Source organism: Eulemur rufifrons, chromosome 9 (genome assembly GCF_041146395.1).
Source record: "Eulemur rufifrons isolate Redbay chromosome 9, OSU_ERuf_1, whole genome shotgun sequence".
NCBI lineage: Eukaryota > Metazoa > Chordata > Mammalia > Primates > Lemuridae > Eulemur > Eulemur rufifrons.
The window spans coordinates 22,919,537-22,991,625 of NC_090991.1; the positions used below are offsets into that span (position 1 = coordinate 22,919,537).

At 41.9% G+C, this 72,089-nt stretch overlaps 1 protein-coding gene across 1 annotated transcript; it reads left to right on the forward strand.

Moving 5' to 3' along the window:
* The first annotated feature begins 10,802 nt into the window (after positions 1-10,802).
* On the forward strand, positions 10,803-42,191 carry HEATR6 (HEAT repeat containing 6). The gene is made up of 20 exons (XM_069481046.1): positions 10,803-11,033; positions 13,263-13,370; positions 15,429-15,569; positions 16,045-16,160; positions 16,979-17,093; positions 18,506-18,607; positions 19,256-19,393; positions 21,336-21,631; positions 22,377-22,554; positions 28,308-28,514; positions 28,925-29,024; positions 31,050-31,405; positions 32,235-32,357; positions 32,671-32,757; positions 35,182-35,316; positions 36,427-36,549; positions 37,017-37,141; positions 37,942-38,038; positions 39,113-39,317; positions 40,789-42,191. The coding sequence occupies exons 1-20, from the start codon at positions 10,803-10,805 to the stop codon at positions 41,358-41,360; spliced, it is 3,555 nt and encodes a 1,184-aa protein (XP_069337147.1). The 3' UTR covers positions 41,361-42,191.
* The last annotated feature ends 29,898 nt before the right edge of the window (positions 42,192-72,089 follow it).

Below are 72,089 nucleotides of genomic sequence, written 5' to 3' on the forward strand. Positions count from 1 at the left end.
AGCCTCCCAGAGTGCTAGGATTATAGGCATGAGTCACCGCGACCGGCCAGGTTTTAGCATTTTTAAAATTTGGGATTCCATACGTGAACTGTCACTGTAACCTTTTCAGTGTTTGGGGTCTCTAAAGGTTTCTATCAATCGGGCTCTGGCCCTATTACATAAATCAGACATCTACCAGTCTCAGCTTTGGGTCAGGTAGAACTGAGTTAAGGCAGTTTGCAAATTGCCTTATGAATGGCCTATAACTGTACCCTTAACCCACTCAGGAGTACTAGTGATCTATGGGGTCGCTTGTTTGCCCAGTGGACCACTAACTGGAAGCACCTCAGGAACAGTGACAAATGAAGCACAACAGGAAGCGTGTCTTCCTATAGCCCCGGAATGAGGAACCAGGACCCCTAGTGAAACATCAAGTGCTCCACTTTTTAAAGGGAAGTCAACTCTATAAAGTGGCTTATGGGCCTTTATAGGGCCGGGGGCCTATAAAAAGGTTGCAAACTGGTCCTGCTACCCCCAACCAGCCCAGGCATCCCCCTTACCTCACCTTAGTAAGATACCTTGTGGGACAGTGTTCATGGCCCAAAGTTATACATGTCCCCCACCCCGCCAACTTCCTGCCACCATTGGGGAGGGAAGAGAGCATATCCTCCCCACCTTTCCCCCTACCAATAAACAAAAGGAGTGTGCATTTCAGAAAATCACCCATCTAGATTAGGAGTGTCTACAAGAAGTGAGAAATGACTACAGCCCCAACCCCACTCCCATCCCAGAGCTACAGGATGAGAGACATCCTTAGAGAAGTTTAACATATATAGTGGGAATCTGGGTTCTCAGAAATGAAGTTGGATGAGGTGAAGTGGGACTCTATCCCAAGAAAATTATATATATCATAGAGGCAAAGACCACTGTACCTGTAGGTGCCCAGCAGCAGAGAGAATCAGAGCAAGGCAGAGGGAGGCTGAGGTCACCTCTCTACTGCCACCAGGCCACAGGGGAGCACCCCTGCCAGTTCTCCTACTACCTCTCCCTGCCCTCAATTCCAGAAGTGCTAGGCCTGGAGGCAGGGAGGGGAGAAGTGAAAGAGCAGACTGTACCGTTGCTGCCTAGCATCTAGTGCCTAGATTGCCGTTCTCTAAGGACATATTCCTCATGGCCCAGAGCAGACATTTAATACTTACACTGAAAATGAATGAGTAAATGAAAATACACAATAAGGCCAGGCACAGTGGCTCATGCCTATAATCCTACCACTTTGGGAGGCCAAGGTGGGAGTATTGCTTGAGGTCAGGAGTTCTAGACTAGCCTGAGCAAAAGCAATATCCCTGTCTCTACAAAAAATAGAAAAATTAGCCAGATGTGGAGGTGCATGCCTGTAGTTCCAGCTACTCGGGAGGCTGAGGCAGGAGAATCACTTGAACTCAGGAGTTTGAGGCTGCAGTGAGCTATGATGATGCCATAGCTCTGGACAACACAGTGAGACCCTGTCTTAAAAAAAAAAAAAAGGAAAGGAAAGGAAATACATGATAATAGTTTGTGCCCATTGCTCCACCCTCCCCACCCAGTGCTTTTTCTCTGTCACGTACAACTTTCCCGGTTTAGGAGGCTTCTTTGCCGGTCAGAGGAGGGCGTGCCCTTGGCACAGAGCCTTGCTTAGGTAATGTGGCATTACCCAGGGTACGTATGATGGGTGAGTGTTCTCCACAAATGTCAGTTTCTAGGAGGGCTTGGGCTTCCACAGTCCCTAGCCCCGCCCCTGGCCTTGCAGTGGGTAGAAGAGTATAAATTTCAGCTGTTCTCAGTCCTGCTGCATTTTCACCAGAGATTTCCATCAGCAACATGAAGTTGGCTGCCTTCCTCCTCCTCGTGATCCTCATCGCCTTCAGCCTACAGGTGCAGGAGCTTCAGGCTGCAGTGAGGCCACTGAAGCTTCTGGGTGAGTCCCATGCTTTGAAGGAGGGAGCCAGGAAGTGGGACATCAGAGACCAGTATGTGCAGGGGGAGGAGGGGAAGAAAGGAGAGAAGGAAAGATCTTTAAGGAAAGATCCTTAAACTCAGCTCCCCAGAGCAGAATCTCTCTTCTTCTGCCTCCACTTTCTCCCCTCCTTTCCCTGGGTCACCCCTCCATCTGGCTCTTCACTCCTCTCCTCTCAGTCCCTCATCAGTCACCCCTCCAACTCCCGGCATCTCCCTCTCCCCAGCTTCTTCCTCTCTTGCTGCAAATAGATTGGATCACCTAGAGAAAATATTTTTTTAATCTGCTAAATATTAATCATCTCAATCTCTTTTTTTCCTTTTACCCCCAACATTCTCAAAGGAGCAATCTGAATTCTCTGCCCCAACACTCATTTTCCTCAACCCCATGCAGATTGACTACAGAATCCATTCCGGCCCCATCACTCTCCTGAAACTTCTCTCCCAGATCCTGTTGACCAATCTCTTGACTCTGCTCAGCTGCCAAAGTCTTTAATGTCTGTAGCATCTGATACTGTTTGCCATCCCCTCAATCCTCAAACTTTCTTTTCCCCTGGGTTATCTTGCACCATATTTTATTCTTCTCTCTAAATATTATTGGACTCAACTATTATCCTCTCTCTTCTTCATGCTCCTTCCCCCACATTAAACTGGTTGCCAAATACTGTCCACTCTTTGAAACTGTCTCTTGTGTATGTTCCTTCCTTCCCTTCCCACTTCTCATTCCCACGCAATATTTCCAGCCCTGATTACCCCATGCTTGGGCCATCGCAAGAGCTTCCTGCAACTCCCCCTCCCCCTCTCTTCTTTCTCCCTCCTGCAGTTTGCGTGCATATTGAATCCTGGTCCATTCTATGCTCTCACACCAGAATACTCTCCCCAAGCAAATGGCAACAATATCCTTCTCTTGGCCTATCAAACCAAATCTAAACTCCTAAGGTCCTTGAAATCTTCTAGCCCTCTGTAACTTTGTCCTCTGGCTACTTTTCCTGTTTAATTTCCAGCTGTTTCCTAACACTTACCCAGCCTTCCCTTTGCCATTCCTTCTGAATTCTTCATATTTCACAGGGCAAGCAGTGAGGCAGATGAAGCATCTAGGGTGCAAAATTGAAAGAGGCACTTACAGCACACCTTCCTCCAGATCTCTGCATATGTTTTGCTAGAAGCCCCTGTGAGATCTTAACCGGGTTTTTTTCCCCAAAATATTAATGGAGTACAAATGTTTTTGTTACATGGATAGCTTTTATAATGCTTAAGTCAGGTCTATTAGTGTGCCCATCACCAGAATAGTGTTCATTGTACCTGTTAGGTAGGTTTTTACCCCTCCCCTCCTCCTCCTCATCCCTTCTTGATTTCCAATGGCATTTACTTTTCTCTGTGCCCATGTGTGCCCATCGATTAGTTCCAAATTATTAGAGTACATGTGGTGTTTGTTTTTCCATTCCTGAGATACTTCACTTAGGATAATGGTCTCCAGTTCCAGCCAAAATTGCTGCAAAAGACATTAATTTGTTCTTTTTATGGTTGAGTAGTACTCCATGGTATACATATACCGCATTTGGTTAATCCACTCATGAATTGATGGGCACTCAGGTTGATTCCACATCCTTGCAATTGTGAATTCTGCTGTGATAAACATTCAAGTGCAGGTGTCTTTTTGATAAAATGACTTCTTTTCCTTTGGGTAGATACCCAGTAGTGGGATTGCTGGATCTAACGGTAGGTCTACTTTTAGTTCTTTGAGGAATCTCCATACTGTTTTCCATAGAGGTTGTACTAATTTGCAGTCCCACCAACAAGTGTATAAGCATTCCTTTCTCTCGGCATCCACACCAGCATCTATTGTTTTTGGACTTTTTAGTAATAGCCATTCTGACAGGGGTAAGGTGATATCTCATTGTGGTTTTAATTTGCATTTCCCTGATTATTAGTGATGTTGAACATTTTTTTCATATGTTTGTTGGCCATTTGTCTATCTTCTTTTGAAAAGCTTCTGTTCATGTCTTTTGCCCACTTTTTAATGGGATTGTTTTTTGTTTTTTTTTTTCCTTGCTGATTTGTTTGAGTTCTTTGTAGATTCTGGATATTAGCCCTTTATCAGATGTATTGTTTGTGAATATTTTCTCTCATCTGTAGGTTGTCTATTTGCTTTATTGATTATTTCCTTTGCTGTGCAGAAGCCTTTTAATTTAATCAAGTCCCACTTATTTATTTTTGTTGTTGCTGTAATTGCCTTTTGGGGTCTTAATCATAAATTCTTTGCCTAGACCAATGTCTAGAAGAGTTTTCCTACATTTTCTTCTAAAATTGTTATGATTTCATGCCTTACATTTAAGTCTTCTATGCATGTTTAATTACTTTTTTTTTTTGAAAGTGGGGAGAGATGAGGGGTCCTGCTTCATTCTTCTGCATGTGGCTATCCAATTTTCCTAGGACCATTTATTGAATAGGGCTTCTTTTCTCCAGTGTATGTTGTTGTCTGCTTTGTTGAGGATCAGTTGATTGACAAGCTTTTTAGACCTACTTCATTGCTTCTCAAGACCAACTTTGATACTCTGGGAACTTGGGGAGCCTCTGCTCAGATCAGGAGTAACTCCTTGAAATTTGGAGATATACTCTTCATGTCAGGATCAGTTTCACCATGTGAGACAGCAGAAGGAGCTTGGGCCAGGCAGCCAGGCAGATCTGGGCCAGGCACTCCTGTACCTACTGGTGGGCAGAACACCTCTGTAAGCCCCAGCTGCCACACATATAAATGGGACTAGTAAGACTCACTGCATAAGGTGACTACAAGGCACCCTTGATGGCGCTTGATAAATGTGAGTCCCCTTTTCTCCACTCCATTCCTAGTGGAGTGGGGAAGTGAAAATATTTAAGTGGGCTTCTTTGTACTTCCCCTCCATGAACACAATTATTCCCATATCTAAAGCAGGCCTTACTTTTTTGAGATTATGTGAATGCATTGTTTTTAACTGGAATATATAAGACGCTAATGAGTATTATTCTGCCAGCAATCATTTACACATTATGTTACATGTTTAACTAAAAGAAAAAAGTGGAACTGACTCTTTAATCGAGGGCTGTCCTCCCAGAACCTGCACCTAAAGCATGATGGTTTTCAGCTGGTCTGTTCTTCCACAGGCACCTGTGTCGAGCTCTGCAGAGGTGACTGGGACTGTGACCCAGGGGACCACTGTGTCAGCAACGGGTGTGGCCATATCTGTGCTTCACAATAATGACAGGTAAAAATCAACAGGCCCTTCCTACTTCCCCAAACCTTGCACATCCCACGTGGGTTGTACACTTGGCCCCAGTGGGACTTTCCAGAAATGGGTGGGACAGAAACCTACCTATCTCCCTCTTCACTCACTCTTCCCAAGAAAAAGATGCATCCATCGCAAGAAGGTGGTTTCCAAACCTTCAAAATAATTTCCTAACCCAGTATATCCTGGAGAAAAATCAGACTATTTATTTGAGCAAAAAGGTCAAAATTACACATAATCCCCCAGCCCAAAACAATGTGTGCTTAACATTTTGGTGCATATTTTAAACACACACAGATATATGATATTTATATAAAAATGAGATAATCTTGTACCTATTCTGATTTCTTGATTATTTCACTTAAAAATCACTATCAAACAACTTTTAATATCAATACTGATGTTTCTATCCCATCATCTTTAATAGCCTTATAGAAGTCCATCATATATGTTTGTATACTTAGCAACCTCCACTAATACACAGTTAAGATATTTCTTATTTGTGCATTATTAATGTGGCCATAATGAATACTAAATTGGTATATATGCCCTTATTAACTTCCTTGGGATAAATGCTAAGAAGTAAGATTAGTGACCAAAGAGTATGCTCATTTTAAGCCTTTGATGTGCATTGTCATATTGACCTATGAGAACCTCTTCCCTATGAAAATATCTGAGGGGCTTCACATGATATTTTCAGTAGCCATTAATTGAAAAAATGCATAATGAAAGCTACCAAAATTCAGTTCTTATTATAAATTAAGTTGTATTAAACACAACAGAATCAGCATGTACTTTAAATATAAACCATCTGAGTTCAGAATGTATTATTTGTCCAGTCTACCTACAGTCCTTGGGGTACTTAAGGCCTTGCTGACTCTTTGCAGGAATTACTGATTTCCAGAATTGGGAACCGTTGCCTCTCAGTTGTATTCTGTGGATCCAAGTCCCCAAAACAGCAGATCTCAGGCATAATTTCTTTTTATCTATTTCTCAGATGAAAAGTTATCTTAAGAATCATCGTCATCTTTCTTTAATAACTACTCATCTCTTCCTGGAGTTCCTACCTTCAAAGATGTGACTGTTTGGAGCTCCTTGACCAGGAAGACAGTTGAAAATGGGGGCCTGTGGAGGGAGATTGCAAGGGGTGCAGGAGGAATTGAAGAGGGGGTGTTTCTTTTAATAAATCATCATTAAAAGCATCTATACTACCTGAATTATTTGGTTAGAGGTGAGGAGGAAGATGATAGATAACATATGTTGAGCTATCAACAAGGACCATGTTAAACTCTCCCCGGGCATCATCTAATTATCATCATAACAACCTTGTGACTGCACTTATCACCACCATGTTATGTGTGAGGACACTGAGGTTTGGAGTAATTTGCTTAAAGTCATATAGCAGATAAGTGTCAGCGTCTGAACTATAATCCATGTCAAACTCCATATAAGGCCCATGCATTATAACACAATGGTCAGGAGCTCTGACTCTGAATTTCAAACCCAGGCTCACCACACAACTGTGTGGCCTTCAGTGAGGGTCCCAATCTTTCTGTGCTTCAATTTCCTCAGGTAATGGTGTATACCTCATAGAGCTACAAAGATAAAAGAAGTTAGTTCATGTACAGTGTTTGGCATAGTGCCTGACACATAGAAAGCATTCAATAAATGTAAACTACAATGATTATTATCATAGTAATCTCCCCTTATCCAAGGGGGGTATATTCTAAGACTCCCAGTGGAAGCCTGAAATCTTGGATAGTACCAAACTATTTATATACTGTATTTTTTTCCTATACAAACCTATGATAAAGTTTAATTTATAAATTAGGCACAGTAAGAGATTAAAAACTAATAATAAAATAGAGCAATTATAACAATATGCCAGCATCACTACTCTTGTGCTTTGGGGCCATTGTTAAGTAAACTAAGGGTTACTTGCACACAAGCACTGCGATACCACGACAGTGGATCTGATAACCAAGATGGCTGCTAAGTGACTGACAGGGTTTGCATGTTTGGCTCCTCCAAATCTCATGTTGAAATTTTGATCCCCTGTGTTGAATGTGGTGGGAGGTGTTTGGGTCATGGGGGTGAATCCCTCATGAATGGTTCGGTGCCTTCCCCACAACGAGTGGGTTCTCACTTGATTAGTTCACGCGAGAGCTGGTTGTTTAAAAGAGACTGGCACCACCTCCTCCCTTTCTTGCTCCCACTCTCACCGTGTGATACACCTACTCCCTCTTTGCCTTCTACCTTGATTGGAAGCTCCCTGAAGCCCTCACCAGAAGCAGATGCTGGTGCCATGCTTCTTGTACAGTCTGTAGAACCGTGAGCCAAATAAACATCTTCTCTTTATACATTACCCAGCCTCAGCTTCCTTTACAGCAATGCAAATGGACTGATACAATGAGTAAGGGCAGGCAGCGTATATGGCAGGGATACACTGGACAAAGAGGCGATGAGTGGGACAGAGCTGGATGGCTCGAGACCACACTACTCAGAATGGCACACAATTTAAAACTTATGAATTCTTTATTTCTGGAATTCTCCATATAATATATTCAGACTGAAATTGGTGGCAGGTACCTAAGACTGAGGAAAGTGAAACCATGGATAAGGAGGGACTACAATAATACCAAATAGATAGGCTGATGACCCTTGGCCCTAATTTTGTGAGACCATAGAACAGAACCTAAGGCCAATCCTCCTTCCTAGCCTCTCTTAGTTCAAAGTGTAATCTGGATACTGAAATCAAGCCCTTCTCTTCTGGTTTTTCCCATTACAAAATGTGGGAGATAAAAAAATGGGCTTATAATTTCTTGTCTATGTTCTCCACAATCACAGACTTAAGATTCAGCTGGCCAGGATTGCAATCTGATTTCAACCAATTTATTGCCTGTGTGACCCTTGAAAAACCATTTAAATTCTCTAGCATCATTTCCTTACCTGTAAAAAGAGGAAAATAATAACATCTACCATATTTGGGTGCTAAGATTTATAGAACTTTATAGTTTACAAAGCATTTTCACAAACATCCCATTTGATTTTCACATCAACCAATAGATGGAAAATAGGGGGCCCCGAATAAATAATTAGCAAATTCATTCATTCTGTCAACAAGTATTGTGGGGCACCTACCACATCCCAGGTTCTGTGCTAGCACTGGGGATACAACAGTGAACAGGACAAACGGGATCTGTGCTTTCATTAAGCTCACATTCTAGAGGAGGAAACAGATAAGTAAACAAACAATATAACTATAGATTATGTTAAATGTTCTGGAGGAAATAAACAAGAATGTGAAATAGAGTGGGGGTGCACAAGCCTACTTTAGTTAGGATAATCTAAACTCTAATGACGTTCAAAAATGAAGTCTTGAGAGGGTTCCAAACACTAAAGAATGCAATTCCAGAGTAAGTTTCCAGATCATCCAATGCAGAATGTTAAAAAGGAAATGGCTGTGAACTTACTTAGCACCGCTAAAAGCCCCTTAGTCACTGTAGGACTAAGGAAATATTGAGAATGAAAAAGAGGTGATGATGTGTGTGAAGATTTTCTTGGTAGACAACTTTTGCCAAGCTGTGCGTTCCCACAGTTTCAGGATAGGATGAGGGGGTGGGGAGTGCTACTATCTAAACTCAAGCCAATGCAGGGGGCCTTCAAAGGCCTCATTGAGAGCTTGAGATATGTTTTTTTCAGTTGGTGACCACCACAGAGTAGGAATGTTCATTTCCTTAGAAGAACTACACTGCCATTCACAATGGTACGTTCTATCAGAACTCAACAGACCAGCATTGGTATACTGTATTTTACAATTCTTGGTTCATTCAGTCTTGAATAACAGTATGTGTGGGTCATCCATGTTGCAACCTAGGATGAACCACACCAAACCCCAATACTTCCTACAGTCTCTTCACACCTCCTCCACTGTGGTGATGACCAGGCCTCCCATCTAGCCCAGTGTGTTGGCTATCTCTTAAATACTATTTCAAATACTCTTGGTCTTTCACTCGTATTCTAACCATTGCTACAGCAACCAGTTTCTCTCAGGCATCTCTGGCTTAGCACAGGTGTAACTTGTCAGAGCCTTGCCTCAGACAGGTTCCCTAATATCCCACACTTCTCACTTCTGCCTCAGGGTTTCTTTGACTATGCAACATAGGACTCCTGCAGGAACCACAAAGCACTGATGTATGCTCAACCCAGAAGCACCAGAGCATTAGTGCCTGGTGGGGCAACACTTGACAATAGAGGTCAAAAGCTGACAGATAAATGCTTCCCTCTTCCATTCCCCAGGAGAGGGGTTCTGAGAGCATTTTACAAGGCTTCTCAGAAAACTCTTGCAACAGACAACTCAATAGTACATGTTAGTATCGATTCTCCTTCCTTCCTTGTTCAATCCTGAATAAATCACTCCCCTATTAACCTTGTCTGGGGCTCTGCTTTCAGGGAACACAGACTAAAATGTCCAGTGACTAGGTTTCAGTTTCTGATCTTCTCTGAACAAATGGTTGAATAATATCACAAATACACACATATACATGCACAACTACAACATAAACATAGACACAGTCCAAGAATAAGAAATGTTATACAAGCATAATGGAATCTAAATCCAAACAAAAACATTTCTCCCCAAAGAAGCCCAAAGTCATCAGAGAATTAGCTCTGCTGAAGTATACCCCTAGTTTTCATTGTTGAACAGAAGTGTTTTATTCTCAGGATAAAACATGACTTCAAGGATTTCCCAAAGAGCCAGGGGTTAGGATTTGCTTTATATTTGCATAACTTAAAAGCCCTAGAGATGGTTTGCCCATTCTGCCCAAAAGCTAAAGTCAAGCCTTCATCTCTTCGGCGGCTGAAAACTGATCACAGCTTTTAAAATGGCTATTTTATTTTTCAGCTTCTTGCCTTTAAGGTTTCCAAAAGTCTTGGGGTATCTGGTCACCCTTAGGCAGGTTATATTTTAAATGATTCAGTTTGAACTCCAAAATTACTTTTCTAGTGGGATGAAGTACTTCATGATCCACGGGAGGATTCAGACTGGGAAAGGGGAACGAAGAGTGCAATCAGCTGTCACTTAAGTAGGGAAAGCTGCCCTATATTCTACTGGCCAGATTTTAATCACATAACTACAGCCACCTGCTGGATTTATTCCGGTGGTTTTTGTGCCTGGGGAAAAATCAGGGGGCTATAATACTATGTAAGAGGGATGTCTTAGAACTAGCAGTTTCTGCTACTGTCCTCCACAGCAGCCCCTCTCCAACTTCAGCCCGAATCTGTAACTCCAGTATTAAATAGAGTAATGTCAGCCCTACCCAGGAACAAACTTTCTGGGAGGACAAATAGAGACCTCACTTTTCAGTCAGGGCTCAAGGAGGATTGGGCGGCGAAAAATCTCCAAGCTAATTTCTGACAAGTCTTTGCAGAATATCAGTTTGAGGGGTCCGGTAGTCATGGAAACCCCGCTGCGTACCGTCCAATCCAAATAATGCATTTCCGGGACTAGCGCGCAAAGCCCGGGAATGCCCCGGAAGTATTTCCCTGTGACGCTATGTAAAAAAGATGGCGGCTGTGCAAGTTGCCGGCTCCGTGCTATGCGGGCCGCCGCGCGACGTGCCGCGGGAGCCGCCACGGGAGCCAACCCCAGAACAAGACAATGGGTTCCGACGCTTGTCGGCCAGGCTCTGTGCCCTGCGTCCGGATGACAGCAGCTCCGCCCGCACCGAGATCCACTTGCTCTTCGACCAGCTCATCTCCGAGAACTACAGCGAGGGCAGCGGCGTGGCTCCAGAGGTAGGCGGCGCGCCTGTGGGAGGGCGGGTGCTGCGCCTGCTGGCTGGGCCCCCACCCTCCAGCGAACCCAGCTGCCAGCCCTTTCCCGTCTGTTCCTTCCGCCCCGCCCCCCAGCTGTGGATATTTTAGTTTCAGGCTCGCTTGCTCCCTCTGACTGTGGCACGTTCTTTGTCTCTCTCCACCTGAGACACGCTGCGGTGCTTGGCAGACGCGCACTTTTCAAAACCCACTTGATAACTTCTGCTCTGATAACGCGTCAGGTCTCATCTCTGGTACTACCTGCCGGTTCCCCTGACTCTACTCCCTCTCTAAAACACTTTGTTGACAAAATTCATTACTACTGTTTATTGCGTACGTGGTACACCGGCCACGTACTGTACTTTGTTGTGCCCGGTTCCAAGAATCTTAGAACGTGGGCATTATTAGGCCTTTTTCACTAATGAAAATACTGAAGCTTGTATAAGTCCAATGTCATATTGCAGGCAAGTGTCAGAATTTGGATTGGAACCTGTCTGTCACAAAGCCTCTACATTTTCTGTTCCTGCACACCCCTGCCTCCTCTTTAGAAGTTCTTTTCACTCTGAGTAATCTTATTCACACGCATCAGGTTTTGAATTACTGAATTCACTGAACTCTTGACCTAGTCATACGTGGCCCTCTAGGAAAGATGGTGGCAGTGCAAGTTGCCTGCTTGCAGAGGCGTCTCAAACTGAACAGTTCCTAAAGATGAATACATTATGTCCAAACACACAGTTCATCCCACCCCTCCAGCACACACATGCACAATCCACCAAGTCACACAAGACACAAAAACTGGTGCTTTCCTTTTCCTTCCTCCCAGATCCCATCCACTCCGGGTTCTTCAGAATCTGTCCCATGCATATTTCTCGCTCCATCCCCTCCTCTCTATTCCCATTGCTGGCACCGTAGGCGTCAGGCACGGTGACTTGCCAGCACTGTTCACTGGTCTCCGCTAACTGATCCGCCTTCAGTCCACCTCTTCTCCAAGCCATTCTTTGCTCTGCTGCCAGAGTGGTCTTTTTTTGGGGGGGGGGGGGGAGTAGGAAAAAAATTGATCATAAAAGTAAAAATCTGATTTGGGAAAGTCTTCAATACATATCAGTAAATGGTTGAAGTTGCAGAATAATTCATACAGAATATGGAGCCAGAGGGGGAATTTTAAAATACATGTATGTTTATATATGCAAAGAAAAAGGTCTGAAAGAGGTCACAACAGAAAAATAGTGTGTGTCACTAGGGAGCAGAGTGAGTTAAGGCAATAGTCAGGGAACTTTTGCTTTATTTGTATAACTTGATATTTTTGCAACAAAAATCTGTGCCGTTCCAGTCTCCTCTCCTGTTACTTCTCCTTTTGTGCCCTGTGTGCAGTCATTTAAAACTTGCTGTACTTCAAGCACCTACTGGTGTTCTCCAAGTCTTTGCATGCTCCATCCCCTTTGTTTGCAGTGTTTTTTTGATGCCTTGTCTATGGCAAATTTCTACTCATCTTTCAAATCATTACAGATTCTGCTTTAAAATCATCTCCACAAGGCCTCCCTAATTACTGTTTCCTCTTAGAATGTGTACCTAAGTCTTTCAGCACTTAATTCACCTTATTTATTTATGTGTATTTGTGTCTCCCTTACTAGATTGTGAGCTCTTTGAGGTTCAGGAACATGTTTGTTTTCACCTGTGGAGCCCAAGGACCTAGCACACTACCTGGCACGTAGTAGGTGCTCAGAGCCTTGTTTATTCAATAAACACCAGTGCATGAATGAATAATGTGATTTGCAAATAGATCCCTCTCTTTTTTCCCCCAGAATTCCGTAATTATACATAAAATTCATACAAGTGTCATGTCTGATTTTCCCAGTGGCATTGAAAATCTGGTTCGCTTACTTTTTTGGTATTTTTAACTTCGGTGTATGCTTTTATATGCTGGCAGCCTTTCTTTGGTTATTTAATTATACTATCTCTGCATATACAGAGACTGAAGTATTTAGCCTGACAAAAACCATATTGATTCTTTTCATTATTTTCTAGCACATCCTATTTTTGTTCTATCATTTCTGTTTTCTTTTTTTTTCCCCCTACTTTCTGCCTCAGATTTCATTTTTCCCCATTCTTGAGTGTGAACATTCACTTTTATTTTCCCATTTGGCTGTGTTTGGAGATTTTCACTTGGCTAATAACCGTATTACCTTTTCTTTGTCTTTTTTTTTTTGGTAGGATGTTAGTGCTCTTCTTGTCCAAGCTTGCCGATTGGTGCCTCTTAACCAGAATCATCTTGTCAGCAAAGTGTCTCAACTTATCCACCATTTACTTAACAGATTACAGGTAATCGTGTGTAGCATTAGAATTCAGATCATGAACTCTGAGAGTAAGTAAGTACCTTTGGAATACTACATCATAGGTATGATAGCCTGGTTTTGTTAGGTGCTATAGGAAAAGCAAGTACCTTAATAAGAATGATATGAAAACAAATATAGCTCTGGCCAAAATTATTTTGTGCAATTCTACAAGTATGTCTATTAGAAATATTCTTTTCTGTTTGATTCAAGAAACCAGTATCATTCAGGGTCCCTAGTCTTAGAATTTTTTGTGGAAGATGTATTTGACCAAATGTATCTGAGAATAAATTGAAATGATTCCCTGTCTCTTTCCCACCAATATTTCTCCCCTTTCCTGAAGCTCCTATTTTTGTGGTCTACTTTTGATCCTCATAAAACATAAGTAGCTTTGGGGCAAGAGGACATCAGGATAAAAAGACCCTGGTTATTTATATCAAAGTCTATCCTGCAGCTTCCCTCTCTCTAGAACCTTCTCCAACTTACTAAATAAATCAAATATCTTTTGGGGAACAGTTCAGAAATTAAGACTGTTACCACATGAGATACCACATGAATATGTAAATAAATAAAGAGCACAAAATGTATCACTTAGTGTTATGTGTATATGTGCTGCCGAAGCGAGCACATCACTTAGCGTTATGTGAACAAGGATGCTTTTGGCTACAAGAAACAGAAAAGCCAACCCAGCGTAGCTAAGCAATAAAAATATAAAGAAGAATCATCTCCTATAACAAGTCCCAAAGGAGATAGCTCTAGGCACCCTTAATAAGAGGCTAACTGGCATCTTTCCATTCTGCCATCCTCAATTTGTGGGTTATCCTCAGCTAGCATCTCTTACAGTCATGAGATGGCTGCCTCAATTCTAGGCATCCCATGCAGAATAAATATGTACTATTCGGCAAAAGCAAAAGAACCGTTTATTTTGTGTAACTGGTGGTTTTGACCTAGACTGCACATTAGAATCACTTGGAGGAGGACTGAAGCTCCCTACAAGATTACAATGTGCAGCCAAAATTGGCTTACATCAGGGTTTCTCAACCTCAGCACTATTGATAGTTTGGGTCAGGTGATTGTCATGGGGGCTGACTTGTGCATTGTAGGATGTTGAGCAGCGTCCTTGGCCTCTACCCTCTAGAGGCCAGTAGCACTCCTCCCATTGTGACAGCCAAAAATGTCTATGGACATTGACAAATGTTTCTTAGGGGTTAAGATTGCCCCTGGTTGAGAACCACTCTTAGACTAATTAGCATTTACTTTTGGGTCTCACCTGGGAGAGGTAGGCATCCAAATAAAATCAATACTCTGCCAGCAGGGGAGGAAATGGATGCTGCTAGGTAACCAACAGTGTCTGCTACGTGAAATAAGGCTGTTTTCAAGTTTAGAATTTTTCAAACTGATGTGGGGTGGCTTCTGTATGTTTACTATTTTCAGGTGTGTTATCTTTGTAACACTGGCAATTGGAATAGTTCCTGATCACATGTGGCACCTATATTCCTTAACCAACTTTCTAGCATTTGATAACAGTTTGTCTCACTTGTCCATGAATTTATACTAGGATCAGCCTGGTCTGTCCTAACAAGATTTATAAACTCTTTAGTGGCAGGAATATTCCTTTCTTTATGTTCTATTCCCTATATCATGCTAGAGACATAGTAGCTATTTAGCAGATATATTTATTCATTATGTATTTGTTGACTGTTTTAGTATGTATAAGGCAATTTCATTGAATTAAATTTCAGTGGATTGAGTCTCATATCTGTGTGTTTACAGCTGCCAATGTCTGGTTAATTCAAGGAGAAGTTACAAGGTTCTACTTTTGAGTGGAGGGACTAATGGGAAAAAGTAAGCAAGACCCTGGGGCAAGGAGAAGGCTGCTATCTTGATCAAACTTCCAAGGCCTTTAGAGTGGATCCTTTTTCGCAAAAAAAATAGACACACACTCTCTCTCTTGCACAGCCTGATTCAAATGAGCATACCTGTCTGTAAAAGCATAAAAATATTTTTTAAATGTTAGATTATATATATATATTTTCTCTGTTGTTAGGTGATTGTTGATGAACAGAACCTGGATTTCCTGTTGGCATATACTATTTCGGCTATTCAACAGTGTAGTTCCTGGACACACATGGAAATTCTTCAAGCCCTGGCAGCTCTGGTTTATTGCAATGGCTCAAAATGTCAAAAGGTAGTTTAAACTGTGTTCTGTCTTTCCTTTGAAAGGCTAGGAGCACAGGCTCAGGAGCCAACAGACCTGTGTCCATGTTTCTGTCCTGCCACTAATGAGACGTGTAACCTTGAGCAATCCTTATCCAACCACTCTGAGCTTTGTTTCCTCGTGTGGAAAATAGCTGCTCTGAGGATGAAGTGAGATAATACTTGTCAAGTGCTTGGCATTCAGTAAATATTAATCATTATTATTATCATTTCCCATGAGCAATACAGCCAAGACTAAGAAGCATCAGCAACTGCCTAGGCTGGGAGTGATGATCCTTACTGATGTTCTTTGGCATATCTTTGCATACCCATCTGAGAGATTTACCTAACAGCTAGTTTTTTGGTGCTTAATTGCCCTTTAGTTTAAAAAGATGAATTCTGTGTAAAGAATAATATTTTCTCTAGAAGCTTTTCTTTGACCAACATTGCCTGTTATTTTGTTTTAGTACCTCCCAGACTTGCTAGGCAAGACTGGACTCTTGATGAAGTTGAGTGACTTGGCTCAGCCTGATCCTGAAGTCAGGAGAGCTGCAGTGCATTGTATGGCAAACTTATGTCTCAGGTATGTGGATCCAATTAGGTTTCCCAGCAGTAATAAGATAGGGCCTCTCTTGGGCCCTTTGTAGGTGGTTTCATCTGTCTGAAGCCAGAGACAACTTAGAAAAATAACCAACTTTGCATTTCCCATGTACTTTGCTAATAAGAGTATGTTATATTATTTGTTAATTTTAATATCGCTTATAAAAAAGTTTATAAAGAAATGAAGGGGAAAATATCCCTATAATATGGAAGAGTGCAGATGTCAACATTTTTATTTTCTATTGGCATAAATTCTAACCATTAAGTTTTTAGGAGGATATATTTATATGAATTTAAGCTCTTATATTTATCTGTCAAGGCCAATTTCTACTCTTTTAAGAAGATGGAACCAATCCCAGCTGCCTACTGTAAATTCATGCAGTATGCAATAGAAAATGAGCAACACAAACTTGAACTTGTCTCTACATAGCACAGTGTTGTCCGGTGGCTAGGAAGGCAGGTTCGGCTGTGTGATTCTAGCTTGACAGGACCTGTCTGTGTTATTTCTCTCTTAGAACTGAAAAAGAGAACTAAAAAGGATTTCTCTTTGTCCGTACTTCTACTACAAACATTGGTAACCTTTCCCTGTGGAAACCACTCTTCCTCCTTCATGTTCATTTTAGCCTTGTACCTGTCTCATAACAGCAACTAATTAAGCAAAGTGCAAAATCTTACATAGACAGTTACATTTAAGGGTGTAGTCCAACTTTATTGGTCTGTGTTACTGCTATTTTTATTCTTTTGCCAGCCTCAATTCAAAGGATATTGAGTTTGAGTTTGTTTTCTCTGTATGTGTTTTAGTGTGCCAGGACAGCCATACTTGGAAGAGCCCTACCAAAATATCTGCTTCCAAGCTTTCTTGACCACTTTACAATCTCCAAAATCATCTGATATGGATGATATCACATTTTGCATGGTAAGTAAACTATAACTGATCTTATGAATGCTGCAGGTGTGTCTAGAAACAAGAGAACAGAGGCTGTTATTAAAGAGTTTAATTTGGCTGCTGTATTAGTTTTGTCTAGAGATGTGTATAAATGGATAACCTAAAAAGACTGAATCATACATACCTTTTGGGTTTAAATTACAAGAAATTGTTTTTATTTGTTTTGTTTTGCAGTTCTAGGTTTTTAAAGAAAACTGTCTTTATTCCTTTTCCTCCTGAGTATAAAAGCAATGCAGTTTTAGGCTAGTGCCTATTTTTAAGATGAAAGGGAAGACAGTGGATTTCAGCAATATCTGCAATATTATATTTGTTATTTCAAAAATCTGATGCAAAAGACAGTTAACATGTTTTAAATTCAGAGTGACACATTTCAAACATTATAGATCTAAGATAGTGAAAGTTCCTTATAGTCCCCTGCTCAGATACAACCATTGGAGACTGTTCTATGTGTCCTCAGATTTTTTCTATATATATTAATAAATGAAGTGGGATCATATTTAATATGCTGTTTTGTAAGTTCCTAATTTTGTTAAAACTTAATATTGCTTGGACACCTTTTCAGTACCTATTAATATACCTCATGCTTTCTAACTGCTATAGCTGGGAGATCTTGGGCAAATTACTGCCTGGAGCCTCCATGTTCCTCTTTGAAATAGGACTTATATAACTACATTATAGGGTTCTTATGAGAAATATATGAAATAAAGCATTTAAAGTGCTTGGCAAAGTGCCTGTTCAGTTTCACATTTAGCAGAGGGTTAGCTTCTTATACAATATAATCATTGTCGTTATCATTGTAATTGAGGGAAATTGAAGTTTTTTTCAGTTTTTCCGTTTCAAACAAGGCTGTGGTTCATATCCTCCTAATGTGAGGAGTATTCTTAACGGCAGAGCCCTAGAAATGAGATTACTTGAGTCAAGAAATCAGTCTTGATCAAAATTGCTGTCCAGAAACCAAGTTTTTCTCATTTGTCATCTGCTCCCATATATATCCCCTTTCCTTTAGGAGAGGCTCAGGTTGCCATATTACAGAGCTTCCCCACTCTGGTCTCAGCTGCCACTTTGTCATTCCTTATCACATTCTTCTCACTAAACAGCTTTCTTTTTTCTTTTTCTTCCTCACCATTTGTACTTCCTGGTTTATAAGCATGTACACTCATTAAAAGTACTCTTTTCTTCTAGAAAACAATTCATAGTAGTTCATCAGGTCTCTTCTCTGAATCTTCATCTCTCTCGTGTGTGTGTGTGTGTGTGTGTGTGTGTGTAAAGGTTTTTTCATCATCTAGATACTTTTCTCTTCCATCTTAAGTGGTGCTAGAAAATTAATTTCTGGACAACCAGATTTTATTCTGCCTTGTAACTTTGTCTCCTTTTCCCCTTAGTTGTTACAAAATGCATTAAAAGGTATACAGTCACTTCTAAATGGTGGGAAAATGAAACTGACACAGACTGATAAACTTGGAGCTCTCCTAGCTGTGCTAAAGGTAAGGCAAGTCTTCGTTAGGATTAGTGTCTTTGTTATTTAAACCCCAGGCATGAGGACCACTTCATATCATCATTTGAAGGCTAACTTTAAGATATTAAAAGTTCTTGTAATATTTTGAGAGAGTAGAATAAAGTGTTCATATACTTAAAATTAAGAATAGAAAATAATAAATCTTGATTTAATGATCAAAATTTTAAAATTATGAATAGGTTGTAAGGTATGATCTGTAGATAATTATAGATCATCTTATACCTGCTTGTACCTGTTTGTACTTGTAAGAAGAGCCAGGGCTTCTCCTTGGCTCTCTCCAAGGAGCAGACAGGCCTGGCCAACCAAGACATGTGTCTGCAAGCAGCTTCTGAGCCTGCCAGTCACAGGGAAAGTCAGGTTGGCCTCCTGGGGACCCAGCCGTCTTCAGCAGGAAAGAGTAAGAAACTTTGTGCTGGCCTCAGGTAAATGCTGTGTGTGACAGTCTAGTTCTATCATGACTAAATTTTAAGTCTTTCCCTAAGCCATTTCTCCTACTCCCAAATCAAATAAGAGAGACAGATCGACAGCTAGATGTGGAGATAGATAGCTGTTAAATAATTCTGTTTTATGATTTATGTTTTTTTTGTGTGTGTATTTCCTTATTTATCATTATTAGAAATCCATGTTTCATGGACTCCCTGGACTAAACATAGAGATGCCCACAGTGTTATACCCAACTCCACTTCCTCAGTATGACGGGCGACCACTTGTCAAACCACAGCAGTCAGAATCCAGTGCCTCTCGACCAACTTCGGTACATTCTTGTCTATTTAGATCTAAGTTGTGGCTTGTTTTCAATAGCTTGCTATGTGTGTTTTCTATGACTTGCATCATTACTGCCCCAAAAGCCCACCTTTGATTTTAATTTAAGGTTTTTATCATAGTGAATTTAAATTTATCAGACTGCTGAAAATACCAGTTAAAGCATCTTGTACTTCTGAGAGATCTATGCAATATGACAGCTATAAAAACGAACATTCAATTTACACCCAAAACCAAGCATCCTCATCCCCCAAATGCTCAAGACCAAGAGTTGAACAAACTTTTTCTCAACTTTTCCTAAAGGTCTAGCTAGTAGATAGTGTAGGTCTCTGTCACAACTCCCAGCTCTGTCATAGTAGTGCAAAGGCAGCCATGGACATGGTGTAAAGGAATGGGCAGCTGTGTTCCAGGAAAACTTTATTCATAGGAACAGGATGTGGGCTGGGCTGAATTTGGCTACTGGGCCATGATTTGCCAACCCCTCTCTAGCCCACTGGAAGCCCACCTACCGTCAGCTCACCATCTCCACACTCCTTACATTCACCAGATCGCCCAGCCTTTCCAGATGGCTGTCACTGCCCACATGCTTCAGCTGGAGAACCTGGAGCATACAGATGTATGGCCAAGGGTTTACATCTAGAAATGTAATAACTGACCAAAATGCTTACAATTAGAAATTCTTTCACTCATTCACTTATTCATCATTCACTGAACATCTGCTGTATCCCAGACATTATGCTAAATGTTAAGGATATAACTCTAGCTGCTCTTAGGAATCTGAGGGAGAGGGCAAAGATGGATAAACAAACAACTACAATGCAGTATTACGATTTCTTTCATCAGAGTATTCACAGAGTACTCTGGGAACACATTCAGGGCACCCAATCCAAATGGAGGAGGAGGAAGGGGCTTTTTAAAAGATGTGCTGGCTAAACAGACTCCAGAGTGGGTAGTAGTACAGAAAAGAAGGGAAGAGTGTTTCATTCTGAGGGAACAAATGTGCATAAACATAGAGAATGAGAGTGCACACAGCCCATTTGTTAGCTAATAGAGCTAGAGTTTCTAGCATGTGTGGAGGGGAAGGGTGGGGCAAATGTGTAGCAGAGGCCAAACGGTAAGTGTCTTAGATAATATGCCAAAAGAGCTTGGGTTTTTTATCTTGTAGACAGTGGAGAGTCATTGAAGAATCTTAGAAAAATCACTGTGGTAGCAAGTAAGAGAATATAGGTCTGGGGCCACATTAAGTAGTTCAAGATAGAAGTGATGAGGACTTACTTCCTCAAGTTCAGGGACTTTGAGAATGCAGAGGAGGTCACAGATTCCAAAGATATTTGGATGTCAGAAAGAAAGTAGGGGAAAAGAAAGAAGCTAGCTTTTACTTACCATCTACTTCTACATAGCCTCAAGGCCTTAAAATATGCATTGTAAGTAATGGATTACCATCTCTCCTATGCAGGCATGTTGAGTGGTACTAGCTATGTATCTTATTCGGGAGAACTGAGAAAATAGGCACTCAACTCATTTTCTATAGGCTTTAATTCTCTTGAGGAATCCCAGTTGAGAAGGCTGGATGCCCTCACAACCACCATGCAAGGTAGGTGATATTAGCCTTATACTTACAGATAAGGAAGGTCACGCACAAAGAGACTAAATGATTTGCCCAGAGTCACAGAGGTAGAATTTAAATCCAGGATACATGTTTTGCTCTGCCCCGTGTATTTCGTACCTGGTTTCTTATAAAAGGGCATAAGCTTTTAGCTTAGTATCTGCTGGATAGGATATTAGATAAGTGCCACTTTTCTTCTTTTTTCTTCTTTGTTCAAACTACATGTTGGGGACATAGTCACTTTCGAGTGAGAAAGTAACAATGATTCAGTTGAAAGCCATTTTGAAATAGCCATTGTATATATGTCTTCATTTGCTTCTAAAATCAGAATAAAAAGAAAAAATCCAGAGTAAAACCAAAGAAAATCCAGCAAGAAGAGGAAGAGGAAAAAGAATCCAGTGGTGAAATAGAAGCAGCCCCAGTCACTGGCACAGGCAGAGTGAACATGCATGAAGGGAACGCTTGTTGCTCCTCCCTGGGTGTCCAGAGTTTGCCTTTAGATGGAAGTGGACCTGCAGGAAAAGATCGAGTGTCCTTACCCTTTGGTTCTTCCGGCTGGAAAAGGGTCAGCAGTAGTGAGTCAGACTATTCCGACGCTGAAGGAGGCATGCAGAGTAAAATGAGGTAGTAGTATTTGGTTACATTTTTGTACCTTATATTCTGAGTTGCATGTAAGTTTTTAACTTTGCTTAAAAACCTGACTGCCACATGTGATTTAACTTGAAGGTTCTCTTTATGTGGGGCTTTGCATTGCTCTGAACATGGCTTGTTCTCCTGATCTGCCTTCATACCCATTGTTCTTCTCCCTAGAATATTCTTTCCTTCACTTTTTTTTTTTTTTGCCTTTTTGTCTTACTAACCACTACTCATCCTTGATATGGGCTCAGAATTCTAAGAAGCCTTTTCTACTTCAGTGTTATTTATAATGTGTTACAGTTATCTCTTTAACTGACCATCACTGCTATTAATAAACTTGTCAAGGGCAGGGGCTTTGTCTGTCTGCCAGCCTCAGCGTAATGCCTGGCACATACATGAGGTCATTCAGTAGGTAGTTGTTGAGTGGATGGATGGATACTCTGTAGTACGTCACATCTAACTCTAGTTTCCTAACATCAAAATGTGGCCGCCTTATTCTCTAGTTGTGTTTTTTAATAACTTCTTATATAAGCAAATTGCTTTAACATGTTTTGATTGTATTTTGAAAAAAATGTATTATAATATCACTTTGATATCTTTAGAGATTATTCAGAATGTTTAATTTCTCAATGTATCATTTGAATTGGTTGAGATAAATAGCATTTCATTGTTTGCATTTTTTAAAAACTTTTTAAAACTTTTTTCTTTTTTTTCCCTCTCTTGGCTATGAAAGGTCTTACCAAGCCAAAGTTCGCCAAGGAGCATTAGCTTGTTTTCTTTCTACTATAAAATCAATAGAAAAAAAAGTTCTGTATGGCTACTGGTCAGCCTTTGTTCCTGACACGCCTGAGCTTGGAAGCCCACAGTCTGTGTCCTTGATGACTCTTACATTAAAAGATCCTTCTCCAAAGGTAAGAGCATTTACATTTTAAGCTTTATGATAAGAAAAAAAAAATGTGTAAGTCTTCATTGTTCTCTCTCTTCATTGTTTTCTCTGCCCTACCCAGTCTTATCTGAATACAGCCCTTGTTAATACTGACCCAAGCCCTGAGTGGAGAAGCACTGGGCAGGCAGGAGAATGGGAAGTGGGCTTATGTGAATAATACATGGAGGGAGATCATATAGAGGTTGCTTCCTGCCCCAGGGTTTGCTGGAACCATGAGCATGCTGAGTTATAACTTTGGTGTGTTTTCTGAGCTGCACTGAAGCAGCTATGCTTCTCTTCCTTTTATGAAAATGTTGATTGCTGTGGTTTTATAATAGGAAAAAATCAGAAATGGCTTCAACTTGGTGGAATATCATGGTACATAGTGCTATGAAGGATGCATAGGTTTATAGAAAAAGGAAAATAATGTTTTGTGAAAGCATAGAATATAGAATTGCTTATGCAGTAGGATCCCAACAGTGGTTCTTTGCTTTCAACTTTTTCATATTTTTCAAGTCACGTGTAATAAATATTTACATATTTTAATGAGAAAAACTAATTTTTTAAAAAAGAAGAAACCGGGTGCATTGGCACTTGCCTATGGTCCCACCTACTCTGGAGGCTGAAGTGGGAGGATTGCTTGAGTCCAGGTGTTCAAGGCTGCAGTGAGCTACGTTTGAGCTACTGGACTCTGGCCTGAGTGACAGACGGAGACTCTAGTCTCTAAAAAAAAAAAAAAACTGAGAAAAGAGAAAAAAGGAAGAAGAAATGGTTTGGCAGCCATGGATAGTATAGCAAGATATCCCATGTCTGATCAAATATTTGCCTCTGCTTGGATATGTTAACTCCTCTTCAGAAACTAGCCTTTTCACTAAGAAAGGAAAGTAGCCTGCTATTACTATTCAGATTCCCCTTATACTAACGAACATTAAAAAGTCATGCTGAATGACTTCTAGGTGTCCTCAGGTAACCAACTACCTGCAAAATGAATAATTAGGCCAAAAGTGTATTATTCCTTTTTTATTTTTATGATTATCTTTTAAAGGGGGAGTAGTAACCCACAAGAAATTGGAACTCTATATGATCATCTCCTTGGATAGCTAATTACTACATAAGCAAAGTAGATGACCCTTCAAAAGCTTTTACAGGGTGAAGAAAAATAAGTTAGCCTCAATTATACACAAAAAATGCCTTGTGGAGTATTTCAGATACCCAGGATCCTAAATAGTTAAGCCAGCAGAAATTTTGCAGATTAACTAAACCATTAGTGAATAAAAACCGGGGAGAAAAATGGAAATGAATGGTGGCAAATAAATCAGTAATGAAGTCATTTGAGTAACTGAAAGAAAAACTACTGAAAAGACTTAACAATATATATTTGAAGACCCTCCAGCTACGGAGAACTGCCGGCAGTGGCCAGGGAGATGGTGCAGTGGAGCAAGTGGCAGCCCAAGTTAACCACCTGCATCGCAGCTGCCCAGCTAAGGGGGTATGGGACATGGGGGTTTGGAACATGATTATAGAGAGGTTATGAGGTTGTATCTGAAATAAGTAAATTGAAATAATTTTCATGATAATTTATATCTTTGTATTTTAAAAATGTTTATATTTCACTTAAAGTGCCATGAGAAATTTTACATGTTACAAAGTGGTCTTATCCATCTCCTTGATTTGGGTACCTTTTAGATATGTTCTTGCTGTTTAACTTTGGTGAATGCAAGAAATGTCATGAGAAAAAAAAGATTCAGAACTTCCTTCTGGAGATGTCCTAGATCTAGTGCAAAAGTCAAAATAAAGTCCTGAAGAAATGGAAAAACCAGTCACCCTTCTTAAAGAGAAAAAAAAAAAAAAAAGATGAAAGAATTAGGTCGTTGTAATGGCAAGTGAAATGATTATACTGGAGATTTTTATCAGATATTAGCTTGGAATAGTGTAAATAAGTGTGGTGATTATTGTCCACCACAAGGCTTGGGGCATACCTCTGCAAACTGTCCAAACTCTAATTGTGCCCCAAGGCACATGCTAGAAGAAATAGTTGCAGTAGATGACGTCGATGAGAAAGATCTTTTATAAAGATTTCTAGAAAGTTAAAAAAAATTGTGCAAAAATTGAAAGTACCAGTTCATGTGATTAGAATGCAACAGTATTTTGATTTGACCAGATTGAAAGGAACAGCCATGTCTGTAGGCCACATGGTTATCTTCTCGGGTGCTCATTGTGCATGTAGAGTTAGATGGCTGGAGTTTCTCTTAGCTAGGATTAAACACGACAAGACAACAATAGTGTATCTTGTCATTGAAGTGCTTACTGATTAGTTTTGAGTTCATGGCAGCTCTGATGTGGCCTGTGGTAGACTCAACTGGAAGCACAATTTTAACTGGTGTACCAAGAAATTTTCCAAAGAAAAATAGAAGGAAAGGTAATTGGACTCTTCCAGTCAGAATGCCAATAATAGAAGATACTTTTAGGAAATTGAAACATGCAATGCTAGAATGGTTAGCTGGGAAGGAGACATCTTAGACGTTTCCTTTAAGAATTGGCAATGTGGTGGGAAATTATCATGTTTCCATGTTGGAAATGTGCTTCAGAAAGCACATCTTACATGTTTCTGGAAGGAACAGGGAAAATTATCAATAAAAATAACATGACTAATTTAAGAATTTCATCTGTATGATCTCCGTAGGTGTTGGGCATATATTGGAGGTGTATCATCAAGACTTGTCTAAGGAACAAACTATATAGCAAACCTTAGTCTTGGTACCTTGAGAATTATCCTGATTTTCCAATTCCATGATGATGATTTCTTTTTTACATAACTATGAAAGATAGAAACAAATCAAAATCTAGATAATAGTATAACTAGAAAAGAAAGTGAAAGGGTTGGAATTTTTAACTGTTATGGAATGGTAGGTAATCAGGTTTTCTCTTATATGGCAACCAGGAATAGATAACCTTTGGTTGGATGTCTCCAAGACTAGGGCCCTGACACAATGTTCAAATGCCTCCACGCAACTTTAGGAATATGAGCCAATAAAATTAACCCTAAAACATGTCAATAGTAATCAATACTTGGACAAAGCCAAAGGAGAGAATAATCAGGAAACCCATTCTCAGCAAGGACTTCTTTGTCACTCTTCCAGAAATATTCTGAGACCAAACACACAGAAAAGAAAAAAATTAGGATTGACAAAGCTACCTCAGCAAACGTTTCTGTTACATTTTTAAGTAGCAAAAAAGGAAAAATACTTTCCTGTTTTATTAGTTTCATGTCCAAGGAAGTGAAACTACACACTAGTAAAAACTGAGCACACGAATATTTATAAATGGAAAAGTTTTTCATCCATCATTGTAAATATTCAGACAGTGAAAACTTAATCAACAAAATGAGCTCTCTGGAGAGCTGCACCTATTAAGATTTGTTTGAACATCAGTAATTTCTGCTAAAAGTGCTGATTAGAACTGGTAAACAGGATATTAAATATTGATATAAGAACAAATGAAGCAGAACTTGAACCAGATTCAGTATCATAAATAACAATTATAATAACAAAGATACATTAAAGAGTTTAAAGGAAATTAACTCAAAACTATGAGAAGTTTTTTTTGTGTTTTGTTTTGTTTTGTTTTGAGACAGAGCCTCACTCTGTTGTCCTGGCTAGAGTGCACTGGTTTCACCATAGCTTGCTGCAATCTCAAACTCCTGGGCTCAAGCGATCTCTTGTCTCAGCCTCCCCAGTAGCTAGGACTACAGGTGTGCACCACCATACCCGGCTAATTTTTCCTGTTTTTTGTAGAGATGGGGTCTCATTCTTGCTCAGGCTGGTCTCGAACTCCTGACCTCAAGCAATCCTCCCGCTTTGGCCTCCCAGAGTGCTAGGATTATAGGCATGAGCCACCGAACCCGGCCAAGAAGTATAATCTGATATAGTATCAAATTTCTATTAATACATAGATTTAATACCTCAGTGGGAAAAAGTAATCAATTTCAATGACATTTCTTTTGTTTTCATCTGTGATAGTCATAGATGTTTTCCTACTTTAGAGTGCCAAAGTTAATTGTGCTAGTATCTTTTGACTTTTTGAACAAGTTTATTCCTTTCCACAACTTGATTTTTAATTTTATTTGGTTTGTGAGCTGTTGGAATTGTGATCTTTAATTGCCGTCTAAAGAAATGAAGGTTTAGCATAACATCTATCTTGTTTAGTTCACACCAATCATCTAGTCAGGAATTGACAAACTATGACCTATAGGCCAAATCTGGCCCACCACCTGTTTTTGTAAGACTGGTGAGCTGAGAATGGCTTTTACACTTTTATAAATGGTTTTTTAATCAAAACAAGAATAATGTTTCATGATATGTGAAAATTATATGGAATTCAGATTTCATTGCCCATAAGTAGAATTTTATTGGAACACAGCCACATTTATTCCTTTATATAGTGTCTGTGCTACCATGGCAGAGCTGATGGTTGTGACAAAGAATGTAGCCTGCGATGTCTAAAATACAAAATGGGTACTATTGGCTCTTTACAGAAAAGTGAATCAGCTGACTTGTGTTTACATTCTCATTCTCTTGCTCTTTCCCAATACATTGTCAACTTCCTAACTTAAGTGATTAAGCTTACTTTGGAAGTCTCATGCTACTATACTACAAATTTGTTTTCAGGGAAATAAATCTTTAGATTTTTATGATTTCACTCTACAAAAGGCCTGCAGAAGTGATTTGTTATTTCATTATTTGGAGATAATATAGTTGAAGGCATTCTGGAAAACCTTATTGACTCCAAACTCAGATATGCTTCATGTTAAGTAATTATTTAGATTAGATCTTAAAATTGTAATATTGATTCTCTGCTTTTAAAAAACCTGACCAAAAATGTTATTTGGTACTTTTGGGTGAGTACAGTATTACCATATTAATAATCCTGCATTTATTACCTCTATTCTACTTTGGTTAAATTGGCTTTCTTTTCTTTTCTCATTTCTGATTTTTAATACTGCGAAATCATCAGAGTACCAATTGAAAGTAATCTTTCAACCTTATAAAGAAAATCTTAATGCAGTGATACTTTTCCTGACAAATACAGCAGCAGTCCATGACAAAGGTGTACTTTTTTCCATCCCATCCATAAGATTATATTTAATTTAGGTATTCCTTTCTTTGATTATCAAATACTGTTACTACAGGCAGTGTTATTTCCTGCACCTAAAACTCTTTCTAAAAGCTGGATCACTAATGAGACCTGCCAAGATGAATGTACACAAAGTTCCTAAAGTCCTATTTAAGTTAACAGTGAGCATTCAGATGCTTCAGAGTGGAATATAAAGCTGAATGCTCTCAGGAACTTTGACATGAAACAGACTCTAGATGCGTGTATTTTTTCTACCCTATGGGCTGTTTAGCTCTGTCTTTTCAGTTGGCCTTCTGCTTGAATAAACCAGGACTTTAAATTATTCTCATGCTCAAGATTTCAGATGTTTGTGCTAGGGTATATCTTAGATGTATTCGTTACTATAAGAAAACCTAAAAGCAATGTGATTTAAGATTTTTTTTTTTTTAAGATGTGGGATGCAAGTGGCCTAGTTCATGGCTGCTTTTATTATAGAAACTAATAATCCCATTGCCTTTATTCTAATTAAAATAATTCTAAATATTTTGAAAATTAAACATACATAGGAAGAAGTGAATCCAACTCCTGATTTTTAAGTAACTAATGTGAATTACCCTGACATTTCAGACACGTGCCTGTGCTCTGCAAGTGTTATCTGCCATATTGGAAGGCTCAAAGCAGTTTCTTTCTGTTGCTGAAGATACTAGTGACCACAGAAGGGCTTTCACTCCCTTCTCTGTAATGATCGCTTCCAGCATTAGAGAGTTGCACAGATGTCTTCTGTTAGCCTTGGTGGCAGAGTCATCCTCACAGACCCTTACTCAGATAATTAAGGTAAAGGTGCCAAGTTGTCTGTGGGTTCCAGAGGGGGGTTTTCTGTTTCAGTTTTGTATAAGGTTTTACATAGCCCAAAAGTAACTTGCGCTTGACTTAAGAATGTAACTAAGTAATAATTTTATTAAAGATATTCTGTTTGGAAGTTTGTACTTACTTGTCTGATCTTACCTACAATCTCTATATGTCCAAATAAATGATTTACTAGAAATAGTCATTTATCTCTAGTATTAAGTTGTACCAATGATAATACAGGTGATATTTTAAGAAAACAAAGACAAAAGGACTGATTTTCAATTAAGTGTAATAACTTTTTTTTAATTAAATGCTATTCAATTTTCTTTCTATGCTGTGTTTTAATCAGACCACTGATTATTTATTATTTAAAATAATCTTTTTGTGTTTTACAGTGCCTTGCAAATTTAGTGTCAAATGCACCTTATAACCGTCTGAAACTCAGCCTGCTGACCAAAGTCTGGAACCACATAAAGCCTTATATCCGCCACAAAGGTTGGTAGTGGTTTAAAACTGAATGCTTCTTTATATCAATCAAATGTATATTATTAGTGTAAAAAAAAAAAAAAGTATTCAGAGCACTTTTACAGCTCCAAGAGATCTCTCCTTATTCCTCTCAACTTTTCAAGGGTACCAACTGTTGCTAGAATCCCACTTTTGACCCCTCAAGCCCCATTGGAAGGAAGTGAGCTGGAGAATTAATTGTAACATTTATGCATCTTCAGTGCTTCAGGCAGTGACCAGAGTATCCCTTTAGAATTAGGATTGAGCCAAGTATAGGCAGCCCCCCTCAAGTATGTAATAGTTTATATCCTTTAGGCATAGGCAGAGGATGGGTGGATGGACTGATACTATCCTCTTTTTGGAAAGAAAAACTAGAAAAAATCTAACTTCTTTAACATTATATCCCCTCTGAAGTTCAGATAAAACCCCAAAACTTCAAATCCCCGCTAACTACATAGTCTTCTTTCTTCCTGACTTACTCCCACATGTAAGGTGTATGTGCTATAAACACTGGCCTTTAGAACGTTTGTTTTTCTTTGTTTGCAAGCTTTCAGATCAGCCCACCTTCTGATGGGTTGCATTATTCAATCAGAATTGTAGAACAAGAAGGAAGTGGATGTTTTCCATGACATCATGGAAAGAGCACTGTACCTGGAGTCAATCCGAGGGTCTGCGACCCACTCCCATTTTTTGCTGTCTCATAGTCATGGGCCTCTCTGAACCCTAGTTTCTTCCTATCAGGAAGAATTTTAACTACCTCGTAAGATTTTTATGAGGCTCAAATGAGATAATGATGTGTAAACTATGTCCCGTTCACTTCTTGCACCACTGTGTAAAATGGGGCCTAGAAAGATAAATTTTACCTTAAGGTCTCTGATCACGTTAGTGGCAGAAGTAAGATTAAAACAACCAAGTCTCCTGCTCGTTCCACTGTACCAGCTTTTCTTTATCTGTATCTTCAACTGAGTGGAGTGGACCCTGTCTCAAAGGTCTCTTTCAAATGTCTGATTTTGTCACTGGTAACTTTATTATTAAAATGTTCAAACCTCAAAATACTTAGGTCTAAATCTAACAAAATATGTACAAGAATCTATATGAAGAAAACTGTAAAACTGATGAAAGAAGTCAAAGAAGAACTAAACGAATGGAGAGATATTCTTTGTGGGTGGGAAGACTCAATATTGTCAAGATGTCAGTTCTTCCCAACTTTGTCTGTAGATTCAATGCATTCTCAATCAAAATCCTAGCAAGTTATTTTGTATATATCAACAAACTGATTCTAAAGCTTTATGGAGAGGCAAAAGACCCAGAATAACCAAAACAATATTGATAGAGAAGAACAAAGGTGAAAGACTGACACTACCCAACTTCAAAATCTGCTAAAAAAAACTACAGTAATCAAGACAATGTGGTATTGGCAAAAGAACAGACAAATAAATCAGAGGAACAGAATAGAGAGCCCAGAAATAGACTCACATTAATATAATCAAGTGATCCACAACAAAGGGGCAAAGGAATTCTTCTCAACAAATGATGCTAGAATAGCTGGAAATCCACATGCAAAAGCAAAATGAATCTAGACACCTTTTAGGTTTTTTCTTACAACTTTTTTTTTTTTTTTTTTTAAATCCTGGGTTCATTGAAGGTTCATGCATTGCATTTCGTTATGTCACTTCAGCCTTTTTTAATCTAGAGTAGTCCCCTCCTATCTTTTTTTTTTTTTTAATGATACTGATTTTGGGAAGACTCCAAGCCAATTGCTTTACAGAATGTAAGCTATAAGTTCTGCCACAAAGCTAACAAAAGAAATCACATTCTTGATTTGTCAGATTGTTTTCTTTATGGTATTAACTTACTCTCCTATCCCATGTATTTCCTATAAACTGGAAATTAGATCTAGAGGTTTAATTAAATTCAGGTTAAACAGGGATTTAATAATTCTTACTTGGCTGCAGGCATAACCACCATCCTTAGGATAGCTGTTCCCATGGTGATATGTCCCATTTCTTTTGACAGATGTTAATGTTCGTGTGTCAAGTCTCACACTCTTGGGAGCTATAGTGTCCACTAACGCACCTTTACCTGAAGTCCAGCTACTTCTACAACAGCCATGTTCTTCTGGTCTCAGTAATAGCAATTCAGCAACTCCCCACCTCAGCACTCCTGACTGGTGGAAGAAAGCCCCTGCAGGACCCTCCCTGGAAGAAGCATCAGTTAGCTCACCTAAGGGGTCTTCGGAGCCCTGCTGGCTCATTCGCCTTTGCATTTCTACTGTCGTGCTGCCCAAGGAGGATTCCTGTTCAGGTAGCGATGCTGGCTCTGCAGCAGGAAGTACCTATGAACCATCTCCCATGCGACTGGAGGCCTTACAGGTAGGAGGTTTCATTTCCTCATCTCTGAAATAGAAATAATCATTCTTCCTTCAGAGGGTGATTATGAGGAGTGAGTATATGAAAATAGCGTAAACCCAAGCTACGTGTCAGTGGTGTTAGTGGGAGCTGCATTTTAGGTGTAGGTGTGGTTTGTTTTTGTTGTTTTGTGGTTGGGGGGATCCTTGGTTTTAAAATTTCAGATTCATTGCTTTTTGTTCTTTTATTATAAACTATTTTAGTCACCTCATGTACTATATGACAGGTGGGTATAGTAGATTATATAATAATTCTAAAAGAAATTGTACAGTTAATCTTTTATTTTTGCAGCTTAAATGTTTAATTGTCTATAAACTTCTCCCTGGTCTTTTATCTGCTTAGAGAAATAAAATAATTGTTCCTTCAAAGGAAGAAAACAACACCTGATAAAAGAATTTGCTTTTTCTCCATTCAAATATGATTGATCTATGACATAGCCTTGGTCCTGGGCTGCTAATTAACTGGATGGCATTAAACATGTCCTTTAACCTTTTCACTCTGAGTTTCTTCAGCTGTAAAATGTAATTACTACCTTCTGCAAAGACTAGTTCTGAGACTTAAATGAGATTATATTAGTAAAAAACAATCATAAACTATAAAGAACCATAAAGTTATGATACAGTTAATTGATGTTAGTCATAAAGTAAAGATTATGGTGGTTCTTCATTTCATTCAACATCAGATTTCAGTCCCTTGTTGAGTGTGAGTGATTTGTGAAATACTGAAACACTTTTCTGGACATTGCAGCCTTGCATTCAGGTCTTGAGAGGCTAATTCCGTGCACTCTTTGCAGGTATTGGCTCACCTGGCAAGGGGCTACTTTTCAATGGCTCAGGTCTACTTAATGGAGCTTGGAGAGGTGATTTGCAAGTGCATGGGGGAAGCAGATCCGTCCATTCAGCTTCATGGAGCAAAGGTAATTTTCGTTAAAAGCCACGTGCTTTTCTCTTCACTTTATATTCTTCCCTCTGCTGCATGTCCGTCATTCTCCTATTTTTAGCTCTTACGTATAAACCCAAAGATTTGATCTGGTAATAAATTAACAATATATAGCTGTTGGTTTTACTCCTTAAAAGAATGACTCTGTTATAGGAGTTACTGAGAAAAGAAAGGAAATCAGTTGGAAGTTATTTTTTCCCTTAATTTGAGGTGGTCTCCAAACTGAAGTTGTTTGTAACATCTGTAATTCTAATACTCTATTTTGATAATCATTTCTTTTATCTTGGCAGCTTCTTGAAGAACTAGGTACAGGCTTGATACAACAGTATAAACCGGATTCTGCCATACCGCCTGAGCAGAGAGTACCAGTCTTCCTGGTGAGTAAATGTCAATTGATGGTTTTCTTTTTCCTTAGTGCTTCAGTTGCAGTTTCATTTTGCAGCTCAGTGATAAAAATGGAATAGATAATATGGTTTCTTCTAATGTCAAAAACGATGGTTTACTTCTTTTGCATAAAACCTAATTTGGTTACTCAGCCTCTCCAATAGGGAAACTATTAGTAAAATGGTGGGAAGAGCCAAAGATTTTGAGTCAGAAGGCTGGGGATCAAATCTAGGGAGTATCACTTAATGGATATGTGGTTATGAATATGCTTTCCTCACTGTAAAGAAAAATTATACTCCTTAAGTCAAAAAGCTGTTGAAAAACTGAATGAAATGTAAAGATGCCAGCACATCGTAGGTACTCGGCGAATGTTAATTCCCTTAACCTCTCAACCCCCCTCATCCCATGATTCTATATATTGAATTCCTGTGATCTTGGGTTATTTCTGTTGCCACACTGTGCCGGTTCTTTGGATGAAGGGCGTGTGACCCCACTTAAAAAGGGTCCTACTTAGTGCCAAAAGCAGGATCAACTCGGTGTTGGTGATGTTTTCTCCCTCTGCTCGCCTCATTCTGCTTATTCTTTTCCCTTCACAGTTTCCATCATCCTTGCAGTAAATTGAAAGTTCTAAACTTAGTCCCTTCCTTAGGCGGCCACTAAAGCTTTCATGTAACCATTTGCAGGGAGGTGAGTTGAGCTTTGCTATCAGAACTAGGTTTTATATCCATACTTCTCTCCTTGCTAGACAAGTGACTTAGGGCAAGCCTCTTAACTATTCACACTCAGTTATTGTTTTATCTGTAAAAAAAGACGTATACTTTCTGTATTACTTCTCTGTTGATGAGTAATAAATTAACCCTAAACACTTAGCAGCTTAAAACAATATACTTTCCTTCTCTCTCTGTTTCTGTGGGTCAGGAATTAGGAGTGGCTTGTCTGGGTGGTTTGGTTGGCTCAGGTCTCTCATGAGGTTGGGGTCAAGATGCCACTCAGGGCTACAGTCGCCTGAAGACAGGCTGGAGGATCTTCTTCCAAGGTGGCTTACCCATATACCTAGCAGGTTAGCAATGAATGTGGGCAGAGGCCTCACTCAGTTCCTCCTTGTGAGGACTTCTCCAGAGGGCTGCTTGAGTGTCCTCCAGACATGGCAGCCAGCCTCCCTCACAAGCAAGTGATGCAAGGAAAAGAGAGCAAGACAGAAGCCCTGGCATTTTTTATGGCATTTTCAGAAGTTTGATTCTGTCATTTGTACAATGTCCTGTTGGTTGCACAAGTCAGCTTATTCAGTGTGGGGGAGAGTTACACAGGGGTGTTGTGGGGCCCTCCTGGAGGCTGGCAACCACCTTTTCTGTCCCCATGCTAGTGGATTTGGCAGGGAGGAGGGGTCCAGACTGGATTTCCAGGAGCTGAGGCAGGAGGAGGACAGAACTGGTGCATGAAATACACAGCAAAATCCAGGACTAAGTCCATGGGACAGAAACTGGGCTTACCAAAACCACAGATTTGCAAATGAATGTGAAATTCCAGGGTTTTTGTAAAGCATGGAAAGAAACTGTTCAGGTGCCATCCTTAGGGGTTTTAAAGTGAGATAATACTTCAAAGTGCTTGAAACAGAGCCTCCTGGCCAATTTAAGAGTGTGCACTATGTACCAGGCCCTGTGGTAGAAACTTTACACACAGTGTTGTATTTATTATCACACAGACTCTGCAAGTAATGTCTTTACACTGTTTCATTGAAAGGGAGCCAAAGTTTAGACAGATTAAGCGACTCATCCAAGGCTGCAGAGACAGGAGGCAGCAGCTAAAGGACTCACTCTCAGCTCTGCCTCTGGATCCTGTGCTTTTTGGACTCGGGGCTGCTCTGGGACCCTGATCCCTGTGCCCACCTGGGATCTGGTGGAAAGAGCCCTAGCTGGGTGTCAATTGATGTAGATTCCAGGTGGCCCCTGTGGCTGATTCGCAAGTTGAATTATCTCTTTGTGCCTCAGTTTCCATGTGTAAAAATGGGGATACTGACAGAGACTTCATTTAGTTGTGTTGAGGGTTAAAATGAGTTGATAAGTATAAAATACTTAGAACAGTGCCTGGCATGTGATAAGCTCTCTGGAAAACATTAGCTGCTACTGCTATTGTTGCTGCTATCATCGTCATCTTCATCTTCTTCCTATTCACTATCATCGCTATTGCTGCTGAACTTTATTAGGCTGTTGTCTCCTAACCAATAAAATGGAAGGATCAACTACTGTAGTTGTTTTCTAAAGTTCTTTTCATCACTGTGGAAAAAGAAATAATGAAAGCATTTCCAAAAAGGGGCTACTTGAAGGAAATGTGTCATTACTAAGGGTGTTTCTGCTAGGCTTACCTTCGAGTAGGTTCCGCTGTCTTGAGCTGCAGCGTTTACTGTGCCTCTGTTCCAGGTGGTGATGTTCTGGACTATGATGCTGAACGGTCCTTTACCCAGAGCCCTGCAGAATTCAGAGCACCCGACTCTCCAGGCGAGTGCCTGTGATGCCCTGTCTTCCGTCTTGCCCGAGGCCTTCAGCAATCTGCCGGTAATGTGCGGGCGGCTTTCTCACCTTCAAATGATGCCGCCAAGCTTGAGTTTGATTTTTTTTTTTTCCATTTTGAACTAGTATTCAGCATCATCTCTGAAGAAAAGATGCTTATTTTACTTGAGTTTGGGGTGGGGGGAGTGGGGAACAACAAATGGGAACACTTAAAAGCCTTAATATATCAGAAAAGCTGTTTCCCCCTGTGCGTGAGAATGTAGGTGGTAGAGGTAAGAGTAGGAGAGGCTTTAAAGGCAGAGATTTCAGAAAGGTTTCATATCCAAAGTTAAAAAGACCTGGGTTAAATTCTAGCTCTTTGACTATCTGAGCCTCCCTAAAACATAATAATGTCATTGAGAATAGTGAAAAATAATATAAAGTATGTGAAAATTCTTAGGTTTGGTGCCCAACACATATGGTGTTCGGGCTGCTATAATAGCATGAATTAGTGGCTCCTAAACAACAGAAACTTATTTCTCCTGGTTCTGGAGGCTGGACAGTCCAAGATCAGGGCACTGGCAGATGTGATGTCTGGTGAGGACTCACTCTCTGGTTCCCAGATGGCACCTTCTTGCTGTGTCCTCACATGGTGTAAGGGACAAGGCAGATCTCTGGGGCCTCTTTTATAATAAGGGCACTAATCTCATTTATGAGGGCTCTTCACCCATGACCTAATCACCTCCCAAAGGCCCTACTACCATCACCTTGGGAGTGAGGATTTCAACACATGAATTTGGGGGGAACATAAACATTCAGACCATAGCAGTATTCAAACTGCTCCTGTTCTTTAGTCCTCAGTGGCATTTGTACCACTTGTTATTTACATAGATAACAAGAAATAGAAGTATGAAGTAGAAGAATAAAAATGACCTAATTCACATGGTTGTACGGGTTAAATGTAGTGAGATGCTGTGTGCACTTTGCACAAAGTGGATGCTCAGATGATAATTGAATCTGAATTGAACCTGCTCTTTACCAGGTAGCCTCAAGGTCACAGTGGTGTTAAACTCCTGAATACGGACTCAGGCACAGATATTCCACAGTCACTTGTGGAAGCTTTTGGCTCCTAGTTATTTCATTCTCACTTTTCCTTTGTCATCCTTCTCATTGCAGAATGACAAGCAGATCCTGTGCATCACAGTGCTCCTGGGGCTAAATGACAGCAAGAACCGTTTAGTGAAAGCTGCAACCTCACGGGCCCTTGGAGTCTATGTGCTTTTTCCCTGTCTCAGACAGGTCAGTGAGCCTGTTTAGCTCTTCTGTGCCTCTTTTAAAGTTCAGAGTAAGACTTTTTTTGTGGATATAGAGCTCCTTGTACTGGACGGTAAATTAAATTGCTTTGTAATCTGGCTTCCTTAATTGCTACTAAAATGTGGTAATGCCTATAGTTCACTTAAATTAACCCAAGCATGGACTTCCTAGGTAACTATCACCGGCCAGGTTATACAGTGTTCACAGGAGCAATAGCTACAGGCTCATCAGGTGTCCAGGGCACATTCCAAAATCATGGGAGAGCGTCCCCAGAGATGTTGTTGAGTGTCCAAATTATAAAATACAGGAATAGTAAATTGAATAAATGAATTTTTACTTCCAAATAGAAATTTGCTATAAAGACTTATGGCTTTATCTGAAAATAATTGAGACTTTCAAAGGTAGTAGTATCAACTCCTAAAGTAACTGCAATGTTTTGTTTTATCTTGTAGGATGTCATATTTGTTGCAGACACAGCAAATGCAATATTGATGTCACTTCAAGACAAGTCTCTGAATGTTCGAGCCAAAGCAGCCTGGTCCCTGGGCAACCTGACAGACACTCTGATTGTCAACATGTAGGTCTTGTTTTCCCTGGCTGACTTCTGAGGTCCCAAGAGGACATCTTTGATCCGTACTAGGACAGAATTGTTAGTAATACCCCCTATATTATGCAGTCAGTCTTCCTGCTTTGTTTTCCTTTATATTCCCCTTTCAGTAACGAAATTAATAAGCTGTTCTTGACATATATGCATAAAAAATACTGTATGCAGATATAATACAGCCACGTTATAGGAAAGATAAAAACAAAACCTTAGTAATGGTTACCCTACTTTTTAAATATAGTTTTTGGGGTTTTTTTAAAGAAATATATTCACAGGTTAAAAAAAAAAAACCCAAACAGTACAAAGGGTTATTTTTTTTCCCTCTTCTAACACCCTAGTTCCCCTCCCCAGAGGGAATTTGTTACTCATGAACCAGTGTCCTTGTATAAATGACATGTATAAGCAAAATATATAAGCATTCTTTTCTCTTATTGACTTTTTATAAATCCTTATTATTACAAAAATCATCACTGTGTGACAACTATTTAACCATTTCTCTATTACTGAACATTGTTTTAGGCTTTAGGCTTTTATATTCAATGAATGTTTTTGTGCATAAAATCTGCATTTTGAGATAGATACTCCTTTTGAATACATTCCTAGATGCAGAACTATTAGATCAAAAGATGTATACTCTAAGTTTTTGGTATAATCTGAACAGATTTGTTAAGCTATTTTCCCAAAGTTATACTAAGTGATATATTTTTGTATATATATATTACTTAAATGTGTTTTACCTTTTAACATGTTTTTACCTGCTTTGGGTGGAACAGGGAAACATCAGACCCAAGTTTCCAGGAGGAGTTCTCCGGTCTCCTGCTCTTGAAAATGCTGCGATCAGCTATAGAAGCGTCGAAGGATAAAGACAAGGTAGACTCTCAACAAAACCTAGTATTTCTCAATTAGATTCTTCGTGTATTATAGTTGCAGCATGGCTGGTAGCTTAGTGTGGTGTGATGGCCCTCAAGCTATCCTACCAGGTGTACCCTTGTTCAAAGGGTATTGAGGATATACTCAGGGTATGAAGTGGCCCACTGCACACTTGCGCAGCTTCTTTACTGTCTCATATCTCATGGAAAATATCAGTGCCCACTGTAGTACTGCATGATATATTCAGGTTTGTTTTAATACTAACCTGTTTCTCAAAAAAAAAAAAAAAAAAAATCTTTAAGTAGAATTGACAAGTCAGAAAGATGAGCATCCTCTGCTTTGAATATTCCCTATTACTCTAATAAAAGTGTAGGCCTGGGCTTTAGGTCAGGCAGACATGGATTCAAGCCCTGGCATGCCCTTTAGTAGCTGAGTGACTTTGGTGTAGTATTTAACTTCTCTGAAGGTCGGTTTCCTCACCTGTAATGTAGAAGTTGTTACATACACGTCACTGAATACTGAGTTGCCTTATGTTAAAGCACCCGGCACAGTACCTGTGCTTAATTTAGTATAGTGGCTCCGAAAATCTGGTAATTACCTGGGAAGCCCTGCCTGAGTAATGTAATCAGAAATTCTGGGGCAAGGGCCTGGGAATTGCTTTTAAAGAAAAAAACCAAAAAACTTCCCAGACGATTCTAGTGTGCTGCAAGGTTGAAACACTCTGGTCTAGTAGAAAAGTATTGGTTCTGAAATTCCAATCCTAGCTGCTTCTCCTAGCCTTGCTACAAACCAGTCTTTCCCTGGTGTCCCTGGGCCACATCCCTATAGAACGAGGAAGGTGAAGGTCTCTGAGGTCCAGACTAGCACTAAAGAAAAATCAGCAAGAGGAGCTTCACATAACAGAACCTCACCTTTCTGCCGGCTCAGAGTGATAACCAGACAAGACCTTGCAGAGGTCTGAGGACTTGCTTTAAGAAGTCTAGACCCTCCTGGGTTTTTTAATAACTGAAAGTATGCTTTCAGAAACATCTCTTTGGCAACACAGATTTCTAAGGCTTTTACATTTTATTCTAGGTAAAAAGCAATGCAGTCCGGGCCCTTGGAAATTTGCTTCACTTTCTGCAACCCTCTCATATAGAAAAACCCAGATTTGCTGAAATCATTGAGGAGGCTATCCAGGCTCTAATCTCTACTGTTCTAACTGAGGCTGCAATGAAAGTCCGCTGGAATGCTTGTTATGCAATGGGAAATGTATTTAAAAATCCTGCCCTTTCACTAGGTAAGAAAGTTTCCTTTTTCTCTCTGGTGGAGAGCCTCTTTGGACAGCACACACCAGTCTTCATTGTTACTAAAGATAATTCATCACAATGTTCTATTATCACAGTATTAGAAAAAAATGGAGACATACTGAAAACCCAAGTTTAAGGGAATGGTGAAATAAATCATTATATTTACAATGGGATATATAATGAGATATTTTATTGCCATTTAAAATTATTTACAAAGAGACTTTAATAATCTTGGAAAAATACTTCTGATATTAAGCAAACTAAAACAGGATATTAAATAATTTCTATAGTATGATCCCAATAGATGGGTAAAAAAAAGACTGAAAGGAAATTGGCCTACCTAATTATTAACAGTTCTTGCCTCTGGATAGAATGATGAGTAGGATTTTTCTGCTTTCATTTTCTAAATTTTCTACAATAAGCATATATTGTTTTAACTGTTAAGAAAAATGAAAACTTGGAATGGAAAAAAAGAGGGTACAAATTGGAAATCCCATTTGAGTTCTTAGTAAAGAAATGGATGCTAAATATAAGGAGGGAATCTGTTCCTAATTAGTGGCATGCCATGCACCTGATATATCATTCAGGGCCAGTAGCTGCTTAGATACAAGGATCATAACCGCCAAATCCCATTCCCTTTGCATGCCAGCATTTGCTTTATACATCTATCTCTCTGACAAAATTTAAAATCTAAGGGTATGTTCCTGGAGAGGCGAAAACCACGTAGAGCAGCAGAGCACGCATCAAGTTGGGGGAAGCTGGCTCTGCTCCCGTCAGCTGGTGGAGAAGTAGCCTCATGGAGGCGTATTTCTAAGCCTTCATTTTCCCTAGGAAATAACCTGGGGTTGGCCTTTGGGGGAGCTCATTGAGGTTGGAGCCTGCCTTCTGGAGAGCCAAGGAACCCTTGAAACCAGAGGACCTCAGTGGTTGGTTCTTAACTGCCTCCCTGCCCGGCACGTGCCCTCGGCTTACTGGACAGAGAGAAGCTGACCTGAAGAGAGGGGACTGCAGGACCTGGAGGGAACAGGGAGCTCCACAGAGGCAGGAAGTTTGAGAACTAAAAAGAAGGGAGTGGCAGAGCTGTCAGAAGCCACATAAGAAAAGGGAGCCAGGAAACGGACAAAGGATAGTGGTGGGTCAGAGAGTGAGATTCTGGCACCTCTGACAGTGGCCTACTGTAAGTGGCAATAGCAGCCACCAAATGGAAAGGGCCTGCTTCACTGTCTTCAGAAAGAACAAAGAAGTTGGGAAGGGCTGGGAGAGTTAGAGAAGCTACATTCTACTCTGCCACCCATCTGGAGGAATAAGGACACCCCCAAACTGGGTAGCGGTAGCTCTGGTGAGGGAAGGAAGAAATGACTGTCTTTAGCACTAGTGTATATGCTTCCTTCCAGCCTTCTCCCTTTTACTCCAGTTATTTCTAAGCCTTCATTTGTTTTAACGACTGTGGGTTTTTTCTAGGGACAGCCCCATGGACCTCCCAGGCCTACAATGCCCTGACATCGGTTGTGACATCATGTAAGAACTTCAAAGTACGCATCAGATCTGCCGCTGCCCTTTCCATCCCAGGCAAGAGAGAGCAGTATGGGTCTGTTGACCAGTACGCTCGGATCTGGAACGCGCTGGTCACTGCCTTGCAGAAGAGCGAAGATACAGCAGACTTTCTGGAATTCAAGTACTGTGCCAGCCTGCGGACCCAAATCTGCCAGGCACTGATTCACCTTTTGAGCGTGGCCAGTGCCTCAGACCTGCCCTGCATCAGAGGAACCGTTGAACTGAATGGGGATATGGTCCGGTCCTATATCCTACAGTTTTTAAGATCAGGAGCAGAGGGAGATGACACTGGAGGACCCCACAGCCCCCAGGAAAGAGACAAAATGGTCAAAATGGCCCTGACACACATATGCAGTGTCCATGCACTGTCTGGAGACACATCCAAAAGGGCCATCATGGGCTTTTTAGAAGATACCCTGACTGTTTATTTTGACTCATCTGGATCCCAAGTGGCAGTCCTAGAGTTAAAAAACCGGTGAAGATTCCACCATATTTTCCAGATGTTTAATATGATAATAGGAAGACACAAGCTTGAGCATAAGATATGTGGAATTTAATCTTAGAGGCAACAACAGTCCCCTCACTATTGATTTAGGATGCATTATCAGCTATTTAAATTTTCTCAAAGGGCTCCCTTTGGAGAGTGGTTCTGCTGCATTGATCATGGTTGGGGTTGTTGGAACCTCGGACCTGTGCAACCAGGAGCCAAGGAGCTGGGTTGTAGTGTGGACCACGCAGATGGGGGTGGTTGTGAAGGATGTTTAGTCTCAGGAATAAAAGTAGAAGGATTTAGGAATCAAAATGTTGTATATTGTGTCTCCAGGGATTTTCTTTTATAATAAACTAAAAAAAAATAGTGTGTCCACGATCTTCTGCTCTTATCAAGTTGTGTTTATAGAAAGGTGCGAGCAGAGCTGATGTTCAGCCGGGTTGCAGTGGTGCAGCTGCACAGTCGCGAAAATACTGACACGGCTCCCCCGTGTTCGTAAGTAGCTGCTGCTCTGAGCTCCCCGAGTGCCAGTCCTGGAGGCGCTTCCACACGTCCCCCAAACTGGCAACCAGAGTCAGCTCCCAGCTAGCCGGGCCTCTAGCCTCGGCCTCACATCAACTCCTGCCCAGATTTCCTAATGCCCCTCCAGAGTGTGGGCCCATATGCTAAATTTATGGTGGTTTTGTCACCTTCCAATTTGTGCCTTTAAAGGATTGTGGAATTTAGTTGGTTTTTTATAAAGAGAGGTTTCTGAATTATATTTTAATAATGCCCAAGTCATTAATTTCTACTGAATAATTATATTTAAATTTTGCATTTTTCTCAATCACCAACAATTTATTAGAATTGATTTCAGTTAGGAATTTAGGGATATATAAGAAACAATTAAAATATTCCATACTTATATTTGATGTAGGATAAAATATAGAGAGTGGACTTTGGGTAATATTTAATTATTGATATTTAGCTTAAAATACACATTTAAGGGCATATGTCTTCAGTTTGTCTCCCTTGCCCTTAAGTTCTCTTCTCTTCCCTCCTCTAATATGTTGTTGGTGGCTCAGAAACTGCTGTCTAGGCAATGACTAGGGAACAGAGGACTCAGGTTAACTAAAGGCTCAATTTTCCATTGATAGAGTACCAGTTGCCAAAGAATTAAGACTACAAGCACAGTAAAAGCAAACACACGCCACCACTAGGGAAAAGAATCCTTGTTCAATAAATGGTGCTGGGAAAATTGGATAGCCACATATAGAAGATTGAAACAGAATCCACACCACCTTTCACCTCTCACAAAAATCAACTCAAACTTAAGCCTAAGGCATGAAACTGTAAGAATTCTAGAAGAAAATGTTGGAAAAACTCTTATAGACATTGGCTTAGGCAAAGAATTTATGAAGAAGAACACAAAGGCAATCGCAGCAACAACAAAAATAAATAAATGGGACCTGATCAAATTTAAAAGCTTCTGCACAGCCAAGGAAACTATCAGAAGAGCAAACAGACAACCTACAGAATGGGAGAAAATTTTCACATGCTACACATCCGATAAAGGGCTGATAACTAGAATCTATATAGAACTCAGGAAAATCAGCAAGAAAAAATCAAACAACCCCATCAAAAAGTGGGCAAAGGACATGAACAGAGACTTTTCAAAAGAAAATAGACTAATGACCAACAAACATATGAAAAAATGTTCAACATCTCTAATCATCAGGGAAATGCAAATCAAAACCACAATGGGATATCACTTAACCCCAGTGAAAATGGCCTCAAAAAGTCCTAAAACAGTAAATGTCGGTGTGGATGTGGAGAGACAGGAACACTCATACACTGCTGGTGGGACTGCAAACTAGTACAACCTCTGTGGAAAGTAATATGGAGATACCTCAAAGAGCTACAAGTAGAACTACCATTTGATCCAGCAATCCCACTATTGGGCATCTACCCAAAGGAAAAAAAGACATTGTATAAAAAAGACACCTGCACTAGAATGTTTATGGCAGGACAATTCACAATTACAAAGATGTGGAAACAGCCCAAGTGCCTGTCAATACATGAGTAGGTTAATAGACTGTGGTATATGTAACAACAAAACAAAACAAAACACCCATATTGAATATTCTTTAAACTTGCTTTTCTTTGGAGATGATTCTGAACATGAATTGTTACAGAGGGCCTAGGACACTAAGTCAAACTTGTCCTGACCCTATCATGCATTTTGGAACTCCCTTCTCTTAAATACATCTCAACACCAGCTTCTGTACATACTTGTCATTTTTCAGAACAGTGAAAACATGGCATATATAGCTTCTTACTTTGGTTCTTTGAGTTTTCTCTGGTGAGTTTCTTGATAAAATATTTGTGAAATGGCCTCTAGTGGTTTCATTTAATGATCTCTTATCCTTTGCTTATCTTGAATAAAATTTCATTTAAAAAACTAGCTTCTATAGAGGTTTTCAAGTCCTGATAATGGATGTTAATGTTTGTGTGCAGAAAAAAAACTAGAGCTAAAGCACCTGGAGAAATTCCAGGAATTGGGATACCTGCTTCTGTCCAGAGGGGCGGGGGTACCTGCGTCTGTCCCAAGAGGCCGCTGATTCTCTCCTCACCATGGCAGGGTGGGTGTGCGTATGCCGGGGGGCGGGAGCTCCTCTCAGATACCCTGGGCTGCTGCCTCCAGAAAGATGCCCTGGTGAGAAGAAGCCACGTGGACAATAAAGAGAACTTCCTCCAATACAGAAACAGCAGATGGCGTGGCTGATTCAGAATGCCAAATTTTAAACTTTCTTTTGATATTTAAAAGACAACTTGGACAAAGGATCATCCAGGCACAGATGGCTAGAGCCTTTGTCCACTAGACTGATAGCATTGTGCGACGTCACTCTTCTTCCTCTTAACCTTTCCTGTGACCAGTAAAATAAACCTATTAATTCCTGTCCTCTTCTAGAACTCGAGAAAAGCACCCCTTTGTAACCTCTTCCATGGTACTAATTAATGGTAAAGCAGGTGTCCTCCAGTGACAGAAGCCTCCTGTAAAACACCAGGGCAAAGTCTTCCTGGATTCTGATACTTGTATATGAATATAAACAGGGAGCAAAACTTCACCATCTTTCCAACATAAGAGGTTCGTAAATTATAGTTACTGTGGTTTATTCAGTCTTTGCTTCACCGATACAGTGCAGTGGTTAAGAGCTTGGGCTTAAATCCTGGCTCTGAGGCTTTCCATCTGTGAAAGTTACTTAACCTCTCTTGTGCCTTAGTTTTCTCATCTGTAAAATGGGGATAATAGTGCCCACTTCATAAGAATGTTATAACAATTAAATAGTTAAGACATAGAAAGTTCATAGAATAGCTTCTGGTACTCAATAAATGTCAGCTATTTCCTTGAATTTTCAGAACAGTATGCAGAAATACTGCCAACACACCATGAGCCTTTATGATGGCAATTAAACAGCCTGATTCCTCTGCCTTGTAGGTGAGGTGTCCGCTGGGATGCCGGGGGAACCTGTGGGAGAGGCACTACTGCAAGACCTCCCTAGCCCTCTGTAGCCCACCAGGTCCCCCACAGGGCAGGGAAGGGAAGGGATTAGGGGTGGGACAGGCCACACACACTGAACAGGGGAGTAGGAACCCTCTCCCGGTTCCACCTCATGGCCAGTCCCTGACAGCCAATCTTCAGAAATGACAGATCCAGCTCACATAAGCTCTGGAATTACACCTGGGTTTTAAAGGACAACTGTGCTACTTAATAACTATGTCCTTGGACAAGTCACTTGACCACTTATCTGTGAAATGGGGATAACAGCACCTCACAGAGTCGTTCAGGACGGTGCCTCCTGTTCCTCTTCTTGGGTGTCTTCCTGGGACTTGAATGTCTCTGCCACTCACTGGAGTAAGATCACTGCAGTGAGAGCTTGGGGAATGGCGTCTGTGCTTCTAGGGCAGACCTTGAGTCCAGGCTAAGGAGATCCTCAACTCTAGTGTCAAAGACATTGTGTTAGGGGTGGGGCCAAAGTCTCAGATAGCATTCATTCATTTGCCATTTCTGTCCAACACACCTGAGGACCACAGCACTGCAGCCAGTAACAGTGGCTCACTGGACTAATGAGGGGGAGGGGACGTGGTGGCACAACCTCTCTTGGGCATAATTCCTGAAAAAGCCCCTCCTTGAGAATGCTTGCTCTGCAGTCTCCGCCATGACCAACCAGGATTTCCTGTCGGAATCCGGCGGTCCTATTCGTAAAATGTTACCAACATTATAGGTCAACTAAGAAAAACCAGATGGCCATTTTTATGGATGCTGGAGGAGTGCTAAAATGCAGTATCCTCTTCTGATCAAAATTTTTTAAAAAAACTTAAAAATACTACCTTAGCATACTAAAATATATCTATCTTAATAGTGACTTCCCTAAAAAAGTCAGAACCGAGATAAGCAAACCTGACGCCACCAATATTACCTAATATTATACAAAAATTCATGGCCAATGTGATTAAATAAACCAAAAATAAAATTTTTCAAAGTTTTTTTTTTTCCCCGAGAGTTTCCAAATTATCATTATTTGCAGAAAACCAGTCTGAGAGGGACTGAATTCACAAATCATTATCTGCAGAAAACCAACGAGATCAACTCAGAAAATAATAGAACCAATAAAAGTTCTGTAAGGCAGCTGTTTACAGAGTAAATATGCCAAAATCAGTAGCTCTTCTATATATCAGCAATAACCAATTCGGCTTCTTTATGTTAAAAAAAAAAATCCCATTCAAATAGTAACAAAAATAATAAAATACCTGGGAATAAATTTAACCAAAGCTTATAGAAGGATTTTGTGAAGAAAAAAATATATTTTACCAAAGATCATCAAAGAAGGCATTAAAAAAAATGAGTAGATATATCATGTTCCTAGACTGAAGGACTCAATATCATAAAAAGACTACTTTCCCCCAAATCTATAAATTTAACTAAATTCCCATCAAAATCAAAATTAGATTTTTTTAAACGACAATGATTCTAAAGTTCATCCAGAAAAGTGAATACAAAAATTCAAACCAAGGAATCAGGCTTATAACCACCACACTGTAGGGGGAAAGAGAAATTTCTCCCTGAAGTAGTGTGCCCTAAGGTCCATTTTTCAAACTTTTAAAATCCATGCTTCTGTTTGTTAAATAAAAACCCATCCCTCATTCTCATTTCAGTCATATTCCATCCTGTCTCTCCCACTGATTGCAACTATAAATCCTGGACTAAACGCGTGGGGCAGCCAGCTCTGAAAGGAAAGTAGTAGCAGAAAGATTAGAGAAGGAAAAGAGAACTCAAAGCACTATCAAATAGGCAGTAAGTTTGCTGGTCTATCCCCCAGCTTGCATCTCCTGGCCTGGACTCCAAGGCTAACTAACCAAAACCTGGATTTGCACACCAGGTGCCCACATAAAGAGGTCCAAACCTTCAGTTTCTGGTCTTAGGAGCGGGAAAGCACGCCCCTGTAGGTCAGAGACAGTGGGGGGAGATCCCATCTGGGTTGCTTCTCTTCTCTCCACACCAGCCCCGAGGGCAGTTCCACTGCAGCAGGGGCAGCCAGGAGGTGCCTACAACTTCAGGGAAAGGGAACTCTGACCTCTGCTCACAGAAGTGTGGGCCCAGCAGGAAGAGGGGAATGCCCATTGCTTTTTCTCTCTCTCTCTCTGTCCTTCCATACTTGACCCTGGAGGCAGACACGGTCACAAAAACTGTATGGCTGAGCAGGAGAATTAAAAGCCTGGCTTTCTAGCCAGAGAACCAGGAAGAGGGGCCCCTGAGACTGTAAAGTGTCAAGATTTCAGAGAGGAGGGAACCCCAGAAAGCAATCCCAGAAGGTTGTATGTGGACTCCTGGGCTCTCACCCGAGCTTTACATGTGTGGTTCTCACCCTAAGCAGCGCACCAAAGGCTTTGAGAGCTGCACTGGGGGATAGACCCCTGCCTAGTCCCACACTAGCTACTGGGTGGCCCCCACATGGAACAGATCTGGAAAGCCCTGCAAGGACTAACATGTACCTGACATTCGACCCACAGCCCACAGAAGGCAGGTAGGAACTTGTAGACTGAATCTAACCAGGAAAATTGCCTGCCAAAGCAAAAACATCAACATTCTTCATAAGGTTCCAGCATGGCCCAGGGTACCATAACACAGTAGTCAAATGTTAGCATTAAATCCATAATTATTCAACATGTGCAGAACAGAGAAAACCTCAACATCTCATGTGGAAAAGACACGCAGCAGACACCAACTCTGAGATGACAGAGTTTAGACAAAGGCCTTAAGTCATGTATAATAACCATATTTCAAGAAGTAAGACAATGGTGAAACAAATTAAAAGAGTGTCAGTAGAGATAAAAGACATAAAAAAAGGAACCAAGCGGAAATTTTAGAATAGAAAAAGAAAATAAATGAAATTTTTAAAAAATGACTGAATAGTCTTAAGAGCAGGATGATGGTGACAGGGGAAAGAGGCAGTGCCCTGGAATATAAAGCAATAGAAATTGTCCAGTCTGAACAACAGCGGTGAGAACAGATACTAGGGAATGAAAGAACAGAGCCTCACAAATTTGCAGGACAGTAGAAAAAAACCTACCATCCTTGTGATTGCAGTTCTGTAAGGGCAGGAGAGAGCACGGGGCACAGAAAAAAAATATTTGAAGAAATAATGGCTGAAAAGTTCCCAAATTTGGCAAAAGACAAACTTACAGATCCAAGAATCTCAGCAAACCCAAATGGGATAAACTCAAAGAAACCCATGCCCAGACAAATCATGATCAGATTTCTAAAAACCAAAGGCAAAGAAAAATCTTAAAAGCAGTCCGAGAAAACCAGCACATTGCATGTTGCAGAATGATGATTTAAACAAGTCATCAGAAACCAAGGGGGCCAGAAATCAGTGGACGAGATTTTTAAAGTGTTGGAGGAAGAGAACTTCCAAGCTAAAATTTTACATCCAACAAAAATATTCCTCAGTAATTAAGGCAACATAAAACATTCTTAGATGAGAATTTGTCACCATCAGACCTGCTATGAAAGAAATGCTAATTCTTTAGAGAGAAGGGAAATTATACCAGAGGGAAATTTTAAACTTCGGAAATGAAGAACAACAGAAATGAGAAATATTTGGGTAAAAACAGGCTATTTTTTTCATCTTAACTTCTTTATAATATATGTAAATCAGTGAAGGCAAAACATTAATATTGTCTGATGAGGTTTCCAATGGCTATCTTTCCAACAAATATAATATCATGAAAATTACAACATAAAGAGAGTAAAGGATCTATAAGGTAGTAAGGTTTCCACATTTCACTTGAAGTGATAAAATATTAATCCTAAATAGACTGTGAAAAGTTAGGTAAGTGTTTTGTAATCCCTAAAGCAACCACATAAAAGAATTACACAAAAATAAATATTAAAAACTCAATAGGTAAATTAAACTTCAATACCAAAAAATATTCAAACAATCTAAAAGAAGGCGGGAAAACCAAAACAGGGATTTAAAAAAAAAAAAAAAAAACATAGGGAATAAATGAAAAACAAATAGAAAACAAATAATAAAATATTAGACCTAAATCCAAACATATCAACAATTACATTAAATTTAAAAGATCTACATATACTAAATAAAAGACAGAGATTGCTAACTGTAAAAAAAATCCAAAACTCAAGTATATATGCTGTTTATAAGAAACCCATTTTAAATAAATAGCATAGATTAAAAATAAAAGGATAAAAAAGAAAGACATTTCATATAAATACAAATCAAAAGAAAGGTAGAGTAGCTATAATTAATGTCATACAAAGGAGAGTTCAGAGCAAGGACATTTACCAGGGATAAAGAGGGACACAATGTAATGATAGGGTCAATTTGCAAAGAAGATGTAACAATCCAAAGTGTCTATGTACCTAATAACAAAACTTTAAAAAACACGAAGCAAAAACTGATGGCACTGAAAGGGAAATGGCAAACCAGCAACTATCTCTAATGGTCAGGGACATCAACACTCCTCTCTCAGTAATCCATAGGACAAGTGGACCATGTTCTGGATCATAAAACAAATCTCAACAAATACGAAAGAATTGAAATCATACAAAGTATGATCTCTGGCCATAATAGAATTAAACCAGGCATCAGTAACTGGGGAATCTCTAAATACACGGAAACTAAATAACATACTTCTAGGTAACCCATGGGTCAAAGGGGAAGTCTCAAAAGAAATGAGAAAATTAGAAAATATTTAAAACTGAACAAAAATGAAAATGCAATATATCAGAATGTATAGGTGTAGCTAAAGCAGGGCTTAGATGGAAATTTATAGCATTTGGTGCTTATTTTAGAAAAGAAGGAAGTCTCAAATCAACAAACTAAACTTCAGCTTTAATAAACTGAAAAAAAAAAAAAAAGAGTAAATTAACCTAAAACAAGCATATGGAAAGAAATGTTGCTGCGTGGAAAAAAAGCCACTCCCAAAAGGTTACATACTGTATGAATCTATTTACATTACATCATGAAAAAGGAAAAACTAGGAATAAAAAACAAATCATTGATTGTCAGGGATTGGGATGAGGCAAGGATACAACTACAGGGAAACATGAGGGAGGTTTTGGGGGGTGATGGAATTGTTTAGAATCCTGATTGCAGCGGTGGTTACAAAACTCATAGAATGGTGTACTTCCCCCAGAGTCTTTCTTACTTTATTAAAATAATAATAATAATTCTCTATCACATACACACACCTGAAATTTCTCAATTTCTCTCACTGTGCCGACTGTCTGTTCACGTTGGGTACCCATGGCCGGACAGTGTGCCAGGTACAGTAGGACCAGATGTTTTTTTGAGTGAATGATAACCACTCATTCAAAATGAATTACTGGTACCCAAAGGATGATGTTTAACTTATGCTTAATTATAATGTTAATAATTATAACATTGATTGTTTTTTATTTACCAAGTACTGCAAAATATCCTAGATGTATTATCCTAATAGGTTTATAATTCTTAGATCATTCTGTTATTTACAACAGTATATTTTGTAGCTATTTTTTATTACTTAAAATTTCACATCTTTTTGGTTCTTTTTTATTCTTTTGGCAAACTTCTCTTAAAAGTGCAAGAAACAGCCTGTCTTGAATGCCCAAATTGCACGGGTGAATTACAGCAATGCAGCGGAATGGCCAGCAGATGGAGACAGAGAACACAAAGTCATTCGGACTCAAGGCTGTCGCTGGGACTGTTTGCCAGGTTCGGTGTGTGCAGCACCTGGGCATCAGGCTGCTCCCGGTTTTCAAACCTGGCTGCATATTGAAAGCACCTGGGGAACGTTAAAAACTACTGATGAACAGCCTCCCTCGACGCCAATTCTGAGTTTAGTGGTCTGGGGTATGGTCTTGCCTTTGAGAGTTTTAAAAGCTGCCCAAGTGATTCTAATTACAGCCACGTTTGAGAACAGCTACTTCAGAACATTCACCCACAGGAGGTCTCCAGCTAGTGTGTTTCAGAATCACCGGGGAACCTGTGAAAGACACAGAGGCCCAGGCTGCTGTAGTCCTGATTCTTTTGAGAACCACCGTATTCTGAAATGCTGATATGTTAAACTTATGATAGTTAAAAATATAATCAGTATTAAATTTGATAGTCTCATACTAGATTCTAATACATCAGAATAACTGCAGGCATCACATGTTGAAAACCCTTTTATAGGAGAAGAATTGCAATTGAGAAAATGTTAACCATTGACTCTCCCCTGCCTCCCCTTCCCCACCAGAAATGGAGATGAGATCCGCGGGGCCATCCTCGGACTATCTCATGGAGCACAGTAGCCCTTTCCAACACTGGGCCAGTGGGTTTCCGCTCCAGAGAAGTACAGGCTGCACATGGTATCGGGTGCCAGAAGAGTTTATAAAGTCGTGTTTGGGCCAGGTGTGGTGGCTAACACCTGTGATCCCAGCACTTTGGGAGGCCAAGGCGGGAAGATCACTTGAGGCCAGGAGTTCAAGACCAGCCTGGGCAACAAGCATGATCCCTGTGTCTCTAAAAAAATTTAAAAATTGGCCAGGTGTGGCAATACATGCCTGTAGTCCCTGCTACTGGGGAGGCTGAGGTGAGAGGATTACTTGAGCCCTGGAATTCAAGGTTACGGTGAGCTATGATCGTGCCACAGCACTCCAGCCTTGGCAGCAGAGCAAGACTCTAGCTCTAAAAAAAATAATAAAATAAATTTTAAAAAATAAAGTCATGTTTGGTCATTCCATGGTGGGGTACTGGGGAGATGCAGGGATGCTCAGCCCAGTGGATTTCTAGTCTTCTTGGGATCTGCTCCCCAAATTTGTTTTCACTTTCTTTTACCAGTGTAAATTATTTTAATATTAGAGCCATTATAATTTTCTAGATAACTTTTTTTTCATATTATAAAAGTAATGAATCTTCATTGTGAAACATTTGGAAAAAACAAAACAAGTAGGTGTAAGTAAAAATTACCTATTATTTTACCACTCTGAGATAATCACTATTATCATTTTGATGTTTCATTACAGATTTTTTTTCATGCTATGTGTATAGGCACATATGAGTATACACCGTACATGTGGACTCACCCACACTCCAAATGTGTGTGCGTCCGCATGCACACAAGCCTATATATATAGAAGGGAACTAGTCTACAAAATTGTGGTCACAGCTGTATATTTTTTGTAGTCTGCTATTTTTACTTAATAATAGATCATGAGCATTGGCTATTCTTCTAAAACATGATTTTAATGACTAGATAATAGTTCATCATATCGATATAAAATAATTTAACCAATTCTCATTGTTGGATGTTTTCCAATTTTTGGTTGATAACTCTTTAGTAGAGATCAGAATCTAATTTTGATGTATGATGTGATGCAGAGATGTAACTTTATGCCTTTCCAAGCACTTAGCCAACTGTCCCTGCACCACTGATTGAATATCAAACCATCCCTTCTCCAGGGCTTTGAAATGCCTCCTTGCTCACTTACCACTTTCTTTTATTCCTGCAAGTCTGTGTGTGGGCTTCCTGGTCTATTCATCCTACTGCTCTTCTAGTCTCCTTCTAGGCCCAAACTTCTTTAACTTTGTAAGGGAAAGTTCAGTAGCCAGATGACCAACCAGACGAGACTGGTTCTGCCTTAGCTCCTCTACTGGATGGGGGGTGCCACTACATTTTTCTTGGGAATGTCAACTGCAGCCAGTTCTTACGGAACATTTAGTACTGGCATTTAAAACAAGCACTTTCTACTTAAGAGGGAAGAAATGTTTTGAAGATTGCAGCACTCTTATTCCTAACTACAGTTGTTATTCTCAAGGACACCCAACACTGTAACAGTCCAAAAGGCTAGGAGGTATCGATAACTCTTGAGGCACACAGACTTCTTGTAATTCGCAAAATAATCCCAAGCTACAAGTCTTTTTGAGTTCTTGTACCTGCTTTTTGGAATTGTTCTATCTCCTTCCTCGGTGTCAAGTTCTCAGCAGTCCCTTCCTGGCTCTAGCAGCTCTCCTTGTAATTTTCTGTTCCTGATGCTCTGTGGCTTGCAAACTCTAATAATTAAGGTTGGTGACAGTGCTGGTTACTACCATGCCTAACCGGTGCCAGACTCTGTGCTGGACGGTTTATTTATTTGACCTCCAGTCCCTACCACAACTCTGTTATGTAGTTATTATTGTCCTCACATTTTAGCGATGAGAATTTTGCAGAAGTGAATTAGGACAGAATTGTGTCTGGAACAAGGTGGACAGAGGTGCATCCGGAGCTCAAGGGAGTCCCCTCTGAGTAAACCACCTGGGTCTCAGTGCACGGGAAAGAGAAGGGAAAAAGGAGAAAACAAAAATCCAATTGCAAGGCGTCCTGAAGGAGTGAGGGCGAAGAGGGAAGAGTGAACAGAAAGGGAGCTAGAGAATGGCAGGGGGCTTCCGAGGAGGCAAGATTTCGGAGGTGGTAGGATGGGATTCGATCAACAGCTGAAATGGAAGCATTTGCTCAGAGAACGGGGATCTGCCTTCCTCTGAGTCAGAATGGATGGAGGAAAAGCAAGGGAAAGGTGCAGAGAAATTTGGGGAAAGCAAAGGGGCAGCTCATGGATATTTTGGGGGAGAGGAAAGGTCATTGGATGGAGCTGTTGAACTCAGAGGCAAGAGCTTCTTATTAGGATCAAGCTGAGTTGCCCATAGCAGTAACAACTTGAAAATGCTCCCTTCATGGGCTTCCTCACTTCCCTCTCTCTCACTTCTTCTCTCCCCTGCCACTGTTTCCTGGGATTGCCTCCCAAGCGAGCTACTTGCATTCAAAGCCTTTCCTCAGGGTCGGCTTCTAGACGAACTCCAACCAAGACAGCATCAGTCCAAACACTTTACCCACCACTGCCCGAGTCTATGTTTCTAGTCCTAGACTCAAGTCCTATATTTTCAACTACCTGTTGGACATTTCCACTTGGATGTCTGTGTGTAGGATAGTTCTTAAAGTTCTGTTTGTGATTATCTACCTTTGGGGCTCGGAGGAGAGCATAGGAAAATAATATTCGCCTTTATACTGGAAACTTTTTTGCAGCAATTTTGTTGTAATTGTTATTAGAAAGAAATAATATTTAAAGTTCAGAGAATATGTCATAGGTAAAAAATATAGCCTGGGTCAATGATAACTAGTTAGCAAGAGCTAGGAGGGAAAAAAATTTCACATATTAAACTTGTTTTCCTGGGTAAGAGAAAGCAGTTTGGCCAATGGAAACTACATCCTCATTCCTCTGAATATGAATTAGGAGGAAAATAAGCTAATAAGTGACACCTGACTTCTGGTGTCGCAGCCTTGGAGCTGGGAGGAGTTGGCCCTGCTCTGACAGCAGGTAGAGGGCGAGGGGAGAGAAGGGAGTGAGAACGACAGGTCACTGGTAGGGGCAATTGGTGCTGTATCCACCCGTTTAAGGTGACGTCGTGACACCCAGTGCTGTCTCCAAGCTCTCCCAGGGCAGGAACAATGGAGCCCCTCGCAGACGAGCCAAGGTCGGGAGACCATGAACATGGCAACCCCTGCAAACCCCATCCAACCAGGGTCCACACCCGCCCACCACAGTATCCGGTTCTGAGGCCGGGGAAGGAACAGTAGGCAGTTGGGAAATTGGTGCCATTTCCTTTGTCCTTAAATACCTGGTGTAAACAGTGTTGAATTGAAACAAAACTCAGAAGGGAGCACGAGAGAACTGAGGTGGGCTCCAAGTAAGTGACCAAAGCTCTCCTGGAAACCGTTCTGATCCTGTCCACCCCTCAACAGGTTGTGCGTCCAGTCAACAAGTGGCACGGTGGGGACAGCCCAGACTTTGAGGTCAGACAGACCTGGATTTGAATGCAGCTGTGCAGCTCTGGGCAAGGAGTCGCCGTCTCTGGCTACCTTTTCTGTAAGCGCCTATTAGGTGTTAAAGCAGAGTACTGGCACCTCACTGCATTATCTAATTTAATCTTCGGAACAACCCTCTGAAAGGTGTTATTCCTACTTTACAGATGAAGAAGTGAGGCTCGGAGGGATTACATAACTTGTCCGATATCGTATAGCTAGTAAATGATTTCAGAGCAGCCAGAATCTTAGCCCATGTAGATTCTCCTGCAAAACCCACGCTCTCTCCACCGCACCACCCACCTTCCTCTCGCAGCGGGGGCTCCCGCTCTGTAGTCCCGGATACTAATACCTGCTCACTTGTCATTGTGAAGACAGATTACACCACAGTAGCCACAGGGAAGGCTCCCTGTTAAGCCCTTTACCTAGAGTAGCTCTATTCTTCCCAACAAGTCTTTGAAGTAGATGTTATTATCCCATTATACAGCTGAAACACTGAGGCTTAGAGAAATCAAGGGGATTTGTGGCTGCCCGCCCTTCCCCAGGGCAGAGGCTCCTCCTCCTTCCCCAGGCCCTTCCCTCACTTCCTAGTGTATTGGCTGCTCTGTATGTATCTGCTTATTGGAAGGTTTTTTATATCCAAGTAGAATCCAGCACCGTGCCAGGACCCCTCCTGGATGTCAAAATCTACTAAATTGAATCAAAGGCAGATTTAGGGTTTTTTCATCTCATTGTTAAAATATGTAGAAACGGTTTATTTAATGCACATATTTTTTATACTTGGATTATTGTTACTCTCTCAAAATATGATGGAGAGGGACAATAAATTCTCCAGGGGACTTAAGGTGTTGAAGCTATTTCAGGAAAGGAATATAAGCTGTAAGAGGAAGAAAAGAGGTTTATTCTATTTGACAAGAGTCCATAAAGTATTTTTTCTACAAAGCCAAACAACTTCCTCCTCCGGCCTGGCCTGCAGCCCTGTTTCTGAGGAGCCCTTGCCAGGCGGGGAAGGCCCGGTGGTGCTTCTCCACCTCTGGGTCCCTCCAGTGTGTGGTCAGCGGCGTGGTGGGCGGTCGCCAGTCCCCCTGGGGCTGGGGCTGCCGCCTGGGGACAACACAGGGCTCTGCCTTTTCAGGAGGCCACCTGGATACACGATCTCACTGGCTTCCATCGCCTCGATCGAGTCCCCTCTGACCTCCAGTTCCCAGGCCCAGGCCCTCCACTCTTTCCTGAAACTACAGCAGTCTCCAAGAGGGCACCGAGGTCACCGAAAGACCTGTAGGTGTCCCACCTCCTTTCTCACCGGCGCCGAGGGGTCTTTCTCCAGACATATGCCCATCCTCCCTGGCTCCCCCTGACCCTCTTAAGCCTGCGCCTTCCTCTCTGCCACCCATCAGCCCCCTTCCCCTGCACTGTGGGAACCACAGCTTGCGCATGCGCAGGGCCTTTGTTCCCAGACCCCAGGCTTTGCTTGCCAAGCCCCTACGCATACTTCAGGTGCCAAGTGACAGATGCTTCCTTTCATCTGGGAAGCCTTCCCTGAGCACCTGTAAAATGGGGGTATATTTGCAGTACTCAACTCGTAGGATTGATACAGGATTAAAAGAAGTGATCTTTATTAAGCCCCTAGCAGACAGCCGAGCAGAGCACTAATAAGACCTAATGCATGCTAGCTATCCTCATCATTTTTCTTCTGATTCTTATCATATCCCCTGCCAGGCTATAATACAATTGCCTGTTTACTGGCTGTCTCCCTGCCAGACAGCGAGCTCCTGGAGAGTTAGCATCATGTCTTATTCACCCATCTCCCCACCGAGCCCTGGGCCAGGCATGAGCAGGCTCTTGGCAAGGTTTTGTTGAATGAAATGGGAAGGTATTAAATCTCCCAATTTACAGACCAGCAAACTGAGGCCTCCAGAGAGAAACATGACTTGTCCCCTAGGACACTGCTAGCCAGGGGCAGAGCAGGAACTGAATTCCGGATTTGGAGACTCTTTTTTCCAGTGCTGTTCCCTACACTGCTCCGTCACCACGTGGATGCAGAAGCCACACTCAACTCTGGTCTTCCCAAACATGGTTTTCCTGATAATTCAGAACCGAAGGAAAACCCGCTATATGGCTTTGCTCTTGGATGGAGAAAGCTGGCGCGTTAGAGCAGAAAGAAGCCTCCAGGGACATCCGGTCTGGCCTCCCCACCCCCTGCCCTCTAAGGAAACCAAGAACTCAAGAGAGGAAGTAAGTCACCCACAGTCACATGGGGGCCACAGGGCTGGACTCCCTTTACAGTGCCCCCTTTATTCATAGGAGCTAAAGTGGCATCCCTGGGGGCTGAGCACCAGAAAGGAGCCCAGGTATTTACAGGCAAATGCTCATGGAAGCCTCTAGCACCAGCAGAGGCCTTGCGGCCTCCACCAGCTCCCCCCGAGACAGCGAAGCCCACATGGAAAGAAGGAAGAAAGCTCAGTGGGCAGAAGACAGCAGTTCTCGCCACACTCAGAGGGACGCCATATAGTCCGTGCTCTTTACAGTGCTGTCAAGAGGAGGGCAGTCCCTCTGCCACCACTTCTATTCAGCATAGTGCTGGAAGTGCTAGCCAGAGCAATCAGACAAGAGAAGGAAATCAAGGGCATCCAAATGGGGGCAGAAGAAGTCAAACTATTGCTCTGCTGACAATATGATCTTATATCTAGAAAACCCCAAAGATTCTTCCATGAGACTACTGGAATTGATAAACAAATTCAGCAAAGTCTCAGGTTACAAAGTCAATGTACACAAATCAGTAGCATTCATATACACCAACAACAGTCAAACTGAGAACCAAATCAAAGACTCAATACCCTCCACAGTAGCAACAAAGAAAATAAAATACCTAGGAATATATTTAACCAAGGAGGCAAAAGACTTCTACGGGGAGAACTATGAAACACTGAGGAAGGAAATAGCAGAGGATATAAACAGGTGGAAAACCATACCATGCTCATGAGTTGGCAGAATCAACATTGTTAAAATGTCTATACTACCCAAAGTGATATACAGATACAATGCAATCCCTATTAAAATACCAACATTGTTTTTTGCAGCTCTAGAAAAAATAATTCTACACTTTGTATGGAACCAGAGAAGACCCGTATAGCAAAAGCAATCTTAAGCAAAAAAAAAAAAACAACAAATTGGGAGGCATCAATTTACAAGACCTCAAGCTATACTATAAGGCTATAGTAACTAAGACAGCTTGGTACTGGCACAAGAACAGAGACATAGACCAATGGAATAGAACTGAGAATGCAGATATAAAATCATTCTCATATAACCATCTAATCTTTGACAAAGCAAACAAAAACATACACTGGGGAAAAGAATCCCTATTCAATAAATGGTGCTGGGAGAACTGGATAGCCACATGTATAATACTTAAACAGGATCCGCACCTCTCACCTCTCACAAAAATCAATTCACAGTGGATAACAGACTTAAACCTATGACATGAAACTTAAGAATTCTAGAAGAAACTGTTGGAAAAACTCTTGTAGATATTGGCCTAGGGAAACAATTTATGAAGAAGACCCCAAAGGCAATCACAGCAACAACAGAAATAAATAAATGGGACCTGATCAAATTAAAAAGCTTCTGCACAGCCAAGGAAACTATCACGAGAGTAAACAGACAATCTACAGAATAGGAGAAAACATTTGCATGCTAAACATCTATCCAATAAAGGGCTGATAACTAAAATCTATGTAGAACTCAGGAAAATCAGCAAGAAAAAAAATAAAACAACCCTATCAAAAAGTGGGCAAAGGACACAAACAGAAACTTTTCAAAAGAAGACAGACTAATGACCAAAAACATATGAAAAAATGCTCAACATCTCTAATCATCAGGGAAATGCAAATTTAAACCACAGTGACATATCACTTATCTCCAGTGAGAATGGCCTTTATCAAAAAGTCCCAAAACAATAAATGTTAGTGTGAATGCGGAGAGATAGGAACACTCATATGCTGCTGGTGGGACTGCAAACTAGTTCAACCTCTGTGGAAAGTAATATGGAGATACCTCAAAGAGCTACAAGTAGAACTACCGTTTGATCCAGCAATTCCATTACTGGGCATCTACCCAAAGGAAAAAAAGACATTCTATAAAAAAGACATCTGCACTAGAATGTTTATAGCAGCACAATTCACAATTGCAAAGATGTGGAAATAACCCAAGTGCCCATCAATACATGAGTGGATTAATAAAATGTGATATATGTATACTGTGGAATTCTACTCAGCCACAAAAAATAATGGTGACCTAGAATTTCTTATATTGTCCTGAATAGAGCTGGAGCCCATTCTACTACGTGAAGTATCACAAGAATGGAAAAATAAGCACCACATGTACTCACCATCAAATTGGTATTAACTGTTCAACACCCATGTGCACATATAGTAGTAACATTCATCGGGTGTCAGGCAGATGGGAGGGGGAGGAGGGGATGGGTGTGGTGCGCACCGTCTGGGGGATGGACACACTTGAAGCCCTGACTCAGGTGGGGCAAAGGCAATATATGTAATCTAAACATTGGTGCCCCCATAATATGCTGAAATAAAAAAAAAGAAAGAAAGAAAAGAGGAGGGCAGTCACCATCCCAAGCCTGGAGATTTATGGCTGAAGAAGGGACGAGGGACGTCCCATCCACTGGGGTCCTTTGAAAGTGGTTTTATAGGATTTATCTCTGGGTTGGGGCACTTTGCATTCAGCTTCAAATAGGACTGTCCCACCCAGTTCCCCTTTATTGCTGACACCTGCTGGTCCCAGGGCCCCTGGCTAGAGATGAAACACTTGAGGCCTGAGAGTGGGGAAGGGCAGGTAGGTGCCATGTGGTACAGAGACGCGTGGGACTGGCCCGGTGCCTGCCCTGGGATTACTGTTGGGGCTCGGAAGAGTACAGCTGGGTGGCGGGTAAGATTGCCTACCTGGTCCCTGCTCCTGCCTAGGCCAGTAGGCATTCGGTCAGTCACCCTTTCACTCTTTCATTCATTGCACGTACACACACACACACACACACACACACGCCAAAAAACCAACAAAAACCCGACCACCTAGTGTGTGTCAGGCAGCTACAGGTGGAAGATCCAAAGACGAATGATATCTCAGCCCTGGCCTTGATGAGAGCCCAGACTAGACCTGTGAACACGATATTACAAGGCAGTATATGAGGGTTGGGACAGAGTCTTGCTCAGGGCTGTTGGGGGTCCCAGTCCACCAAGAGAGAGCAGTCACGGAAGACTTCCTAGAGGAGGATGAAAGATGAGAAAAGCGCTTTAGGAAGAGGCAATGTCCTGTCCCAAGATGTGGAGCGGTAGACGGGCAGGCACTCAGGAAAGCACATGGAGGGCAGCCTGGCGTGTGTGGCACGGGTCAGGGAGGGGGCGGAGGTGAGATGGGAGGCAGCTGGACAGAGGGCACAGGAATGTGCGTGCATCCTGGGGAGCTTGAATTTTACTGTGGAGGCCACAGGGAGCCATAAAGGGGTTTCAGGAAGGACACAGGTCACACAATCAGATTTGCTCTAGAAAAGGCGCTCAGGTGGCAGGAGAGGCGTGGGTCAGAAGGAAGGAGGTTCTCATGCTCGGCTATGCGTCATACTCACCTGGGGAGCTTTAGCAAGCACTGACACCTGGGTCTCACCTCCAGAGACGCTACCTTATTGGGCTGGGGTGTGGCCTGGCCACTGGGATGATGAAACTCCCTCCTCTCTGACTCTGCTACGCAGCTGAGGGTGACCCACTGGAGAGGGAACCCTCCCCCGTTAGGAGTCACTGTCGCCTTCCAGGTGAGAACCGAAGAGGCAGTTTCCGTGGGGGTGGAGGTGGGCACAGATCTGAAAGGGAGAACCACAGCCCATGGTTGTTGGTTAGATGTGGATCCATAGAACAAGGGAGGAAAAAAACAGTCTGGAAGTTCCTCAAAGGCTCACACAGAGAGTTACCACATGATCCAGCAACTCCATGCCCAGGTAGAAACCTAAGAAGCTGTTGGGATGAATGTCACAGAAAAAGGAGAGCAGTGTCCAAAGGGTCTATTCAATTTAATTTTTTGAGCAAGGATTATGCTAAAGTCACCGGGGAAGATGCCAAGATGAGTAAAATGAGCTTGTGACCCCACCCCACACACATAGAAACCTGGGACTCAAGGCAATCATAGAAGTAAGGTACAGAATGCTCTGGACCTGTTGAATTAAACCTCACAAAGGCCTCCATGTATCAGAACTGGCTAAGCATCTGCAGGTGCCCTGCCTCTGCCCAAGTCACCCAGCCCCACGGTCCTGCCTGCCTGTTTCTTTTCCTATAAAACGGGGTGAATTAGTGGCTGGCCTGGCTGTTTCAAGAAGAAGGTGTGGAATCACAGGGAGAGTGTGGACTTTCCAGTGTTAGAACCAGTTTCTAACTAGGAAAAATGACTTGGCTTCTCTGAGCTTCACTTTGCTCATCTGTAAATCACAGAGGGAAGATCACAGATGGGATATATCAGTGTGCAATGCCTGGCACCCACCGGATGTGCAGCCCTTCTCCGAATCCCTTCTCTGCTCAAAGGGCTGTTGTGGGGATTAAAAAGCCCCACCTCAGTAAGGCCTCCCTGGGCCTTATCTAAAATAACGTTAGTGACCCCCCACGTCCCATAGCCCCCCTTTCTGTCCACGCCCTCCTTTCTCCTTGTCGCTGATCACTACCTAACATCTGATTGTTTATCTGGTTTATTGTCCTTCTCCCCACGAGAATGACTATGCCACGAGGCGAGGCGAGGAATTTGTGTCCAAATGGCTCACTCATATATCCCTGGCACCTACACCAGTGCCTGGAACGGGTATCTTTGTTGAGCACCTTGTGTTACCAGGGTCCATGTCTTCTGCACCCCGGAAGCTGGTATAACCCACAGGTGTTACAATAGGACGAAGCCGTTGAAGGGCGGAGGCCCAGCGGGAAGCAGTCCCAGCTGAGGCTGTGTGTGTGGACCAGGAGTCAAGGGAATACTTGACTACTTTATAGTGGGACGCATTCAGCAACTGACATAGTCAAGAGGGCTGGGTACTAAGGGCAGAGTCTTGGGCAACCCTCACATAGAATACCGTTCCTCCCTCTCTCTCCACCTTACCCCAGGCACAAGAAATGAACCCTGTTCCCTCATAAACCAGTCCATGACAAAGCAACCCATGGGGTCCCCGGAGTTCATCCCAACCGCCTTCCTCGTTCTCAGCTCCCAGGCCTCTCATTTCCTTGGTTTATTAGCCCTGCGTCCATTTCCAGTGTGGCCCAGTCCCCAAGGTCAATGCACTCAGTTTGGGATTCTCTATCCAAGCTTTGATCTTGATTGAATATTCACCCTCTAGTTTCATGTACTCAACCCTTGGGTAAGGTGCATCCTACAGTCTGAGCCCTCTTCAGGCCCCAAAGGGCACAGTGTGGGATAATAGAAGAGAACGTGGACTTAAGGTCAGGTGCTCTGCGTTCCAGCCCCTGAGTCCATAAATTACTAGCTGTGCAGTCTTTGTCAATTTATCTGAGCCTCAGTTTCCCTATTTGTAAAACATAAGGACAAAAATTACATTGCTAGGTGGTTGTCAGCAGTGATTCTCAAAGTGTGGTCTTTGGAACATCAATCCCGTGAGATGAAAAGGGTGTCATTGTTAAGCAAGTTTGGCGAATGCTGAACATTGCATCCTTGTCTCAGGGATTCTCAAATGACGTTAGACTAAGCACATTCTGAGCAACCTGTAAAAGAATCAGTTTCACTTTGATTAACACAGCCTCTTCTAAGCCACAGAATCCTTTTTGCAAGGAACACCTACGAGCCTCCTGTGGAGCCAGTGCTCTGCGTAACACACTGTGGGGAAAGCTGTTTGGGAGGGTAAAACGACACACTAAACACAAGGCACACAGCACAGCTCGTGGCACACACATCGTGGACACCAGCAAGTGTGAGCTCCTTTTGCACTTCTTCCAGAGTGTCAGGGGTGTTTATTCAAACCTTTTCTACCTCACCTACAATAAAAAGCATTTTACGCTGTTGTGACAATTTTCCAAAATAATTTTTGCTGATCCCTTTACATGAGAAGGAAATCACCTAAAGTGAAGTTAATGACATGTGTACTTTTAAAGCTGACATATGAGCACCATGAGCACTTGTGATCCCAGATATTAAGAACACTCACTCTTGGATTTCTGGGAAGTCACTGGGCAGAACAGTTGAGTAACTTGCCTACGGTAGCAGAGTCTGAGCTCTTTCTAGTAACAACCCCACCTGCACACACAAACTGGAGCATGTCCCATGATGCAGGTTCAGATCTGAGAACCTAAGGGTCCCATCCTTTTGAAAAAAGTTTGGCAACATGTACCCCAAAAGCCTTAAAAATCTTCCCACCTAGGAATGCCACTTCTGGAATTACGATAAAGAAACCATCCAAATGAAGATAAAGAGATAGGCATAAAGATATTTGTCACAACATTATAAAGGGCAAAAGTGGAAACGACCCAATGGTTGGGGAAGAGTTAAATGCCCAACAGTTGGGGAATGATTAAACCCATGAGGGAATTTCTCCACATTAAGTATCTTACAGCCACTTAGAATGATATTTATACAGAGTTTTGAATAATGTGGAGCATGCTTGTAACATTAATAAAATAGGCTACAAAAATAAAATATATACATTATAATAACAGCTATATTGGTGCACAGGGAGAGAAAAATTTACTAATGTATTAATAGAGTGATTATTTCAGAATGTTAAGACAGTGGTGAATAGCATTTTTCATTCTATTCTTTATATTTTTCTATTATTCTAAATGTTTTTCTGTATTTTCTCCTTTTATCCTATATGTTCTTCTGTATTTTCAAGTTTTATACAATAGTGATCAGGAAAAGATAATTATTTATTTAAAAAGAAAAAAAAGGCCAAGTGTGGTGGCTCACACCTGTAATCCTACCACTCTGGGAGGCCGAGGCGGGAGGATTGCTTGAGGTCAGGAGTCTGAGACCAGCCTGAGCAAAAGTGAGACCCCGTCTCTACAAAAAATACAAAAATTAGGTGTGCGTGGTGGCATGCACCTGTAGTCCCAGATACTTGGGAGGCTGAGATGGGAGGATCCCTGAGTTCAGGAATTTGAGGTTTTGCAGTGAGCTATGAGGATGCCACCGCACTCTAGCCCAGGCAACAGAGCAAGACCCTGTATCAAAAAAATAAAAATAAAAAAAAAAAAAAAAGACCCTGAGCTGGTTCCCCAGAGGTCTCAGAACCCAGGAGACCTAAATGCCATTATAAACACCACTGTGCAATGCCACCTACCAGTGTTTCCCAAACCCCAGGAACCATCTGTCCTATGATGTCATATCTGTGTAGAACCTACACTATTACTTAATATTTTTATAGAAATCAACTCAGTTTTGTCACTTGAATACATGTAATTTTTAACAAAATTTTTAAACAACTCTAAGTGGAAAAATAATATCCCTTGCCATTAATGGAAAGTTACCACAAAAATAAATGCAATAAAACCAAACGATATGATGAAATTCTAGACTGCTAAAGCTTCTGACCTTTCTCTCTGTTTTCCCTCCGTTTAATAAAAAGTGGGGCAGGGAAGGAAGAGTGTTGTCGGAAGGAGGGGACAGAGGATCAAGGGTTCGAGAGTGATTAAAATGTCTAGCCCAGCAACAGACCCCTTAAGGGATTCACAAAGATTGAAAGATAGTTGAAAAAGACTTTCTCACTAGAGATTCTGATTTGTTCCTAATGATTTGCTGTCCACTTACCACCCACCTGCAGTGTATACCACACGCCAGGGGCAGTGCCATGCAGTATTCCTGACACCAGGGGGTCTCCCAAATTCTGTGGTCACTTGCCCAGCTGGTTTTAAACGCAAGGACAGGTGTTTCTACCATCAACGCCTTTCCATTCCTCTGACCATTCCAAAGTCCTGTCCTTGTTCAAGACCTTAGTGTTTGCATGCAATATTTTTAATGTCTTCATCATTTATTTGCAAAGCATGTTTCAGGGTTTGTAAAACCATAAACTTGCCGGTGCGGTGCCAGGCCCGAGTCTGAAACAGGCTAGGTGAGTTAAAGGGGGCAGAAAGATGCCACTGTGCAGGGACATGGTGGAAGCCAGATAAAATCTTAGCGAACTTAAACATCACTCATTGCACAGACGAGGACGCTGAGGCCCAGAAGGAGGGAGGGACTGACGAGCAGTAACAGAACCCCGACTCCCAGGCCAATGTCGTCTTTCTGCCGTACTCAACCTGATGTCTGCTCAGAATCAAAGTTGACAGTTGGCTCTTGGTGTGAGAAGTCTGTCTACTCTGGAATCCCTTTCAGAGCCCAGGGGAGAAGAGAAGGGATCCTCCTGCAAGTGTTTCTCTTCGGGTACCTTAAACATCAGCGACCTCCCTTCTCTCTCTCCTAATGGACGCCCAGCAGCGGGTGCCCAAGGAAAAACCACGGACCCATGAACTTCAGCAGAAGGAGGGACCTCGTGTCACTCATTCAACCACATGTACAGAGACTCTCCACCTCCTAGTGTCCCTGGCTCAGCCACCTCATTTTAGGGAACAGATTCAGTCCCAGAGAGGGGAGCAGGCTTGTTTCAGATCACCCAGCGAGTAAGTGGCAGCGTTAGGCTTGGGAGGCAAGCCTCCTGGGTCCAAGGCTAATGCTCATTTTACAAAAAAAAAAAAAGAAAAGTTTTTAAAGTAAAATTCCTTTTTAAATCCTATGATTGTTCATCTTAATCACTTCCTTACACACTCTCAACTCTCTTTCCTCCTTCACTTCATCACTCTGCTTTGGCAAAACCACAACCCTGGTTAAATCTAACTGTCCACTTAGCACCTAATCCTGTGTAGCTGAACAAGATTCGTGAACAAAGCACAGCCAAGCTGGCTGTTCCCACTTTAAATTCACGACTTCAAACCTCCACGATGCCAGGCTATCATACTGCACACTCCTAGTCAATAACTAGTGGCCTATCCCATTCAGTATTTGTTGAAGAGATAGATTGAATAAATGAACTTTACTTAGGGTCCCATCAATGCTATAGTTCTGCTTGTCCAACTTTTAACATTTCACAAAATGAATTTTGGAACCAGCTTGGGATGTCTTTTCAGACAGAAATGGTAATGATGTCCTCTCTGTTTGGAGGCTGTCTTAATGGTGTTTGCCTGGGCTGGTGCAACGTACAGGTGGAGGACCCTCATACTCGATTGAAATTGCTGTTTGAGCCAGGACTCTCCTTCCTCCAGATGGAGCCTTTAGAAACAAGTCTAGGGGTCAGTCCAAAGCTCAGGAGCTGCGACTCAACTTATAAAGCCTTTTTACAGCATTGCTTGCGTAAGTAAATAGTTGGCTTCCTATGTCGAGAAAGGATGTATTTGTTCTCAAGGCCACCTCTTGTCCCGGGCACCCACTGGGGATGCTGGAAAACACACCTCTCCCCTCCAGATGTTGTTTTGAAATAGCCAGCACAGTCTGGATCCTTCAACCACAAAAAACAATTGTACGCTGAAGCTGCAATACGAGCCACACTGCTTCCTCCTCTCAGTTTCAAATGCTGTCTGTCTCGCTTCGAGGTAACACTTACTAAGCATCTGGCCTCCTTTCCACCCTCTGCAGGCGCCCAGGCAGAGGATACACACTACTTGTTTCTCATTGATGTCAGCAGTGCTAATGATTAAGTGGAAACACTCCATCTCATTCAAGTGTCTCGCTTTTCCCTGCCAACGCGCATTGTGAACAGATGAGTGCAATGTGCCTTCGAGTTTTCTCCCAGAACCTGTCTTGAGAGTGCAAGTGAGGTGAAACGGCAGAAAGTCAGCCCTTCTGATTTGAATCATGCCAGCCAACCCTTCCAGGGCTCCCAGCATCGGCTTCCTCCCCAAGGATGCGGCTGTCCTTGGAAAGATCCAGAACAGATATTTTACTACCAAGTGGTATTAAACAAAACCTGAAGGTATACGTGAAGCAAAAGTGTATGCACATACAAACATTTATGATGGTATACACCTCAGATGTGTATTCTTTATGTAGTAAATGATAACCCAGGAGAAACTTTTTTTATATAAAGCAGAATTCTAGATCGTGTTCTAACTAACTAGCATAGGATTTCAGGATGGGGGCAAGCCAGAATGCTGTTACCCACTTTAGGAACCCTATGGTATGGGTTGTCTTTGACAAGAGAGCACCAAAACAGTAAAGAATAATCGCCAATTGTTGTTTTCAAAAGAAGAACAATAAAAGGTAAGCCCCCCACCACCTCCTACTCTTGCCCTCACATTCTCAATCCCTACAAGAGATTTGAAAAAGAACAGCCCAGGAAATTCCAAGCATGAATGCCTTCCAAGATAAGACAGAAATGGAAGAAAACCAAACTTTTAAAAGTAAGCATTTTGATCTTCATGCAAACATGGAGTTAATCTTGGGACAGCTAAGCACAATTACACAGATGCATTCATTGTGCGAAATGGTCGCTGAGCGTAGAGAATGTCGGTGCCAGTTCAGAGTCCAAGCTCTGTAGGGGTCACACCTGAATCTGCTGAGTTGAGCACACGGAAAGCTCGGGGTGCATCCAGCCTTGACCATGCTTTTTAATTTATTTCAGAGTTGCTCACCGGAGTGGCTTCAGGAAATGCAAATCGAATGTCCTTAGTAGGGTTTGAAAACATGCAGGGTTTTGATGTGTGTTAAACTGAAAATATGAATAAAAATCATTGGGCCTCTATTTTACATGTGTTAAACGTTGTTTTTAAGATAGTGGTGTGCTTTTCATACTCCTTTACCCTTCAGATCAGCTTTTATTCTTCCAGAGAGGAAACTCAGTCAAATGGCACAGCTTAGACTGGGCACGATGACAGCCAGGTGCTCGCCTGGGTCATCTCAAACTCTCCGGGAGTCATGGGACACTTTGTTCCTTGACTCTGGGCCTCCACGCCTGTCAACTGAGGAGTCTGGACTGACTATACGATCCACCCCTCTATTTCTGAGGCTCTGACTCAGTGGAGTTTCGGAATACCACTTCATCTTCAGGATTTTATTTTAAGCAAATGGGAAATATTTTTGCAGGGTAAAATAATTATGGCTGCTTAATGTTTAATTCATTTTCAGCCTGACTGACCCACCAAACCCAAGACTCCAGGCCACTGCTGGAAAGAAATCAAGTCTGCTTTAAACACCTGTACCTGTTCCAATCAAGAGACAATTCTAAACCCATTGAGTATGGCCAGCCTGGTAAATAGATAAAATTTAGCTTTATAAAGGAAGTACTTTAATGAGAGGATTCGCTCAGTGTTTATAATCATAAAATATTTCCACTGAAAGAGTCCTTAGCAAGCGTATAGGCCCTGAGAGGTTAAGCAACTTGCCCAAGATCACACAGGCAGCAGGGAGGGAATCAGGACCAAAACGTAAGTCTCCTTACTCCCGTCTGTTAGTGAGAAGTCCACCTTTTGAATTTGTCTTTCCACATTCATTTACACTCTTATCAGGGAATGGAAATGTTGAATTTTGTGTTTTAGAGTTAAGTCTTGTTGCAATTCATTAGAGAAATCAATATTGATGAAAACCTCACAGTGACATAATCGGTGAGGTAGTTTCACAAAAGAAATGATGAAGCTCTTTGTTTGAAGCTGCCCCTGCCTCGTCACCAGCACTAGAGAAACCAGGAGTCAAGAGAAGGAAAGAGGCCCCGGAGTCCTTGGGAACTCTGTTACAGACAGAACAAGGAGCAGCCTGAGACGGAGATGTCCATGCTGACTTTGAAGTTCAAATCAGAACAGGGTCCTGGCTTGCTGATGGAGCTTGGGTCTATGGAAAATAGGGTGGTGTTGGGACAAACCAACCAACCAACCAACCAACCTGGGTGTGGTCCCAGAAGGTCCCCTGGTTTTACAGCTTTGGAAAATGGACGGCTATTTCCAGCATTCTCAAATGCTTAAGCCACCCATGTGCTTGTCTCTCAAAGTCAGAGCTTACACGGGAGGCGCCACTTCTATTCAAATGCAGTGAATTCGGGATCCTGTCTGCCCTGGGTCCTCTGGGGAGGGCGGGCAGGGCCTGAGAGAGAAGGTAGAGTCAGCTGAAACTGGTGGAAATTAACCGCAAGTCTAAGAGAAGCCAGCACGGCATGATGGAAATGCAACGGACCCAGAAGAGCCAAGTTTCACTGCTTTTGAGCTGCGTGACTTTGGGCAGGAAGTTTACTTTCTCTGTTTCCTCATCTGTGGGACGGGGAGAGTCATCTCTCCTGAAAGCACTGCTGGGGGGACTGAGGAGGAAGTCTATGTCATTCCCTTCCTCTCCCCCTTCCTTCACAGGACTCTGTTGAGAGATGCTGCCATTTACTGAGCACGCCCTCGATGCCAGGCACCTGTGAGCTCAGCCTATCCTCACAGCTAAAGTGTTTTCTCATCCGTCACACATGGAAAGACATGGTACCCAAGGGAGGATGTCATTTTAACACCCAATCCTCTCCCTCCCCAAACCAATTACTACAATCACTTGACAAACAGCGATTCGCACGCAGTTTACTTACATCACTTACGTATTCTCCTTTGTAAGATTAACTTCCACCTGCCACTTACCATTCCCAGATCCCACTCTGTTCCTAGTGTCATCTCTTAAAGATGATGCTGATCCCCAACCCCTCTTAAGTAGGAAAAGCAGATTCCCGTATCTGGAAGAAGAGGGGCTGCACTGTCTTTGGGGAGACACCAGGACTTCCGGTCCTGGGTGATGTCCCCTTCTCACCATCCCCACACACAGTCGCCCTGGTAGCTCTTAACATCCTCATCAGGGGCCCTTTTGGCCCCATCTGCAGGGGAACTTCCATGGACAAGGTTCAAGCGCCAGCCTGGCTCTGCCACTCCTTGTGGGACCCGAGTTGGCTAGCACGCCGTGAGATTTCGTTAGCATGTCGTGAGATTTATCTTTTACCGGAAAAGATTTCTTTTTCTAGATCCCAAATGTAGCAGTAACTCCTCTACCCTTTCTAGGTATTTCAGGCTTTCTTTAAAAAGATCTTGTTTTACCAGGTTTTTGACGACCATTGCCACTCAGAGGCCAAATTATCTCAACGTCAAAGAAAATCAGATCAAAAAGCTTCCCTGTGCCTCATCTGAACCCAATTGCTGCTTTGAACCTTTTGCCAAGTCTGGGGCTTATCAGCCAGAGTGTGTGTGAATTACCATATGAAAGACCCTTCTTGGGTCATATTTAAAAGAATTGTCATTTCAATTTAGGTAAGAAAAACACCCAGTTCTTCAGAAAATACGTATAAATTCCTCTCTAAATGTCCAAACACATTTATGCCCGGAGAAGACATAATTATCTCCTTCTGGGATAAAGGAATCTTCCAGCTGTGAGAGCCAAGAAGCCAGAACGTTCTGCTCAAGAGGAGACTGCAGCAGGGCCACCACAGAAGGTTGGCCAAGTTGTTCGCTGCACAAGGGTGCTCAGCTGAGGGGAGGGAGTGGCGAGAGTCAGGGCTTAAATCCAGCCTGCACTCCACGGGCCAAGGGCCAAGTCATGTGTCCGGGGCAAGGTTATGTCAGTCCAAATGGAGAGGCATCTTTTTGTCACTCTGCAGAGGTACTCTACATGCCAGCAGGCAGCCCCCAGCTGCCATTCCTTTTTGCCAGGCCAAAGAGGCTGTCTGGGCACAGTGACACGTGGTCACCGTGACTCCAGCTCTGTGCCCAGGCCCAGGGGACACAGACCAGAAAAGACTTACCCAAGCCTGGCCTGGCATCCAAAACACATGTGAAGACAAATGAAAACAGCTTCCCAAGCCCCACCCCAAGAGACCGTGATTCAGGGCCAGGATTTATAGTTTTAACAAGGTCCGCAGTTGATACTAATCTGTCTATCAGAATTGAGAAGCCAACAGATACCACAGCAATAGACACCAGGTAGCTCGGGCTGATGTGGAACCGAAGAGAAGAGCCCAAGATCCGACCGTGAAGGTCCCCGGAAGGTCCCTGCCAGAAGTGACGTCTCAGCCGGGTCTTGATGGCCGAGAAGGGCGTTCTGGGCCAAGGGAGCAACAAGAACAAGGACAGGGAGACAGGTGGCTGCATGGGGTGCACTACTGGGGGCAGGGTGGTGGGACTGACTCTAAATGACACAGATCGGGCTCTTGGTGGGAAATCAAGCATAAGTCGCCCACCACTCAACCGGGCTCCCAGAGCTTTCCGGTAGGATGCCCACGTTTCAGCGGCCCCCAGGGGAGCTCCTCTGCATCCCCCATTTCTCATGCAGGCCTCTTTCCTATTTCAGTTCCTTTCACCTTCTTCCTCTTTTCTTCTCTTCTTTCTCTAGTTAGACTGTGGCTTCATAGAGTAGCCTTCTGGGAGCAGGGGCCATCAGGGCAATATGGCCAGGGCGTCCTTGATAAACAGGCCTGATTTAAGAATCTAAACTCTCCTGGCTGGGAACAAGAGGCTGCTGAAGCTGGCAACATGGCAGTGCCCACAGGTGCAGCCACGCAGCTCCAATGTGGCCGGGAAGGGTCGTTTTACTGGACATAAAAGCGATACGGCATAAGGGTCAGGTCCCCAAGGAGCCTACACATCGTGTCTCTCTTCCATCTTTTTTGGGGGCCCAGAATGAGGAGGCTAATGTTGGAAATGACAGAGGGGACGTGTGTGGGATGGAAGGACACAGCCTCAAGCCTGCCTGAGCCCTGCCCGAGCCCGAGTGGAGAGTCCACAAGCTGGGGGACTCAGGCTGTAGGAATGACACCTGGCTCCCATCCCTCTTCCACATCTTCCCATCACCTCCTCTCTGCCCCTCCTCCTATCCCACACGGTTGGCCCACGGGCCTTGGCGGGGCTGGCGTGCCAATGCTGCCCCTTAACTGGGCTTTGCTAACAGGCCCGGATGTTGCCAGGTTTTCTAAGACAAGCAAATGTGCTGGGGAGAAGAAACAAAAGCCCTCAGTACATGTTCTCTCTCTTTGGACTCAGTGGGCTTGGGTGGCTCTGAAGTTCCCAGCCTCTGCACCAAGCTGCAGACCCAGGTGTCTTCTGAGCAATGCCCCACGCCACAGTTCAGTGCCACCCCGCCGAGGCCTGAACTATCTTGTCTGCTGTCCAGTTATAAATTAATCTCTTGTCATCAGTGATTAACTTATTCAAGCCATAGGAGCTGCTGAACCAAAACAGCCCCTTGGGGTGAAAGAGTCTCCAGCGTGGTGTGGTGTGTGGATCTGCCTGTGACCCTCGTCACTGTGGCCCTCGTGCTGTGTCAGCAGGGGGCCTGCTCTGGGCACTGCTGCCCTGGAATGCTGTGCCCTTCGAGGTAGAGATCCACACTGCAGAAGTCT

Coding starts and splice junctions, on each gene's coding strand:
- HEATR6 (XM_069481046.1), top strand. CDS start 10,803: ATGGCGGCTGTGCAAGTTGCCGGCTCCGTGCTATGCGGGCCGCCGCGC. Junction 13,371..15,428: donor ATTTACTTAACAGATTACAG/GTAATCGTGTGT, acceptor CTCTGTTGTTAG/GTGATTGTTGATGAACAGAA. Junction 39,318..40,788: donor AAATCCTGCCCTTTCACTAG/GTAAGAAAGTTT, acceptor GGTTTTTTCTAG/GGACAGCCCCATGGACCTCC.